The sequence below is a fragment of the Gymnodraco acuticeps genome, unplaced genomic scaffold (assembly GCF_902827175.1).
Source record: "Gymnodraco acuticeps unplaced genomic scaffold, fGymAcu1.1, whole genome shotgun sequence".
NCBI lineage: Eukaryota > Metazoa > Chordata > Actinopteri > Perciformes > Bathydraconidae > Gymnodraco > Gymnodraco acuticeps.
In genome coordinates, this window is record NW_022990049.1 from 1 (window position 1) to 72,089 (window position 72,089).

At 42.9% G+C, this 72,089-nt stretch overlaps 2 protein-coding genes and 1 long non-coding RNA gene across 3 annotated transcripts; all 3 read left to right on the forward strand.

The window, feature by feature from the left end:
• The first annotated feature begins 9,214 nt into the window (after window positions 1–9,214).
• On the forward strand, window positions 9,215–11,028 carry LOC117545860 (gastrula zinc finger protein XlCGF8.2DB-like). Its single transcript, XM_034215819.1, has one exon. The coding sequence runs from the start codon at window positions 9,689–9,691 to the stop codon at window positions 10,754–10,756; it is 1,068 nt and encodes a 355-aa protein (XP_034071710.1). The 5' UTR covers window positions 9,215–9,688; the 3' UTR covers window positions 10,757–11,028.
• A 5,972-nt stretch (window positions 11,029–17,000) lies between these two features.
• Window positions 17,001–21,544, forward strand: LOC117545859. The gene is made up of 2 exons (XM_034215818.1): window positions 17,001–19,427; window positions 19,470–21,544. Exons 1-2 carry the CDS (start codon window positions 18,705–18,707, stop codon window positions 21,192–21,194), a joined length of 2,448 nt encoding a protein of 815 aa, XP_034071709.1. The 5' UTR covers window positions 17,001–18,704; the 3' UTR covers window positions 21,195–21,544.
• Window positions 21,545–48,148: 26,604 nt separating this feature from the next.
• Window positions 48,149–59,238, forward strand: LOC117545861. The gene is made up of 3 exons (XR_004568887.1): window positions 48,149–48,373; window positions 48,678–48,732; window positions 59,180–59,238. It is a non-coding gene; the product is annotated as an uncharacterized LOC117545861 (long non-coding RNA).
• Window positions 59,239–72,089: the final 12,851 nt, after the last annotated feature.

A 72,089-nucleotide genomic window follows, 5' to 3' on the forward strand; every position in this document is an offset into this window, starting at 1 on the left:
GCGTTGTTGTTGCTATGGACACAACGTGACGGAGATTAACGGAGAAAAGTCATATCTACATATAAAGACGGAGAAAGTAAACGATAAAGTTTATGGTTCAGTGTTAGCCCCCCCGAAGAGGCTCTTACGTTGATATTGGAGATTTCAATAAATTCAATTTTTAAAAAAAAGGAAAAAAAATACGAATATCCAAATAACGAAATTGAAACCCGAATAGTACTCCAACGAACGAATATTTGGATATTCGGGTACAGCCCTAATACACACTACCGCCGCCTGCTGGTAAGGAGAGTTATTGCCACTCACGCATGCGCAGTGCGTACGTGCTACTTGGCCGTCGGCTGAAGTCTTTGCCGTGTGTTCCAGTGCGACTGTTTTGCCAAGACGCCGGAGACGTGAGGCGACACAACAATCGTGTTCCGCCGGGACGTGTTCTTTGGTGGTTGTTTGGTGTGTAGGGCCTTCAGACGACGATAGACTAAGTGATACGCATTCCTTAAGTAGGCTACATTTGAACATGCAAACAAACAACAAAATAGCAAGAAACTTAAACATTAAAGATTCAACAGAAAAGCGTAGCTGTGCCTCGTTCACTTCATGATATAACATAGGCTTCACATCAGGCTGCATGGAAAAGCCAGTGATGTGCTTGTTGTGAATTAAGCTGTCGTTATCTAGCCTGGGTAGTCTAGCCCAGTGGTTCTCAACTGGTGGGTCGCGACCAAAGGTGGGTCGCGGACCCGTTTCGAGTGGGTCGCAGATGTGTGAGTGAAAACTTCTGTCACGTAGTGATCATCATCTCAATAAAACATCTTTGCTGATGTTTTTTCGAGTCGTCTGGCCAATCAGAATCAAGATTGTAGCCGCAAGTCCCCACGAAGAATAACTTTGCCTTAGAACTATTCTTTATACATCCATGGGTACAACTTCAGATTAAAATGAACACATAATGAAATATGACCCCCAGGTTTGATGACTGACAGGTCGCAGAACAATGGGGGCTATCTACCCTTACCCACAATGCAAAGTACTTCACACAGACTCTCTCCTCTTTGCTCTTCTCTCTGTGAGGAGCAGCGAGCTGTCAGAACTACAGAAGTGAAAAACAAACAATGGCATCAAATATTATTAAAATGTCGGGTAGTAATAGATTTATTTATTCTCTTCTCAGTGTACCAGAATACATAGTTTATATTAGTATTTCTAAGAATCTCCTGGGGGAGAACCCCCCCCCCCTGCTGGGGTTGGGTTTCCAGCATGTGTGCCTTTTGATGTGATACAGTTCAGCTTTGATTCCATCATCTCATTAAACCTTTAAAGCATTCTTTAGTTCTGTGAAGGGATATAAGGGATGTATGCACTGCACTTCACTTTAATTAATATTGTATGCTGAAAAGCGTATATATATATATATATATATATATATATTAGTGTTGCACGGTGTACCGATACTTGAAAGGTACCGCGATACCCTGCCGTTAAAAACGGTACGATTCCTCCGTGTCATTAGTATCGGTACTTTAAGAATGACGGGGGAAAGTACTCCGGTGAGAAAGCGCCGTTTTAATAAGAGCCGTAGTTGCTGTAGTTATCAGAGCCTCTCAGTCTGAGCTGTAGTTATCAGAGCCTCTCAGTCTGAGCTGTAGTTACCCGAGCCGAGGCTGTAGTTATCAGAGTCTCTCAGTCTGAGCTGTAGTTACCCGAGCCGAGGCTGTAGTTATCAGAACCTCTCAGTCTGAGCTGTAGTTATCAGAGCCTCTCAGTCTGAGCTGTAGTTATCAGAGCCTCTCAGTCTGAGCTGTAGTTATCAGAGCCTCTCAGTCTGAGCTGTAGTTATCAGAGCCTCTCAGTCTGAACTGTAGTTATCAGAGCCTCTCAGTCTGAGCTGTAGTTATCAGAGCCTCTCAGTCTGAGCTGTAGTTATCAGAGCCTCTCAGTCTGAGCTGTAGTTATCAGGGCCTCTCGGTCTGAGCTGTAGTTATCAGAGCCTCTCAGTCTGAGCTGTAGTTATCAGAGCCTCTCAGTCTGAACTGTAGTTATCAGAGCCTCTCAGTCTGAGCTGTAGTTATCAGAGCGTCTCAGTCTGAACTGTAGTTATCAGAGCCTCTCAGTCTGAGCTGTAGTTATCAGAGCCTCTCAGTCTGAGCTGTAGTTATCAGAGCCTCTCAGTCTGAGCTGTAGTTATCAGGGCCTCTCGGTCTGAGCTGTAGTTATCAGAGCCTCTCAGTCTGAGCTGTAGTTATCAGAGCCTCTCAGTCTGAACTGTAGTTATCAGAGCCTCTCGGTCTGAGCTGTAGTTATCAGAGCCTCTCAGTCTGAGCTGTAGTTATCAGAGCCTCTCAGTCTGAGCTGTAGTTATCAGAGCCTCTCAGTCTGAGCTGTAGTTATCAGAGCCTCTCAGTCTGAGCTGTAGTTATCAGAGCCTCTCAGTCTGAGCTGTAGTTATCAGAGCGTCTCAGTCTGAACTGTAGTTATCAGAGCCTCTCAGTCTGAGCTGTAGTTATCAGAGCCTCTCAGTCTGAGCTGTAGTTATCAGAGCCTCTCAGTCTGAGCTGTAGTTATCAGGGCCTCTCAGTCTGAGCTGTAGTTATCAGAGCCTCTCAGTCTGAACTGTAGTTATCAGAGCCTCTCAGGTCTGAACTGTAGTTATCAGAGCCTCTCAGTCTGAGCTGTAGTTATCAGAGCCTCTCAGTCTGAGCTGTAGTTATCAGAGCCTCTCAGTCTGAGCTGTAGTTATCAGAGCCTCTCAGTCTGAGCTGTAGTTATCAGGGCCTATTAACTCTTTCGACTTTTTATTAACCTGTTAAGCCCCTGAGCCTGTTTTTCAGGTCTCAGGCTAGAAAATGACATTCCCAGAACAAATGACCATATCTTCTAAAAGGGTTAAATTAATAATCTTTTTTTTCAAAGTAAGGATAAACCTGTGAGTTGGATGTAGAAAAGTCAGAATCAATATAGATGTTTTTATTTTAAAGTAAATTCAGATTGAACATAGTAACAAGATGTAAATTATTGTGTCCGTCCAAAAAAACAAAATGTACTTATAGAGAGGCGAAGTCACGCCCATCTACTTCCGGTCCATGGGACCCCGGAAGCGAAAAATTATACATTGAATTCAATGGAGAGAGAAAACGTATCTTTTGATCCCGTTTGAATTGTGCCACGAACTACACATATGATGTTTGTCAATCTTAAACAATCATTTCCATGTCAAAAAAGTCACATTTTGTCGTAAAACTGTTGAAATATAAGACTATGAAAAATACGCAACGAGAAAGACTACAAATCCCAAATCCTATTCTGGGTCGCGTAAGTGATGTCACAGGCGATAATGCTCCAAGTGGTTGGTTCACTTTTACAAGATGCCTGTGTGCTTTGTACCAGGTTGTAATCACAAAAGTGATCATACCACTTGCTCGTTCTATCGCTTCCCGTCTGATGAAAGGACCAGGAGTCGCTGGATCAGACATATCAGGTAATATCATAGGTAATATACATGTTGTGCATGGAACATAGTCAAGTTAGCTACCTAGCTAGTAGCGACGAGTAGCGAGCACGTTAGTTAGCATTACATTACTTAGCCTTGTCATTTTTAGTAGCCTTACCATGAAGTTATTATTTTATTACATGAAGTAAACCAAAATGTTAAACAGTAACCAAACATGATGGTAAGTATTTCGTGAAACTTTTGAAGAGTAGCCTACTGCGCCCTCCACCGGGTGCAGATTTACAAATCTCAACCTGTCGTACAATGGACAGCTTCCCCCCCCCATCTATGTATATACTCGCATTTTAGACTCTGTTACTAACTGTATATCTGTAGACTTGGTATGTCTTAAATGTCCGGTTAGGATGTATTAGAACGAAATCTAAAATGAAAATTGTAAATAAGCCATCTGTATGTCAAATATGTCTTATATGTCTTATATGTCTTAAATGATATGATGAATTGGAAATGGGGGACCCTGATGTAAACAAGACGAAAGTCTTTCTCTGGTCTGCATCCCCTTAACAATTGTATGTTTTGAGCTGTACTGTACTGTACCCAATATACAAGCTGTTAATACACTTTTCAATCAATCAATCAATCAATGCTAAGGAAGCAGTTCAGGGAGAGTCGAAGGCAGGCAGGGAGCTTTGCATGACATTCTTCTGGACGTGTTTCATTGTGATGACAGTGAGGGTGAGTCAATCTGTTTGTTGGAAAGACAGTCGTTGTGTGCTTACTGAGAGAAAATTGTTAGAAGAGATAATTATTCAAAGTGTTGTTACTTTAAAGTGTTGTTACGGACCTTTTTCTCTTTTATTTTCTTTACCTCACCTGGAACTGCTGAGACGTTGAGGAACATGCACACTGACCTGCTCTGGCAACCTGATTTCCACTGTACGTAATAGTATTTGGTTATGGTATATTATTTATATACATCAAAGGCACAATGCACCCCCCAGAGACACACATGTATTGAGTGTGATATTTTGCATAGGTCATGTGAAATCATCTTTACATACTAGAAAACTGTAGGAGCGGCAACTTGTTTTGAAATAGAATTTTTAATATCCGATAATAAAGTTGATCTGTTTTCTTTATTCTTCTCTCTTCCCAGCTCCATCACCATTCTCTGTTCCTGCAGGTCCTGCTTGCTAATCAATGCTTTATTTTTTTACACAATTACAAATAAAGTCATTGTATTGTATGACATGAAGATGTGCTTCATTCTGCCTTCAACTGCACAATGATTGTGGACTGCACCGACATCCATGTAGCTGCCCCCCAGTAAGATGAACCAAGTAAAGAGGGTCACCATCATGCCCATCCAGCTGGCCCGCCACATCCGCGGAGAGAGGGCTTAGACTGACCTGAGACCAGCACACCCAAACACAACAGCTCTATTAAGAGCCACCTACAGTTTCAAAGAGTTGCAATCCTACGTTATTATAATGATTAAACTGTTTCATGTGTCAATTAGTTTACTGAACCGTGATGAATGAAAGTGAAATTAGTGAGGTAGTGGTTTACTGAAGTTACGAAGACATTAATATATGAGTAACAGGTCAGTGTAAACACAAGCTTCTGTCAATTATGGATCATTCAAACTATTTATATACAAATATGTAATAAAGTTCTAAAACAAGTATTCGGTATATTCCTTGATAGCTTTTGGAGAAGGTTGTTTTTAAGTTTACTAAAATCTATCGTTTCAACTGTTTCACTTTATGAAAAGGGAACAGGTGAGTAGAGCATCATTGAGTTTCTTATTCTGTCAGTAAATTATCCAAATGAATGTTTTTCATTATTTTAGTCAACCCTAAACAAATTGATTGTACCTTTTTAATAATGACCTTATGGTCGGCAAAGTTAAATTAACTTCAGAAAATCAAATCTGTTCTGAGAAAAAACTAATAAATGTTTAAAGATAGGAACTTGCCATCCCACTGAAAAACAGTCCGTAGAGATTTAAAGGCGTAGTTGTAGTTCAATCCAACTTTCATTTGGATTCATTTGACAACAGTCAACTATTTTCATAAAGAATATATATATTTTTCAAAGTCAACTTTATTGTCAATCTTACTCAGTTTGTGTTTATAGACAGAGAGATCAAAAAGACGTTTAAATAAAATTATACAATTTACAGATATGTATACAAATATATATATATATCCTATATGCACCATCATGTATAATGATGGTGTATGATGTAGAAGGAAGTGTGGTAGATAACAAGTAAGGCCCAATCCCAAACCACTCCCTCGACCCTCCCCCTCCGTGACGGAGTGAACTCCGTCTGTAGCCTCACTCGCAGCTCAACGAGGCTCCTCCTGTCAGAGGGAGTAAACACAGCAGCAAGCTTTGGGACGGCCTCCCCTCTCTCCGCAGAAACAGGAAATGCCGTAACTGTTTGTAACAACGGTTTCAAATCAGCATCTCTTAGACAAAAAATGTAAATTAATAACTCAAATAAAACTCCAAACATCTTTCATTGTGTTACTTTTTTGTAAAGCTCTTTTAGTTTTAAACCTGATGTTTATAAGCTTCTTAGTTTTTGCAACAGTCTGTAAATATACACAACTTTATAATAAAATGCACACATTTACCTTTTTCTCGACTAAACACAGGTTTGATCCTCAGTTAAAACATATGAGGTCATTATGAGGTTGCTAACATGCAGTTTATCAGTGGATGTTTGCTGGAACTACTTGTTAACAGCGTGTTTCCTGACGGACACACACAGCGTGACTCCGGTCAGGTAGAGACCGGTCTCCAGTCAGCACCGCTGCAGACTCGTTGTTTGAGGGCTTGATAGCCCACTCCCCTCCACACCGCTCCACACTCGTTGGTTTGGAACAGCCCTCAATATGGCGGACCCTCCGCGTGAACGCGCAAACGGAGGGGTAGGGGGCGGTTTGGGAATGGGCCTAAATATAGAGTTACATACAGATCCATGTTACAGCAAAAGATGGAATAACTAAGAAGCACGCAGTATAATAATAATTACATGCAACAATTAAATAACTGCTCAGCATCTCCACCACAATCCCAATCTGCTGTGTCCTGTTTTCCTCCCCTCTGCATAACACCCCATCACACATACCAAACACAACGCAGAGTCCGAGGGTGTTAAGAGTATGTTTATTTAAATGTCCTCCTCTCTACTGGCCAACACAGGGAGCATATGCTGGGTGTAGAAGTTCTCCAGGAGGAGGAGATTTCCATGCCATGCAGGGTCTTTGGGGATGGGGATGATGATCGCCTCCTTCGTGGTCCACACAACAAAGTAGCAGAGACTCCGGTCTGTGATGTGCAGCTGCCCTTGGACCTGGTGCCAGTATGGGTGATTCTCCTTGAGAATATATGACCCACCCTCCTCACGGAGATAGAAGGATGGTAACTGGACTGCCTCCGTGATGGTCATGTTCCTCTGGCTGTGTGGACACTTCACCTCCAGCAGGGCAGATGGCTGCACAAGTCCATCGGGTGATGCTCCCAAAACACCCGACTCACTCACAAAGAGACCAGACTCGATTCTAATACTGTCACTTGATAGGCCTCCACAAAAGCCTTCACCCCTTCGGCCTCGTTTTCAACCCCCCAGTTGACAGTTGGCGATGTCTCTGGCCAGTGGGTTGTATGTCTCCTCTCGCTGTTGGTAAAGTTGAGACACCGGCTGGACTACTTTGGAAGTGCCAGGCTTCCTCCACTGGCACTCAACATCTGTGGAGCTGATCTGCCACATGGCAAATATTGCCAATGCTGCAGCGTGGCTGCATTTGTACATCTCCTGTGCACAATCACAGACAGCGCTCTGCATCGCGCCATCGTCTCCCATGCAGATCTGTAAAAATAAAGTAAGTACCATTTGTTAGCATGCTATAATAGATTGAATGAGCAATAATACAAGGATGGTCCGGATCTGGGGGTGGGAGGGTTTATTTTTCCATAGTTTTGTCCTCTTGTCTGATTGTTATTGTTTGTTTTTTCTGTATTTTTTGTAATTTGTGTTGTATTGGTTGTGATTGTACATTGTATTTTTCTAAATGTGTATGAATACATTTTTGAAAAACATTTGATCAACAATAAAAAAGGATTTGGTCAGGATCTAGACTCAGTGTGTAGTTAATTAATTAATCAATGCTCTCTACATTAGGAAAACACATACCAGTGTACCAGAGGGAGTCACACACAGCTGTGCCTAGATAACCAAAATCCTTGAATCGACACACAGCAAATACACTCAAATGACACAACGAGAAAAAGGAGATCACACATACAGTATAGTCGATATAAAACTGGCCGCTTCAATCTGAAGAGCAACTAAAACAAAACACGGGAGTGTACCTTGTTCTTGTGAACACTAATGTTATCCACAGCATACACAGAGACCACACATTTCTTAAGGAGAAAACTAGTTACTAAAACAAAACACGTTAGTGTACCTTGTTAGCTAATGTTAGCTAGCTGACATTAACGTTACACATTGCACTCATATTACTCACCGAAACCTTGTAAAGCCGGTCCCGCTGCTCTTACAGAACCGACTAACTCCCCTTTCGTGTATGTACAGCTCTCAACATGCCCAGACTTGTAGTGATGTTCACCTCGTTTCATACTTTTCGCCTCATTCTGAAAGAAACAGGTGAAATGTGCTAACGTGACGGCCATCTTTATGTTGGTGGCGCGTTTTGTGCGAGACCAGAGACCTGTAGTTCACTAAGCGTAGTTCACTAAGCGTAGTTCACTAAGCGTAGTTCACTAAGCGTAGTTCACTAAGCGTAGTTCACTAAGCGGTTTCATACAAACAAAATTGTAACTTCACAGTTTTACGACACATTTTTATTTTTTTGACTTGTAAAATGTTCTTATAAATTGACAAACATCATATGTGTCATTCGTGGCACAATTCAAACGGGATCAAAAGACAACCTTTCTCTCTCCATTGACTTCAATGTATAATTTTCCGCTTCCGGGGTCCCATGGAGGCTCCCGGAAAGGGAGGGACTTCGCCTCTCTATAGTGAAAACCACCCTTGAATGATGGGATAGTAGACTAAAAGCTTTAGGAATCCAAACTATAACATATAATAAGTACCCTGTATCAAGATTGATGCAAAACAAGTGACCTTTTTAGAGAGATTTAGAAAAGAAAACCACTTCTGGGGTCATTTGGGTGGATTTTCCATATCTCTGGCCTCCTCGTTCGATTTTGATGATTGACATCTCTTTTGAACCGTTAGAACATATAGAATCGAGGGGGAGTTCCTAAAATCCACATACACGTTACCAAATAAGGAGTGAGAGTGATGCGTACGCAGCTTGCCCAAACCGAAAGCTATGTTACCTCTGAAAACTGAAACCTAGGCTTATTGCCATAAATATGAAGATGGATTATCAGTAATCATTTCAAAGTGACACAGACACATTGGATTAACCTATGGAATAACCCTCAGCAGCGTTTTTATCGTTTTAATGCCATTGAAGACAACTTTTGATCAGAAATAGCAAAAGGTGAGACATATTGCCGTTTTGGCTCTGTAAAGCTACGTTGTGTGTTGTCTGGATTTGCTTTCGCTGCGGTGAGTTTTGATAGCACAGTGACGATACGTACACCTCTAGAATCTGTGGAATCTCAGCTTTAATCTGATATCTTGTTTGTGCAGATTCGATAAGTAATAACTGTGCATACCTTTATTTAAATAAGGTCTGAATGCAGGACTTTAACTACTAGAGGAGTATTTCCATCCTATAGGCGCAGAGTAGCTGTGATTGGTCCCCAAAATAATTGATAGTTTACAATCTGGCTGAACTAGAAGAGGTATAAAAGTATATAAACGAAGGCATTGATTAGGGCTGCAAAACGACTCAACTTGTAAAGGTGATTAGATTTTAAATTCTAACACAGTTTTTCTGACTGTGCTTCCTGTTTCCTGCAGACGTCCAGCAGCTGGTGGTTAAAGAAGAGGTTCCCCCTGAGCAGCAGGAGTGGAGCTCCAGTCTGGACCAGGAGGACCCAGAGCCCCCCCCAGACATTAAAGAGGAACAGGAGGAACTCTGGATCAGTCAGGAGGGAGAGCAGCTTCATGGGCTGGAGGAGGCTGATATCATTGAGTTCATCTTCACTCCTGTCCCTGTGAAGAGTGAAGATGATGAAGAGAAACCTCAGTCCTCTCAGCTTCATCAAAGACAAACTGAACACATGGAAACAGAAGCTGATGGAGAGGACTGTGGAGGACCAGAACCAGCCAGGAGCTCAGATCCAGAGAGACATTTACAACCAGAGACTGAGGACAACCCTGGAGACTCTCCTGAACCAGACACTGAAGACAACCCTGGAGACTCTTCTGAACCAGAGGCTGAGGACAACCCTGGAGACTCTTCTGAACCAGAGACTGAGGACAACCCTGGAGATTCTTCTGAACCAGAGGCTGAGGACAACCCTGGAGACTCTCCTGAACCAGACACTGAAGACAGTGCTAGTTGGAGGGAGACCGGAGAACCTCAGTCAGGTTCAAACTCCCAGGAAAATAAACAAGACCCTGTCAGTGATTCAAGGTGTAGTGCTGGAGAGAAACGCTTTAGGTGCTCTCAGTGCAGGAAAAGATTTGTCCGCAAGTTAGGTCTGAAAGTTCACATGAGAGTTCACACAGGAGAGAAACCATTCAGCTGCTCAGTCTGTAAGAAATCATTTTCAGTGAGAGGTCAGTTAAAGAGCCACATGGCAGTTCATACTGCAGAGAAACCATACAGCTGCTCAGTCTGTGAGAAATCATTTAAACAGGAAAGAAGTTTAAATAGACACATGATAGAGCACATTGCAGTGAAACCATACCGCTGCTCAGTCTGTAAGAAATATTTTACAATAAAGGGACATTTAACAATTCACATGAGAGTTCATACAGGAGAGAAACCATATGGCTGCTCAGTCTGTAAGAAATATTTTACAATAAAGTCAGGTTTAACAAGTCATATGAGAGTTCATACAGGAGAGAAACCATATGGCTGCTCAGTCTGTAATAAATCATTTACACAGGCTAATAGTTTAAATAGACACATGAGCGTTCATACAGGAGAGAAACCATACAGCTGCTCAGTCTGTAATAAATCATTTGCACAGGGAAACAGTTTAAAGATACACATGAGGACGCACATAACCAATCAGCCGCAGTGTTTCAGACTGAAGATGGATGACCAAGCTACATCTGATGAGACACATGATGAGGCCGAAGTGACTGATGATCGGAAAGATTCCCTCAGTCAGTTTTAAAATCTCTAAACAGTAACAAAGGTCCTGTCAGTGCTATAAGACGCATCACTAGCAAGCTACCAGTCAGAGATCTGAGTGGGAAATATTAGGCCTGAAAGAAAGTCTGAAGAGACGTAAACATCAGATCAGTTCATCAGCACAACTCTCAACATCCATATCAATAATATCATCAGAACATGAACATAACCAAGAACCATCATTATTCTTATTTTACTCACTGTGCTTTTACTCTGTGTTTATGTTTTATGTTATAAATATATATTTGAATAATTTCTCGACTGTTATTTTTTACTAAATGTTATGATAATTAACATAAAGATGTGCTTTGGAAATAATTGTTTTTCCTAAATGGTTAGAAAAACGTGTTGAAGCTCACCTATTGTGCTATATTTCAACAATAACTGATAGAGCCATATCTATACAGATCACCCTTTAGCCTCATCCCCCTCTATTTCAGCCCTGCTCCTAAAGAGCTGATTCTGGGCCCTTGGCTACAAGGCCACGCCCCCTTTGTAGCTGCTGGCCACGCCCCCTTTGTAGCCACATGCTGCAGAGAGAAGCAGAAACTCAGCTAAACGCTGCCATGATGAAATAACAATTAAAACCAATTGGAGAGAACTCACCAGGGAGAAACCCCGCTCTGCTGCTTTCTCCCTCTCAGCCAGTGTCATTAACGAAGTTGAAGAGTGTTTGTTGGCCCTTGGCTTCTTCTCGTATACCTAACAGCCGTAGAGTCTTTCTTCTGCCCCGGTTCTCCAGGTCGTCTGTCTTTGACTCAAGGTAAGTGATAAGTTTGTTAACGGAGTCAAGTAAGGCCTCAATTTTTTCAAGCGTCTTCTCTGCGGGTGTATGCGGCCTTCGGCCTCGTTAATACGGGTTGAATTGGAAGAAACATCCCGTTTTAATTCTGTTACTTTACTCTCCAATGCAGCCATTGAGGTTGCCACGACAGTCAGACGTGTGTCGATGTTGTCCAACTTTGTTCCGAAGTCAGCCCGTAGTGATTTCAACTAGCTCAAAACGTCAGCTATGTTAGCCATGTTGCTATCTTGTTCGCCCTCGAGTGAAAATATCGCAAGCCTTGGTCGCAGGAGGGTTTGACATAACATTACATTACATTGCATTTAGCTGACGCTTTTATCCAAAGCGACTTACAATAAGTGCATTCGACCAACAAAATACAAACTTGAAGAAAACAGAATCATAAAATACATCAGGTTTCATAGAGCCAAACATTTCAAGTAGTACTCAACTGGTAGTATATAAGTGCTTTTGTTAATAGTTCTAACGCTCGAAGTGGAGTCGAAAGAGCTGAGTTTTCAGTCTGCGCCGGAAGGTGTGCAAGCTATCTGCTGTCCTGATGTCAATGGGGAGCTCCTTCCACCATCTTGGAGCCAGGATAGCAAACCCACGTGTTTCTGCTGATGGGAACTTGGGTCCCCTTCGCAGCGAGGGTGCAGCGAGCCGTTTGGTTGATGCAGAGCGGAGTGCATGTGCTGGGGTGTACGGTTTAACCATTCGCAGCATGGTACGCAAGTACCATTGTCTTGAAGTGGATTCTAGCAGTTACCGGAAGCCAGTGAAGGGAGCGGAGGAGCGGCGTGTGAACATTTAGGAGGGTTGAAGACCAGACGAGCCACTGCATTCTGGATGAGCTGCAGAGGTCGGATGGCACATGCAGGTAGACCAGCCAGGAGGGAGTTGCAGTAGTCTAGGCGTGAGATGACGAGAGCCTGGACCAGAACCTGAGTGGCTTTCTGGGTCAGCTGGGGACGTATCTTCCTGATGTTGTAAAGCGTGTATCTGCAGCAGCGGGTTGTAGCAGCGATGTTTGCAGTGAAGGACAGGTTGTTATCTAGGGTCACACCCAGATTCTTTGCAGTCTGAGTCGGGGAAACAACTGAGGGGCCGATGTTGATTGTTAGGTCAAGAGTGGGACAATCTTTTCCCGGAAGGAAGAGCAGCTCAGTCTTGTCAAGGTTGAGCTTGAGGTGGTGAGCAGACATCCACTGAGAGATGTCAGCTAGACAAGCAGAGATGCGTGCAACGACCTGGGTCTCTGAGCGGGGAAAGGACAGAATTAATTGGGTGTCGTCAGCGTAGCAGTGGTATGAAAAACCATGCGGGCTAATGACAGATCCGAGCGAGTTTGTGTACAAGGAGAAGAGGAGGGGACCAAGAACAGAGCCCTGAGGGACCCCTGTAGTTAATTGACAAGGGTCGGACTCCGACCCTCTCCGAGTAACCCTGTAGGTACGGTCTTTGAGGTATGAGGTGAGGAGGGAAAGTGCAGAGCCTGAAACTCTAAGTTCTTGGAGAGTGCGAAGGAGGATCTGATGATTCACCGTGTCGAATGCAGCAGACAGGTCCAAATAATAATAATAATAACAAAGCTGATATTGTGTTGTTAATGTTTGCCTTGTAAGGACGGATTTTGTATTAAATGATGTGTGGTTGTCGGGAGCTTCCCAGCTAAGCTGCCATCTTGGTCTCTTCCACGTGACCCCCCTCCCCCCCGTTTTCTGCATGTTAATGCTAGAAGCCTAGTGCCCAAACTAGATGTTTTTAAGACCTGGTTTTTAGTTGCTAAGCCTGATGTTGTTGTAGTTTCTGAAACCTGGTTAAAACCGTCTGTCACTGACTCTGTTATTCACATTGATGGATATAATGTATTCAGAGCAGATCGTAAGGGCAGAGCTGGTGGTGTTGCAATATACACTGCTGAGAAACTACAGTGCTCAGTCCTTCACTCAATTTCAATTCCAAGGCAATTTGAGTTGCTAGCAGTCCAACTAACTATAGCAAATGCTCCTCTCACTGTTATTGGCTGTTATAGGCCTCCATCGGCCATCATGGATGCAACTACTAGCCTTACTGAATTGTTGTCTACGTTTTCTTCTGAAATCATATTATTGGGTGATTTCAATTGGGACTGGTTGAGTGATACATCTTCACAGTTTAAGCAGGTTTGTGATTCTTTGAACTTAACTCAGCTTATTGATGGTCCCACTAGAATAAACCCTGCCAAACCCAATAACGATACCCTTATAGATGTCATTCTAACAAATGCAGCTCATAAGTATGTGTCTGTTGGTGTTTTTCCTAATGATATCAGCGACCATTGTACTATTGCTTGCGTTAGGAACACTAAGTTGCCCAAAGCCAAGGGCCTTATTGTGCTCAGGCGCTGCTTCAAACACTTCTCTGAGCAGGCTTTCCTACACGATCTGGCGGAGGTTAAATGGCACTTCATAGCGTTAATTCCATCTGTCGATGTTGCCGTCCAATTTTGTATTGATCACTTTTTATCGATTATTAATAGATATGCTCCCCTTAGAAAATTCAGAGTTAAGAATAATTTAAAAAAGCTAAAGCTGATTACTATCTGAGCTTAACCACTGATTGTTTTAATGACCATTCTAAATTCTGGAAAACAATTAAATCACTTCAGAACAAGAAGGTTTCTAGTTTCCCACAAAAACTGAACGTCAGTGATTCTTTTATTTCAGATTCAGATGGCATGTCTAATGCTTTCAATGCTCACTTCAAAAAGGCTGGTCCCATGTTTGATGAGCAAAGTCATGACTTAATGGTCGTACTCACAGCCCTAGTCTAGAGATGAACTCCCCTGTTTTTGATTTAGCATCTTTCTCGGTCTCTGAAGTCTTACAGGGTTTACAATTAATTGATTCTAAAAGGTCTGCCGGGCCTGACGGCCTCGACCCGTTCTTTTAAAAAAATCGCAGCTCAGATTATAGCACAACCAGTAACTGATATGTGTAACCTCTCCCTGCCCACTCACACACTGCCAGCTGTGTGGAAGCAAGCTCTGGTATCGCCCCTCTTGAAAGCTGGTGATCCCATGGAGTTGAATAACTATCGTCCTATCTCAAATCTTTCTGCGTTATCAAAGATTCTTGAGTCCCTAGTTTCTACTCAGCTAAAGCTCTTTTTAAATTCACACAACATCCTTAACCCTATGCAATCTGGATTCAGATCAAAGCACAGTACTGTGACTGCCGGTCTGAAAGTCTTAGACGATATTAAGGCTGCTTTGGATAAACAATCAGTTTGTGTTGCATTGTTTATTGACCTAGCCAAAGCATTTGACTCTGTAGATCACCACATTCTGTCTGATGTTATGTTGATGTCTCGTTTCGGTCATAATGCCATTTGCTGGTTTCAGAGTTATCTAAGCGACCGTACTCAATGCGTCAGGCTGGGTAGTACTGCCTCTGACCCTGTTACCTTGGAGAAGGGAGTTCCACAGGGCTCTATTTTGGGGCCCTTGCTCTTTTTATTATATGTAAACAATATTTGTATCAGATGCAATTTTCTACCTATCATATGTATGCTGAGGACACTATTGTATACTCATATGCTCCTTCTCTGGATATGGCCGTTTCCAATTTAAAATCTGATGTCATCACGCTGCAGCATGCGCTTCTTGATTCCAAACTGCTATTGAACAGTAAGAAAATCAAAGCAATGCTCTTTGCTCCCAAGTCAGCGTCCTCTTGCCTCTCCATTGACACCCTCGATGGCGTCTCTGTTGAGTTTGTCGATACCTACAAATATCTTGGCTTTTGGTTGGACAGTAATCTGAACTTTAAACACCACATTGAAGTTCTAACAAAGAAATTGAAATTCACTCTTGGCTTCCTTTTCAGACTTAAATGTTGTTTTTCAACTTCATCCCGTAAAAGGTTGGTCTCTGGCTTATTCCTGTCCCAGCTGGACTACGGTGATCCATCTATAGATTTGCCTGTTTGGGCCAAACTTGACCCACTCTACCATGCTGCACTGCGTTATATATTAGATGCACCCTATAGGACTCATCATTGCACACTGTACAGCCTAACTGGATGGTCCTCACTTACTGTGCGTAGGATGCAGCATTGGTTTTTATTCATGTATCCATTTTAGGTAAGTTTCCACTCTACATATGTGCCAGATTTGCTCCAGTTTGTGACTCTTACAACCTCAGAACCAGTGCCTGGATACGGGTCCAGGTTCCTGCCGTGCGGTCTGAGGCTGGAGAAAGGAGTCTTTTTTATTATGGTCCTTGGTCATGGAATGACCTTCAATCACGCCTCAAACTGAGGGCACTTGTCTCAACAGCATGTTTGAAATTGAAGTTGTCTGTTAGAAATTAAAATCAATATTTAATGATATAAGATAGTTTAAACATACAGTAATGTTATAACAGTTTTATTGTGAAAATACTTCCGGTTAGTTTTCGCCTGAGGTTAAAGTTTATTTTGAAAAGCTATTCCGGAAGGGATCTCCGAAATACCAACAGTAGCTTGACTTCAGGTTTTAACCAAGCGGCAAACTGTGGGGTAGAGCCGGGACGCCAATATGGAAGTGCCACACACTGCAGTTCATATATTGGCCGATAGGCAGAAAGGAGCAATTTCCATAGACCCCCATGTTAAAATGCCCAATTTTACAGCAGAAAAAAACATGATTCTACCCCTGGCTCCATACATTTTATTATCGATATAGTTAGATTCCACCTTCATGATTATGGATCTGTGAGTGAATTGTTTTCTAACGCGACCCTTTTATTTATATTAGGTCTTAAAGTTTTTGCATACATTAGGGCGTGGTCACATTGAGTGACGGCTCTGTCAAGTGCCTGCTGCTGTTAGCTTCTTGTCTCTCTGCTAGCTGCTCCGTGAAGCTACAGGGACTCTGCCTGCTCAGCTCATCCAGGGAACACAACTTGTAGCCGGCCGTGGTTGTTTGTTCTTCATGCTTATATATCGGACTATTGTGACTCGCTCTGCGGTTAAAACAGACGGTGCATGCATGCGGTTTTGCGGTAAGTGAAATTCTAGTGCTTTATTTATGTGTTAATGATTTTAATCAGCCACGTAATGAATGGTAAGGCTTGGGTTAGCATGTAATCCAGTGGTAGCTACATCGGTGCTAACGATTGTAATCGTAGCCTCCAAGTTAAAATCATAGACTGTATATAAAGGTTACAACGAAATAGACAAGTGTTAGAAATTAAAATCAATGTTGGTATGGCGTAATTTGAATTAAATACACTATTTAATTTAAATCAGTTTTATTCTGAAAAACCGGAAGTTCACTAACTATTAACTTAATACTTTTATTCTGAAAATTCTTCATTTCCGGTTAGCATTAGCATGTGGCGAAATGCTGCATTTTCAAACCGTGAATCAAAGGTGAAATGACATGTGATGTTGTACACTGAGCACACTGGGTTTAGCACTCATTTATTACCGCTGAATAACGTTTATTAGGGAATGTTTAAATAACCACAGACACCAGAATGATATAATTTAACAACAGAAAAAGGCAGAAATTGCATTGGACCCGCCCCCGACCAATAGGAGAAGACCTCCGATGACAACAGGAAGAGCAAGCCAAGGATTGACCTCTTGCTACCGGGTGACCTGGACTGACCGGGCGGATGAGGAGAACGCCTCCACTCGCACATTTCATTTTGTACTGTACACCACCACATCTTTTGTGTAATTAAATGCTGTTAACTTTTATAAGCTTCCCTTGACTCTTTTCAGTCTCTCCTGCCTTCGGGGTTATAGAATACACTAACATGGCGTCCCTGGGTGGGCTCTGAAGCGGGATAGAGCTGGAAGAGAGGGGAATGCTGCAAGCTAACTAGCATCACACTAGCCTGCAGAAAATGAGTTTTTGGCTGGGCCTAAACGAAAGGTGAGACAGTTACCTGTTTAATTCCGTGGTGATTGCGAGTGGTGTGGAGATTGTATATAGTGTTTCTATTCGTCTCTGTTGTATCTTCGGCGCCGCCCGATAATGTGAATATTACATATTAAGACCTTCTGGTGAGGCAGAATTTTATCTGGGATAGGGTTCACATTGTGTTAAATACCTCTGGGTAGGTACCAGACCTGATCTGTTTTACACTGGACTGGGTCCATTCATGTTAGTCTATATGTTCGATGTGTTAAACCTGCGTAGTCTGGTTTAATAACGTATATTGTGTGGAGTTTTTAAGCCAAAAAGTATATTTTTATGTGATCTTCTAAGCCGAAACGATTGTGTACAAGATTGGTATGAGATCGGCTTTTAGGGTCAGCATCTATATAATTTAGAGCTAAGATAAATGAAGATTGTGTTTTGTATTGTCAATCAGTGTGGTTATTTATATGCAGATGTTGAGTGTTTCCATTGTTCCCCTTCCCCCAGTCACATGCGGTTAATGCTATACTGCTAAGCTAGCCAGTTAGCATTACTAGATGGTGAAATACTTCGAGTAAAGATACAACCGGTAACTACTGATAAAATACACAGGGATGGTGTAGATGAACGTTGAGAGTAGATTGAGTTGTTTTGTTTTTCATGCTTTTCAAAGAAAGTACTTTGAACTTTATATTTTGAAATAAACAGGAAGTATGTTTATGAACCGGAAGTACTAGTTGATACATTTGAGAGGAGTTACAAATAAAACAGCTCCCCTAGCGGACATAATAAGTATTACAGTTAATACATTCTTCACCACACAGATAAAGATTACATGTGGTTTCTTTGAATTGAAGTATTGTGGTTAACACATTTTATGACATTTGCATAATTTCATGAACTCAACTTGAGTATACACTGTCCACGGTTTATTTGGATTTGCACCATATTCCTATTTTTACAAAGTCAAAACCATACACTGTTCATTTTTATTTATTTGTTCAGATTTAAAAAAAATTGCATAATTTCAAAATTTTAATTTAATTTGTCTAATTTTGATTTTCCAATCTCAGTTTTACAACATTTACATTTATTTTTCCAAATTCTGTAAAAAAAATTGAAAAAATTACAAGATTTTAAAGTTAAGTTCAGATGACATAGGATATCTTTATAAAGAATACAAGGGTACTATTCAGAGGATTAGTCATTCATTTTGATAAACTTAATAATATTATCGGTGTACTTAAGAAACATGTCGCCAGAGTTAAGAGCACTCACAGTGCCAGGCACAACTGCAGATATTAAGGCGAGAGTAAACATCAGATCAGATGCTTTAACGTGTCCAAGTCATAGACAGAAGACATGGAACCAAATAGAGAAACTGTTGGAACAGTGGCAAACGAGAGGATTGATTCCAGCAGATGATCAACCTGGACCAACGGAAGCCCATAGAAAAGCTGTAGTTGAACATGAGAATGCTGAATACCTACAACAGGAAAAAGCATGGATCAAAGCCGTACAAACCCCTTGGTATGGACCAGCTAAAAGCGCTATGAAAAAAGCTGAAAAAAGAAAAGTTAGGGTTACATGTCTGTTAATCCATCTGACATCCATCGCAGAAGATCTGCCAGTAAATGAAGACACAGCAGAAATGACAAAAGAGGCTCCACTTATCCAAACTCCAAAGCAGTATCCAAGCCTGACCGAAGTGTCTCCTCCAGACATATCAGAGAACAACCCTTCTCACCAAGCTTCGATTCAAGCCCCAAATGAGAAAGAATTGGCGTTTGAGGTAAGAATCCTATCCAGTGTCAACCAGCTGATGGAAGAACTCGGCAGAAGAATGGAAGCAGAACTCGGCAGAAGACACGAAGAGCTCGACAGAAGAATGGAGGAACTCGACAGAAGAATGGACGAGGAGCTCAACAGAAGCATTGAAGCAGAACTCATCAGAGGAATGGAAGAGAGACGAAAGGCAGATGAAGCCCATAATGACATTATTGAAGAAAGACGGAAGGCAGTTGAAGCCCATAATGACATTATTGCAGAAAGACAAAGGGAGGAAGATAAATACCAACTACTTCTGGCGGAGAGGCAACAAGACGATGTAAGATTCCAGGACATGATGGCAGATAGACAAAGGAGAGAACAAGAAGAACGAAGAACTCAAAGAAAACGCAGAACAAACTACTCTCCTGACTATTCCAATGGACGGGGAGAAGAATATGACGACAGCGGTACACAGTCTGAAACCAGTAGACACTCCCCATACCATGAACAGTCACAGCAACAACGCAGTTTTGCATCTCCTCCTGAGAATAATAGTAGTGACGAAAACGAGCAACATTACCCTGGGACATGCCCCAAAACTAGAAGAACCAAGACAACTAAAAGAACCAAGACCGGTGCACATACCTCCATGCCATTGATAGCGGCTGGAAGAGGAGGATTTCAATACCAATCATGGACTCACAGGGACATGGAAGCATTAGTGTCAAAGCTACCTCCACTCACGAAAGGAGGTCAGAAGTGGGTTACTGATCTGGAGAAGTACACTGTCCAAGACCACCTGTGCTTGGGAGACATGAGGGCCCTGCTTGGACGGATAGAAGGAAGACTAGAGGCAAGAGCAGTAGATTCCGAGGCCAATTGCACGCACGACCCAGATGAAACTTCATTCAACAATATCAGGTCGAATTATTGGGCTGCTATTCGTCACATCTACCCGACAACACGCAATTTACATGCCCTCAACAGCCTGAGAAAAGAACCGGGGGAAGAAATGCATGCCTTCTTGAAGAGATGTGAAGGAGTGTGGGAGGACTGCACTGGAGAACGGCATGACGTTTCTCCGGCTGTTGTAATGTTGTGGAAGAACGCTGTCATTAAAGCCCTTCCCCGATCAGTGCAGGCAGGCCTGGGAGACGTGGTGGGATTAGACGCTAAACCCATTGAAGAATGGAGACTACATCTCATTCACTACGATATGAAATACCAGGCAACAAAGGGGGAAAATGATGAAGAAATTAAAACACTAAAACTAAGACTTTTGAAGATACAAGTAGCTGAGAAAGATGCCGAAGCTAATAAAAACAAGAAATCGACAAATCAGATGGCCATACTAGCAGAGAAGGCAGGGCGGACACCTCCAACAGTTCAACAAAGCGGAGGAGGAAGTGTATGTCCACAAAACCAGGTTCAGCAGACACCTGTGTATCTTCCTACGCAAGTACAGCCACAAGCACCACAGTATATTCAACAGCAAATACCTGTGTATCTTCCTAACCAAGTACAGCCGCAAGCACAGGTATACACTCCCATACAGCATCAACAAAAGGGACAATGGAGAGGAAAGCAACGATCAAGAGGAAGAAGGGATGATGGCTGCTTCATATGTGGAGATTGTAGACATCTGGCCAGAGATTGCCCCACTCAGCAATATCCACCACAAGGTAGCACCTCACAATACAGAGGAGAACCAGCGTTAGATTTTAGAAATATTGAGGCGGAAGCATATGCCAGGGCCATGACGAATATTTCTGTTGGATCAGGTGATTGGGTAAATGTAAAAATCCACAAGATGAACTTGTTGCAACCTGTATGGAGTGGACCATGGGAAGTTGTAGAACGCACTGCAGATGCGCTCCGGATCAAAGTTAAAAAAGGAACATGTTGGCACCTTCATACACATTGTGTAGCCGTACCGCCACCTTTCCAGAAACGGCACGGCAGTTGGAACTGATTTTGGAAAACTGGTACAAAAAACAATAAGGAATTGAACATTTTTTACAACGACAGCACCAGGAGATGAGTAAACTCAAGAATCTGTAGTGTAAATACATTGAGAAAAACACATTTTACACTCGAACTGTTTGCACATCATAGACAAGGAAGTTAGACAATATAAATAAATGTTCAGCAAAAGTAATAAGTATGGTGGAAAGTAGACATAGGCCTACACTTGATTCAAATTTCATTACTGTGATCCAATTGGTGTGCTCTGCAGGTTTACTATTGTTCTAAATAACAGTGGGATTTAAAATATTGGAGAAAATATGGAGATGTTCTTTCGTAGTGTGTGGGAATATGTGATGCTGGAAACATGTAAGTATTTCAGAGTTGTGTTGGGTAAATATGTAGCAATGGATGAAACAATTTTTAGAGTGAGTTTTTGTAATATCATTAGTAGACATTAATTATGTTGTTTAGATGGCATTTAACAACTAAGACAGATAGTATGATTAGAAAGAGACAGAGTGGAAAGGGTTGGATTTATTTAACCTCAGTGTGCTAGACTTCTTATAGGTAATGCGTCCCGAGACCTGGACTCCCCCTCTGAGTTAGAAAGGCTACGATCCCGACCCTCCAACAGACAAAAATACCTAACCCCACAGGAGACTCCTCCTTCTCCATCGAACAGACAGAGAACCAGAGCTGAAACAACAACAACAACAACAACAAGACTGCAGCCAGAACTATCTCCACCTGTGGCATCCAGAACCAAACAGCATGCTGACATACAGAGAGATACTCTCATCAGCCCCTCAGACAGGGCATGAAGTTCCAAGCTGAGCCACGAGATTTGGCACAAGAGCCGAGTGTGGGACACAAGAGCAGAATCCGCCCTCCATAAAAACAGCAGAGAGACTGTAAAGGAGGAGATGAAATGCAAAGCAGTGCAACAACAGTGGCACGATGGGGCTGCAGATGTGACTGGGCCAATGGCTGCCTAAAAAAGTTACAAGATGGATTCAACAGCTGATGGACTGAAGAGAAGACGGAATCAGAGGAGTTGGCATGGTCGATTAGAAGTGAGGAGGCCGGGGTCACGGCTTGAGAAAACCAGGGGAGGAGAAAAGGAGAACGGGAATGAGTGAGTTTACACATAAACACACTTATTCACAAAACGCACATTTAAATAACTTGAATTAACTTCATAAATACGTAAAGACAGATTAAAGTAAAATGAGAATCATCCTAAAACACACTGAGGGATAAAGGGGAAGACATGACAGAGTAGAACCATATTCTTCAATCTTTTAACAAATCATTCTTTAAGAGATTTTTATTCACGTGTGAATAAAGTAGTGATCTCATTTGTTACAATATTGATCACCATTAAAAGGATAGTTTTAGGAACCACTCTATAGGACAAATCTTTATTTGTATGGATAACGTTAAATGGAGAGCTGGTGCCAAGCCAAATATAAAATTCCAATCTAAAGTATTGATTTCACCATTGTAGCATAGTTATTACCATAAGAGGGCTTTAAGATGGAAATATAAAATGACTTCTGTTTTGAATCCTTGATAAAGGAGGGAGTAATTGTTGCATGTTCGGACACCCAAGGTTCCACACACTGCTAAAGAGTTTGACATTGTTTTTTAAGTAAACCCGAATTAAAGATAAATGAGTATAATGAGCTATAAAATGCAGAGCTACACAGATCCTAGTAATGTTTTGACTCAAGATAATAGTTATGTACACAAGTTTCTGAAATAGATCATTAGACATTTTAATACTAATTAGGTGTAAATGAATTGCAGTAGTAGTACTCTAAGGAAGTGAGTTTTGTACCAAGTTTCAGGAAAAGTGGGAGGCAGAAGTCCCAATGAAAAGTTAGAATCATCTTGAAAATCATAGTTGAAATCGTGAATGAATAAGGAATGGCGCTCCACATATGACATATTTTTGTAGATAAAGGGTACGCGCCTATGCTGAAATACCTCTGAAAAGACTCTGCAGAGCACGACATGGCCAAAAGACCGAGACCAAACGACCTTTGACCCTGACTGACAGTGTGACAAAAGCACTGTCCATGACTGACTCTGGGGTGTACCTGACCAAACCTGACATGACAACCAGACAGTGTGAGTGTGAATGAATGCCGGCATGTGATCAGTGTAACTGCATGATTCTAAAACAATAACTAACCAAGCATGTTTTTGGACTAACATATTATTTTGGAGCTCCAAGGGAAACGAGAGGTTTCCTAAAAATTCCACAAAAAGGGGAAACCGCACATGTGACCTGTTTCTAATCTACTTGATGATATTTTACTCCCACATGAGTTGGCGGTTTGCAAATGTAAAACTAAAATCTGAAGATTCTGTTTCTTTTAGGCCTGAAGGACGGAGAGGAACACTTCTTTTCACTGAAGTGTTCGCTGTGGAAATAATGATAATTGATGTAAAATTGTAAATAATGTTCGTTATGTCCCTAACCAATTACCTGACAGTTTTTTGTTCCCCTCCCCATTACAGGGTTTTGTTACACATGAGTTCATGTGTAAAAGGGGGGAGTATGTATAATGTCAACATGGCTGTAAAATTCACAATTTAAATTTTTCTTTTAAGGATTGACAGAAACCTTCCGTCCCAACCCAGATGTTCAAACTGAGCATTGAATGATAGTTTTATAATTAACCTGCTCCATATCTGGGGATAAGATACTGTTTGATGAATGTTGAGATGTTTCTAAATATTGATTGAATTATAACAGGTAACACAGAAGCAGTGGCCAAGGGGCTACTGTGAGAGATGTAATTCCAGAATAGAATACCGAAGAAGTTGACCTGTGATAGTTAGGCAATTTTGTAATATTTTAACAGACATTAGAGTAACTGAGGTTTGAAATGTAGAAAGAACATATTACAGTTAAGTTAAGCTAAAACATAGTAATGTAATGATACCGAATTTAATTTAGACAACATATTGTAACTAGCCTGGTAAAGAATTAGAAGTAAAAGCCATAGACTTTATTGTTTAGGTCATTATGGGGATATACATTTAATTTAAATTCATAATAGAAAGACATTTGATGACCGTATGTTGGAATTCTGTATTCATTTTTCAGCTTGATAATAGACAGGTAGAAGCCGTATTGCCAGGTGCAATCGATGGGATTTCTGCACACGATCCAAGCAGAAAATGACGTACCTTACAGGACAGATACACTCAGGAAATCATTCACTCTGACAGCATCATGACTTTAGTTGTTTTTGAATCCATAATGAAATTGTATTACATAACGTTAGTGTGTGTCTTTACCACAAACAGGAATAGTTCATTGTTATATTTAGATTTGAGAAATATTACAAGGATTTTATTTAGTTCACCATGAAGATGTTTTTTGTTTGTAACATATGCCCAGTAGTAAGATTCAAATATCAGCAGGTTCTGAATTATTATTCCTCTGTCCCACAACCAACAAGAATGTGGATGGGGAGAACTATATCTACTAGAACCAGCAGAGATTCATAAATTACACCAGAGACACAGTAAAAGTAAATAAAGAGTAATATTTAGCTATTTTCAGATAGTTTAAGCCTTCTTATACTTTGTAAAAGAACAAGTGCCTTTACACCAGATACAGTAAGAAGATTATTTATGATGTGAAAGGAGGGAGTTAGACGTTTTCCATACCAAGCTAATTGCTGCTATTTTACAAAGTGACATTAAAGGTTTAAGCTAGAAGTTATGAAAAACTTCATATTTATGATGAATATGTATTCTTATTTGTATTTTTTTACTTTTATGAGTTATGTACCATGCAATGTTCGGATGAAGAACTAATTGATTTCAATATTATTTACATACCTTAAAGGGTATGTAAGGAGGGATTGTTAGAAATTAAAATCAATGTTGGTATGGCGTAATTTGAATTAAATACACTATTTAATTTAAATCAGTTTTATTCTGAAAAACCGGAAGTTCACTAACTATTAACTTAATACTTTTATTCTGAAAATTCTTCATTTCCGGTTAGCATTAGCATGTGGCGAAATGCTGCATTTTCAAACCGTGAATCAAAGGTGAAATGACATGTGATGTTGTACACTGAGCACACTGGGTTTAGCACTCATTTATTACCGCTGAATAACGTTTATTAGGGAATGTTTAAATAACCACAGACACCAGAATGATATAATTTAACAACAGAAAAAGGCAGAAATTGCATTGGACCCGCCCCCGACCAATAGGAGAAGACCTCCGATGACAACAGGAAGAGCAAGCCAAGGATTGACCTCTTGCTACCGGGTGACCTGGACTGACCGGGCGGATGAGGAGAACGCCTCCACTCGCACATTTCATTTTGTACTGTACACCACCACATCTTTTGTGTAATTAAATGCTGTTAACTTTTATAAGCTTCCCTTGACTCTTTTCAGTCTCTCCTGCCTTCGGGGTTATAGAATACACTAACACAAGTGTTAAGTGGGATAATACTGTAGAACAAACGGCTTCTGTTTGAGGTTGATAAAATAAGGTTACATCCTTGTAACTTAGAGATATTTTATTATGTAGGTAGAACTGTATGCATCTAAGGTTAATTTAAATTGGCTATGCTCAAGTATGTAGACAAGCTAATGTCGAAGTAGTGTATGTGAAATCAACCTCACAATAAGATGTGTGTATATTACAATTATTAATGTCATATTTCCAGATGATTACTTAGATATTACAATATGGTTGGTTGAGCTGGAGTTCATTATCGAGCTTACACGTTAACGTCACAGTCATCTGAAGAACGAACCCAAACCTTGTTGTTTTTATTAATTGCATTACCAAATGGGTATCAAATAAACAGTAAGCATTGGTAACACAATTTCCAAAGTTACAGTAAAATAAAAAGGACCCTGACTCGGACAATACCCAATCCAACATGTTCAACAGAAGAGAATCAGTTATATTGTTTGTACACATGGTACTTTACATATATGTATATATATATATATATATATATATATATATACATATACATATACATATACATATATATATATCTGTTTGTTTAAGGTGTCCAGGTGATGCAGACAGGCTGGACCAGAGAGTGAGAGACAGAACTGGACTCCTCACAGCAGTGAACTTCAGCTCAGGTACAAAGACTATTTTTTCATACTGTACAAAGAATCAAGAAAGATATTGGTTTAAATGAATGAAGTATTGACTTGAATACACTGATATACATTCCATTAAACAATACTAAATACTAGATCACCTACACATCAGTTAAGTTGAGGGTTTTTTCCATGCAAAAAGTTACATTTAGATATTTAGCAATATGACTTTGTCAGCTTTCTAATTTAATGTATTTGTAGGAGCCAAAACGTTGATTTATTATTTGTATTATTTAATCATTTAATGTATGTAATGGAGTATAATTGATTGGTGTCAAGTGATCATGATCCGCAGCCACGGCTGGGCGGAGCGGCTGATTGGTGCTGCGATTGCCTCAGCTGGTTAAAAGAGTCCTGCTGATGATACTCTGTGTGCTAGTTTGGTTGTGAAGCCACACGGTTTTTTGACCGCTGCACTGCAGAGAAGGATAACTTGGAAATAAATATACCAAAAGAAAGGTGACTCTGAGTGATGTGTGAGCGCGTCGGCCAGGCGCTAAAACCAAAGAACAAAAGGAGCTTAAGAAAGGTGGAAAGAAGGCTCTTTTATTCGTCAAAAAACCCAGCTTGATGAGCGCTGGTCCGTGGAAACGTATGTTTTGAAAACAAGAACTCATAACAGCGTGTCAAATACTCGCCTTCGTTTTACTACGGATTCTACTTCCTAGAACGACGGTGTTGTGAAACGTGAATGACTGAAGGCAACAATCACTCCTCCCCCAACTACATCTGTAACGCGTCACTGCTGTGGAGCGTTCAAAGACTGTTGGAAACGTCTCAACTCAAGGCAAGACAATGAAAGTCCACAAACAATGAAGTAAAATTCAAAAGGAATAAACGTGTTGTCTTGAACAAAAATGGCAGACTTGGAAAGCTTGGAAAGTGACATTGACTGTGTGTATATGGAAAGGCTCAAACGACTGAAATCATCAAGGAGTGCAAAATTGGGTGCATTGACAAGGAAAATAAATGAAATCAGACAATTAATGGAAAATGTCTGCAATGTGGAACTGGTTAAGTCGAAAAGGGAAAGTGAGTTTACACAACTACACAAATAAATGGAACAGTTAAATGATTCTGTTCAAGCTTTAATGTCCACTGAGGAGCAGAAAGAAATGGATCAGGATGAATGGTATAACCCCAAAGCAGCTGCCTTGGAAGAGTTTAATCAGGAGGTCTTAAACTGGATCGCTGATGCTCCTGTGTCCAATGTTGTCCAGACAAAAATAAAAGGACATACGAGTGTTGCACCTCGGGACAGTATTTCAAACGTAAAGAGTGTTCATTCACAAAGTTCAAGGAGATCCTCTCGGTCTTCGATCACATCTGCTAAAATAAAGTTGGAAAATAGAAATGCAGAATTGTTAGCACGAGCTGCTAGGCTGACTCAGAAGCAAGCACTGGAAAGGGAGGAAGCCGGTTGGAAGGAAAGAAAGGAACAGCTGGAACTTGAAACAGATATTGCAGCAAACACTGCAAAATTAAAGGTAATCAAAAGAATGGAGGATTGTCATGCAGGCACGTACCAAGCAGGAGACAGAATGAATGCATATTGGGATCACTCACTGTTTGAGTACAGCATTAGAGCAAGAACATGCTCATTTGAATGCTAACAAGCATACACCAAACATCAATAAAACTGCAAATGCCATTAATAGTGAAACACAATTCATACCACAACGTCCTGAAAGTTCAACTTCATCCAGCACGTCTTCTAGCACGGGAGAGGGCAATATGAACAGCTTAATAAGCATCATGGAAAAACAGACCATAATAACAGAAACAATGGTAAAGCAGCAGAAACTTTCTTCATTGCCCCCGCTCAGCATTCCCACCTTCAACGGAAACCCTTTGGACTATCGGTCCTTCATAAGAGCATTGGAGCATGGTATTGAAGAGAAAACAGAAATCAGTAAGGACAGGCTTTACTTCTTGGAGCAATGCACTATTGGCCAACCAAGAGAGCTTGTGCGCAGTTGCCAATATATGCAATCTGACAAAGGATACACGGAAGCAAAAAGGTTGTTGAAGCATCATTATGGAGATGAATATCTTATCACGACCGCCTACATCGACAAGGCTCTCAATTGGCCATCTATTAAACCTGAGGATCCACAAGCTTTAAAACCCTTTGCTGTGTTTCTGAATGGATGTCTCAATACAATGGATAGTGTGGAATACATGGAGGAAATGGATCACCCAATCAACATGCGAGCTGTTCTTTCTAAACTCCCATATAAGCTTAGAGAAAACTGCAGAGCTAAAGCTTGTAACATACAAGATGGAAACAACAGAAGAGTTAAGTTTGAAGATCTAGTGAAGTTTGTCAACCATCATGCTAGAATCCTTTCTCATCCAGTGTTCGGAAACTTAAAGGAAATTCCAAATACATCAGCAAAGACAAGCTACACATTCGTTCCTGCTACTCCCAGCGCAAGGTTCAAACCGAGATCTCCAGAGTTATATAAAAGTGGTTTTGCCACTAGTGTATCCCCATTACCTCAGAAAGAAAACTGTAACCGACACAGTGACACATCCCAATCAAACCGATGCATCTACTGTAAAGGAGAACACCATCTTTCTGCTTGCAATCAGATTCTCAAAAACACCCACAAAGAGAAGTTGGAATTCCTCAGAAGCAAAGGACTTTGCTTTGGATGTTTAGAAAAGGGCCACATGAGTAAAGGATGCAAACAAAGACATACCTGCAAAGAGTGCAATCTCACACACCCCACTCTGTTGCATTTCAGTAATATCGAGTCGAGCAAAGGAAAGGTAAAGACTGTTGCAAATGCTTTAGTGGATATGGATAAAGACGATTCACGGGAGGAGGATATTGGGGCCGGTGAGCCTGAAGGCACCCTGGCTATCGTTCCTGTGAAGGTGAAAACAAAACAGGGTAATACCATCATAACAACATACGCCTTTCTGGACCCAGGTAGTACGGCTACCTTTTGCACAGAGTCCATTCTACAGCAGCTTCAAGTGACTGGACGCAACACGAAGATACTCTTACGAACAATGAATAAAGAGGAGTCAGTTAAAACATCTGTTGCATGTGACCTTGAAATATGTGGTCTAGAAAGTAACCAGTATGTAGCACTTCCACCTGTTTATTCACAAAACAAAATACCAGTACGAAAGGCAAATATTCCCTCTCAGGAGGATGTGGGACAATGGGAATACCTGAAAGAGGTCAATATACCACAAATTGATGCAGAGGTTGGCTTGCTAATTGGGTGCAACGTGCCAAAAGCTCTAGAGCCATGCAAAGTCATAAACAGCCAAGGGAATGGCCCGTACGCTGTTAAGACCATTTTAGGTTGGACAATAAATGGACCTCTAGGAAGGTCAGATACGACTCGTTGGATTAAGCCAGTCGTTACAGCAAACAGAATTTCTGTTGTGGAAATCGAGGAATTGTTGAAGCAGCAAGTGAAGCTGGACTTTCCAGAACATCAACACAAGGAGCGTCTGGAAATGTCAAGAGAGGATCACAAGTTCATGGAAAGTGTCTCTAATTCTGTCAAGTTAGTAGACGGACACTACAGTATTGGACTGCCATTAAAGGAAAAAGGACTTGATTTTCCCAATAATAGACGTGTTGCTGAACAAAGAGCTTTGAACCTAAAAAGAAAATTCCAACAAAACAACAAATTCTACAAGGAGTACAAAGAGTTCATGGCGGATGTTGTTGCTAAAGGTTTTGCCATCAGAATGACACCTGAACAAAAAGACAAGGCAAATCAAAGCAAAGGGAGCTGGTATATTCCACACCACGGCGTGTACCATCCAAAAAAGCGTAAACTGAGGGTGGTTTTTGATTGCGGTGCAACTTACCAGGGCACATCTCTGAATGCACGTCTGCTCCAAGGCCCAGATTTAACCAACAGTCTTATTGGTGTCCTTACAAGATTCCGGCAGAAGAACATTGCATTCATGGCAGATATTGAAGCCATGTTCCATCAGGTGCCAGAGGAAGACTCAGATCTTCTCACATTCTTGTGGTGGCCCGATGGAGATCTCAGTAGTGAGCTAGAAGAGTACCAAATGGTTGTACACATCTTTGGAGCAACATCCTCGCCTAGTTGTGCCAACTTTGCCCTACAACAGTGTGCAAGAGACAATGTGGATGACTTTAGCCCAGAGGCTGTCTCTTCGATGCTAAGACATTTTTATGTGGACGATTGCCTAAAATCAATGTTCAAGTTAGACAAATGGGTAAGCAACAGCAGAGCTCTACTACAAACAATACCCGAGGAAAGTAGATCAAAGGAAATCAAGGATCTGGATCTGGATAAAAGTACCCTACCTGTTGAAAGAGCTCTCGGAGTTCAGTGGTGCACGGAAACGGACTCATTCCATTTCAAATGTACTCCTCAGGATATACCACTTACCAGGAGAGGTATTCTGTCAGTAGTGAGCTCTATATTTGATCCGCTGGGTATGTTGTCCCCTGTGATCCTCCCTGCAAAGCAAATCTTGCAAACATTAACAGGAATGAGACTAGGATGGGACGAAAATATTCCTGAAGAATGTAAGGAACAGTGGTTGAGCTGGCTACACCACTTGCAATTACTGAGAGACTTCAAAGTCAAAAGATGCATCACACCACTCAACTTTGGAGATCCAGTCTCAGCTCAGCTTCACCACTTTGGAGATGCTAGTGAAAGTGGTTACGGAACAGTATCTTACCTTCGCCTGATGAACAAAGCAAACGCAGTTCATTGTTCCTTTATCATGGGTAAGGCCAGAGTAGTTCCACTCAAACCTGTGACCATCCCAAGAATGGAGCTTACCGCTGCCACTGTAGCCGTCCGGATGGACCGAATGTTACAGGAAGAGTTGGAGCTTAAACTCCAGCCATCCGTGTTTTGGACTGACAGCACGTCTGTGTTGAAGTACATACAAAATGAAACTACAAGATTCCACACCTTCGTCGCCAACAGAGTCGCAGTCATTCGATCTGCTTCAGAGACTTCCCAATGGAGGTATGTTAATGGTTGCCTGAATCCAGCTGACTGTGTATCAAGGGGAATCTCTGTAAGTCGCTTTCTGAGAGATGAAACCTGGTTAAGGGGACCAGAGTTCCTTAGTCTCCCTGAGCATCAGTGGCCTAAATCTCCAGATTTGACTCTAACAGCCAGCGACCCTGAAGTCAAAGTTTTTGCCGTAAGTCTCAACCCCATGGAAGAAAGCTCTAGTACAGTGAACAAGTTGCTCACTTACTATTCCCACTGGCATCGCCTGAAAAAAGCTGTGGCCTGGATGCTACGCATAAAATCCGCTCTGATGGCGAGGGCAAAAATGGATTTGAATGAAAAGAGAGCAAAACATGAAAAAGGACCTCTCACTGTTGAAAACTTGGAGGAAGCGGAAGCTGCCATAATTCAGTTTTGTCAGTCCGCTTCATTTAAGGATGAGATAACTGCGCTAAAGAAAGGACTTGCAGTCAAAAGGAGCAGTCATCTTCACAAACTGGCACCCATTCTGCAGAACAACTTGGTAAAAGTTGGCGGAAGGTTATCGAAATCCGCAATGCCAGCCGAAGCCAAAAGCCCAATTATCTTACCTGCAAACAATCATGTGACTCAACTCCTCATCAGACATGTCCATGAGAACATAGGGCACAGTGGAAGGAGTCATACTCTGTCAGGTTTAAGGCAGAAATATTGGATTCCTGGAGGAAATTCTGCAATCCGAAAAATCCTCTCTAAATGTGTAACCTGCAGGAAACTCAGTGGTGTAAAAAGTCAGCAATTCATGGCAGACTTGCCGGAAGAAAGAGTTACCCCTGATGATCCGCCCTTCACAAACGTGGGCGTGGATTTCTTTGGCCCATTTGAGTTGAAACGGAGAAGAGCCACGGTTGGGGGATGCGGTGTGGTTTTTGCCTGTCTGAGCGTCGGAGCGGTTCACCTTGAACTTGCACACAGTCTCAACACTGACTCTTGCATTAATGCCATCAGGAGATTTATTGCAAGAAGAGGCCCTGTCAAGGTCATGAGGTCAGACAACGGAACCAATTTGGTTAGAGCTGAACGTGAACTAAAAGAAGCAATACAAGAGTTAAACCACACACAAATCCAGAACAAGCTTCTTAAAGAGGAAGTAAAGTGGATATTTAACCCACCAGCAGGCTCCCACCACGGAGGAATCTGGGAAAGACAAATCAGAACCGTCAGACGCATTCTCAGTGCCCTCACGCAAGAACAGAAGCTTGACGAGGAAGGACTTGCCACACTTTTCTGCGAAGTGGAGGCGATCATAAATGATCGACCCATAACGACTGTTTCCAACGACCCTGGAGATTTAGAGCCCCTCACTCCAAATCACCTTTTGCTGCTCAAATCAAAACCATTTCTTCCGCCTGGTGTCTTCAATCCGAGCGATTGCCACGGGAAGAGAAGATGGCGCCAAATTCAGTACATGGCCAACTTATTTTGGAAGCGATGGACCAAGGAATACCTACCGGAACTCCAAATAAGGCAAAAGTGGAACAGGAAAAGGAGGAATTTCGCAACAGGGGACATTGTCCTTATTGTCGACGAAAATGCTCCAAGAAATTCCTGGCTCATGGGACGAATAACGCAAGTCTTGCCAGACTCGAGAGGTTTTGTACGACAAGTGGAAGTACAGACAAAAACCAGCACACTCCGTCGACCCATCACAAAGCTGTTACTGCTGGTCGAGTCCCAAAATGAGCTCTAGCCCCCTTCCCCTCTTGCACCACACAAGCACATTTACACACACGGACTCATGTGTTAATACACATTCGCCCTACAAAGGGTCAGAAGCCCTGAACAAATGTTTTGTATTGGCTCTCCATTTTATGTTTATTAGTAATTGTCATGTGTGATTCCATAACAATTAGGGGCCGGAGTGTAGGAGCCAAAACGTTGATTTATTATTTGTATTATTTAATCATTTAATGTATGTAATGGAGTATAATTGATTGGTGTCAAGTGATCATGATCCGCAGCCACGGCTGGGCGGAGCGGCTGATTGGTGCTGTGATTGCCTCAGCTGGTTAAAAGAGTCCTGCTGATGATACTCTGTGTTCTAGTTTGGTTGTGAAGCCACACGGTTTTTTGACCGCTGCATTGCACTGCAGAGAAGGATAACTTGGAAATAAATATACCAAAAGAAAGGTGACTCTGAGTGATGTGTGAGCGCGTCGGCCAGGCGCTAAAACCAAAGAACAAAAGGAGCTTAAGAAAGGTGGAAAGAAGGCTCTTTTAGTATTGAAGGCAAAGATATTTAACACATAGTGAGAACTGCTGCTATTTATCTCTCAATATTGTCTGTAAAAACGTGGTAAAAGTGATTCTTTCAGTGAGACAACAGAGCAAGCTTCTACAGTTGCACTACGTTTTGATAACAGTTCAATATTATTTTGATAATAACCATCCATCCATCCATCTTCTCCCGCTTATCCGTGGTCGGGTCGCGGGGGTATCAGTTCCAGCAGAGAGCCCCAAACGTTCCTTTCCCCTCATCAACCAGCTCTGACTGGGGGATCCCAAGGCGCTCCCAGGCCAGCGAAGAGATATAATCCCTCCACCTGGTCCTAGGTCTACCCCTTGGTCTCTTCCCAGCTGGACGTGCCTGGAACACCTCCCTAGGGAGGCGCCCAGGTGGCATCCTAACTAGGTGCCCGAACCACCTCAACTGGCTCCTTTCGACGCGAAGGAGGAGCGGCTCAACTCCGAGTCCCTCCCTGATGACCGAACTTCTCACCTTATCCCTAAGGGAGACACCAGCCACCCTGCGGAGAAAACCCATCTCGGCCGCTTGTATCCGCGATCTCGTTCTTTCGGTCATGATTTTTTTTGTTGATAATTTTGATAATAACATATATTTCAATGTTGATGAAGTTCATACTGTTAATTCATAATCTGATTGTCTTTGTAGCTCACTGTTGAAATAAAAAAAAAACATTACAATTACAAAATAATTATATCTACAGCCTAAACACACAAACACACTGCTTTCATAAATAACACACTTGTTCTGCAATAATATGTTTTATGTTTCCTGTCATTTTTGTTAGGAAAGGACATGCCTGAAAGACACGACATTTTCTCCTTCTCTGAGGGTCAAGAAGAACATCCAAGAGGAACATTAAAAGCTGATGTTATGAGATTTTAAGACCAGTACAGGACATTCACTAAGAAACTACTTTTATTGTGAAAACACAGTCAGCTGATCGAATGCAGCTATTTCCACATCTACACTCCATCAGCTGATTATTTCTATTTGCCTCACTTTATGAGCTTCACATCACTTGTACCTTGTACCGCAGAGTTTGCAACGTCACAAATAAATGGGGCCAATCTTCAGTCAGATGTGAATGTGTAATCTAACATTTTCAGTAAGAATAATGGACGAAAGGAGAGCAAATACAAATACAATTTATTGAAATGTGAACCAAAAGTTAATCAAATGTTTTAAATAAAAAGCACATATGGACAGAAGGTGTAAACCTATTAAATGTATTAAACACATTTAGTCAAATAAAGTGACAGACTAGGTCTGTGCAGTTGGTATCAGCTGTGCCCAGCATGGGCTCCTCCATCAGGCCTGGTCCTCCTCGCTGAGGAAAGACCCTCAGTCCTCCTCGCAGAGGAAAGACCCTCAGTCCTCCTCGCTGAGGAAAGACCCTCAGTCCTCTCCAAACCAACAGACAGGACATCCATCACACGGAGGTTTCTCCCTGAAGTCTCTGCAGCTCTCTGGACACCATGCTGTCTCAATCCGTCCACACTGAATATGAGAGGGAAAACATTAAAATAATAAATGCTTTAGACAATAAGAAACATAAAGTTGACTGTTGAGTTGCTCAGTTTTTTTAGATTGTCAATACTATTACTGTATAACTAATATCTCAGGTTAAGAGGCACATTCAAATAAAGATTGGTCTTTAAATACATTTTGTCTTTTGAATTGTTTGTCTAAAGTCAAGGATCTATAACTGGTACTTAGTTTTAATGATACAGTCTGGTTATTATGCTGTTTGGAGGAGACCTCACAGGTAAGAGCGCTAACTAGCTACCATCACATGTACCTTAGCTTGACTTAAATGTATTAAACGTATAGTTAAGTGATATCAAAATATAATTAACTAATGTCATGCAAACATATTAATATTTGCTTGATTCCAGTGTTGAATTTAGCACAATTGCATACAAACGTTAAGGCGTTTTAAGATTCTGAAGTATTATGCTAAAAGCTCAATAACTTAGATTATTATTTATAGTTTTGCTGAATAGTTTCATGTCCGCTTACCTTAGAAACGTAAAATGCGATGGCAGCGTGCAGATGGGGAGCATGTTAGCTTAGCTTGGTAGCTTCAGCTAGCTCTGGAACTTCCAGCTCGGTGGAAGCAGGTCTCGCCTCGGCTCCGCCTCTTTGCCCTTATTTGGAGCAGGCTGGAGAAGGCGGGAGTTGAACTCTGATTTCACTGTCGGGGCCGTTAGTGGCCGACTCCGCCTACTAAGGGCTTCACGGCTGTCACTGTCACTACCCGATCTGCAGCTCTGCCTGATCTGCAGTGCGCATGTGCGAGATGGTCCGCCATATTGGACAACGCCGGACGGCAACCCAAGTAGGACAACATTGACACAGTGGCTTTTGGCAAAGCTCAAAAGGAAAACTCGAGAGAGATGAGATATTGTTATTACGACGTGACTTCACTATTATTTAACAACTCTTTTTATTGGGTTCTTTTATTTGGGGTTAAGTACATTGTCAGAATAAGTGAGAAATGAATGTAACTTCTGTTAGACAGCTATATGCCATACATTTTTGCACACATTCACAGTAAATATGTATTCAGTATGATAGCTGTATAATGTTAATGTAATATTATAGTGAAGTCACGTCGTAATAACAATAACTCATCTCTCTCGAGTTTTATTTTTGAGCTTTGCTAAAAGCCACTGTGTCAAGTGTCCTTCTTGGGTTGCCGTCCGGAGTTGTCCAATATGGCGGACCATCTCGCACATGCGCACTGCAGATCGGGCAGAGCTGCAGATCGGGTAGTGACAGCAACTCTGCAGAATCCTACGGGTGACGTCATGGACCCTACGTCCATTTATATATAGCCTACAGTCTATGGTTTTTAACGGAAAAGTAACGATTGCAGCCGATAAAATGCAATAAATGAAAAGTCATTAAAGAGAACATGAGGAGAAAAGGCGTGTTTAGTTATGTATTGAATGTACAATGTAAAAATCCTCTGTTATGTGCGATATCAGACATTGGAGTTAGGAGTGTCTAACATGCACGTTGATGGTTTAGAAGAGAGAATCATTGAATTTAATTGTTCAAGGTTATGGCTGAAAAGCATTCTAGTTTACTATCTAGTGTAATATTAGAACTTATGTTTCCGGGAGCTGTTGATAGGTCAAAGGCCTGGTCAAAGGCAAGAGGTCATTCATTTTGTTTCTAAGAGTAACAATTTTATCGTTAAAAAAGCACATAAAATCATTGCTACTGAGTGCTATGGGGATAGAAGGCTCAATCGAGCTGTGGCTCTCTGTCAGCCTGGCTACAGTGCTGAAAATAAATCTTGCATTATTCTTATTCTCATCTATTAATGAAGAGTAGGCTGCTCTCGCTTTACGCAGTGCTTTCTTATATTCATTGAGAGTAATATGCCAAATTAAACGAGATTCTTCAAGTTTAGTAGAACGCCATATCCTTTCAAGTTGTCTCGACTTTTGCTTTATTTTGCGGGTTTGGGCATTATGCCATGGAGCTAATCTATGTTGTTTTATTTTCTTCTTTTTCAAAGGAGCAACAGAGTCTAATTTTATTCGCAGCGCATCTGAAGCACTATCAACAACATGATCAATTTGGGGTGGTGTACATTTTGTATAAGTTTCCTCCCCTACAACAAGATGGCAAGCAGAGCAACGGGAGTTTTCGCGCCACAGCTTTTGTTCGATGGAACCAACGATAAGTATGACCTTTGGGAAACAAGATTATTAGGCTGCCTACATATCCTGAAATTAAAATAAACTATTCTCCATGAACCCACTGGAAATAGTCCTGAACAGCTGGCAGGAGCCAGGAGAAAGAATGCCGATTGCTATGCTGAGCTAATAAGACTGATAGATGATAAAAGCCTATCACTGATAAGACACGGTGCCGCTGATGATGGCAGGAAGGCTCTAAGAATATTGAGGGTGTGTTCACACCTAATAGTCCGCTCTCTGGTGCGCACCAGACCACAGTTTGTTACATTGTTTCATTCTTCAGAAGGTTCGGTTTGCGTTCACACGGCAAAAACTCAAAGGGACTATAAACTTTAAACACAAGTCATGTGCACGGAAATGCTGTTCAACCATTGGTCAGACATGAAGCGGGTAAAAACCACATGTAAACACGGAAAATCGCGGCAATTTCCACCGGAGCCCAACATGGAGCATCCGCAGATTGTTTTCATGCTGCTGTTCATATGGAGAGCATATCAACAGAATGTAGCGGGCGACGCATATCAATACATACTGAGACAACGTGCGTTAAAAAACGTTATAACCGTTAGTTAATTAATTCGTTAGTTGAGGAGTTGGGCATATGGCTGATGTAGGCCTAGGTAATGTTCATAGGATTTCATAATTCCACTTCACACACTTTTCTAGTAATTATTTCATAAGCAGCTTTATAGCTTATTAATATGTGTTTTTTTTATAGTGGTTTATAGTGGTTGCAGTGGTTTTATAGCTCATCCCCCAAGTCAAAAGGACAGATAACAAGGCATGTACACCGGCAGCATAAATAAGTTTACAGTGAACGTACCATTGTTATCAGAGTCCTCGGCATCCGCGGAGTAACTGCGGCTAGTATCCGCCTTAGCAGCCCCGGCATCGGCAGTGGAGCTCAGGCTCCCCTCATCAGGCGACTTATCCACCTCTTCCTCCGCATAGGACTCGACCACATCTACGGGGCTCACTATGGGTCTTGTGTTCAAGATACTGTCGAGATCCTCATACCAAATAAATGTCTCTTTGATACTTGGGGAGCTGCCGCTCTTCTGCAGCGCGTCGCGCACTTTTATGTATTGTTGTCGTAGTTTCTTCACCTTTATACGACACTGTTCAACACTCCGGTTAAATCCTAGTTGCTTCAGTCTGTCGCTAAAGATTTTGAACACCTCCGCGTTTTTATGAACCTTCTCCAGCAGTTGAGAAATGTTCTCCTCTGCCCAGATATCCAGAAGGCATCTCTGTTCCTCATAGCTCCACGTTTGTCCCCTGCCGCTCATTTTCCCACCATTTGCAATCCTCTCCTCCACAACAAGAAATGACGCGCAAATACTACGCTATGTTTTGGTGCGGATTGTGTTCACACCAGCAATGAACCGCTCCAGAGTTCGCAAGAAAGCTTTCCGAGACCACCTATTTTAGCGGACCAGAGTCCGGTTGTTTAGTTCACTTAAGAGGTCTCGGACTGCGTTCACACCGACCCAAATGAACCGCACCAAGCGGCCAAACTTACCAGGGTTCGATTCAACCGGACTATACAAGGCAGGTGTGAAGGCACCCTGAAAGAACATTATTCTGGAAAAAGTAAACCACGGATAATAAACCTCTACACGTCTTTGACCAAGCTACACGTGACAAACAGCGAAAGTGTTACCGACTACCTTATACGGGCGGAGAACATTATCACGGCTTTGAGGGAAACAGGTGAGACCATGAGCGACGGATTCATAATCACCATGATAATAGGAGGACTACCAGACACCTTTAAGCCACTGGCTGTTCATGTAACGCAGAATGAAGATAACGTTACATTCATAGACTTTAAAAGCAGACTGCGTGTATACGAAGAGGCAGAGGCCCCGGCTGGATGTCTGCTAACAATAGAACAGAAGAAGATGTTAACGTTATATGCTACACATGTGGAATAAGACAAGAACATGTTACAGAAAGGTGTGGTGTGCTTACTGCAAAAATAACACACGAAGAATCCCTGTGCAAGAACAAAGGGGGACGAGATGGAGTCCGAAAAGAGACAGAGGAGGAAAACAGGGAACAAGACCAATTCTTCAAGGCAAAGCACAGGAAGAGCGGGAGACCTCCAGACAACGCAGAGATGAGAGGCATCATGGTGGACGCTGGAGAAACACCCACATCGTGAAAGATATTGAAAAGTTTGACAGCTTTGCTGACTCATTCCTTTCCGGGACACATTCAGTGGAGTTAGCTGACGGGACCGAACGCAGAGGAACAGCGATCGTGCATCTGCTAGACGACACTGGACGACAGCACAGAGCACAGCTACGGGAGGCACTGTACATACCTTCATACCCACGTGACATCTTCTCTGTGGCAAGAGCGGCAAATGGAGGAGCGACAATCACCTTCAAGAAAGGAGAAAGCCACGTGGTTACCAAGGACAGTAGCAGGTCAGACCTCCACGAGAGTGGACATTTGCATTACTTGCCAACTGTTACAGAAAATGTTGAAACATGTAAAGGGAAGCTAGACTCTAGATGTGAGCAAGGGCTTTTCATTGGCTTTGATAAAAACAGCCCAGCTTATCGGGTGTATTACCCAGAAACAGAGAGGGTGCAAAAGCACAGGTTGGTGAAAGGAAACTCAAACATCTGAATCACACAGAATGTGGTCATGAGGATGCACACTCCAGAGCCGTAGGCAATGATATAAATGTAGAACATGTATCAAGTCATGGTATTCAGATGTGTGTGCCTGCGACCTTACTTGAAGAGACTGAATGTACACAGCCGAGTAAAGCCACAGAGACTGTAACCAAAAGGTATCCACAGAGAAACAAAAGGAGATCAGCTCATCTACAGCAGTCTGTGACACCCCTCAAAGCTACAGTGATGCCATAGTGTCAGCAAAGTCAAGGCAGGAGATGCATCTCTGGAGGAGAACGAGACCTTCCACCTCACCCAGTTGCCACCTGGTACAAAGGCAGTGGGGGGAAGATGGGTCGATGCACTCAGCTGATATGACAAGTGACAGAATGCAGCACAAGAGGGACTCGTTTGACACCAGATGGACGTGAAGACAGCCGATGTGCATGCACCCATTGATGGTGAAATCTATATGGAGCAACCAGAAGGCTAGGAAGGAAAACCTAGTTTGTAAGTTGCAAAAGTCTCTCTATGGCCTTAAGTGATCAGGTAGAAACTGGAATGCTATGCTAGCTATGGTAGCTAATGCTACACACATGTCTGAGTGAGAACGGTTTCATACAGAATCCAGCTGATCTGTACAAGAGAGGAACATGATGAAGAGGTCATCATGATTGTATGGGTGGACGACCTGATCATAGCAGCAAGCAACACAAATGTACTGGAAGCTGTAAAGATGATGCTTTCTGACAGGTTTCAAATGAAGGACCTGGAACGTTCTACCAAACAGAAGGTGAAGGGAAAATGTCTCAAAAGAAAGGGGTTTGAAGGGGGACCCCATGTGAGCCCTCACGTGGACGACCAGATGACTCTGAACCATGGACAGACCCAACTAAATACAGAGAGGCAGTGGGGAGTTTCATTGACTTGTCCACATGCACTAGACCAGATATAGTTGGTTAAACCGTACACCCCAGCGCGTGCACTACGCTCTGCATCAGCCAAACGACTCGTTGCGCCCTCGCTGCGAGGGGGACCCAAGTTCCCATCGGCGAAAACACGTGGGTTTGCTGTCCTGGCTCCAAGATGGTGGAATGAGCTCCCCATTGACATCAGGACGGCAGATAGCTTGCACATCTTCCGGCGCAAACTGAAAACTCATCTCTTTCGACTCCACTTCGAGCGTTAGAACGATTAACGAAGCACTTTTATACCAATAAAGGACTGGATTACCTAAAGCCAGTTGAGTAGCACTTGAAATGTTTGGCTCTATGAAACCTGATGTACTTTATGATTCTGTTTTCTTCAAGGTTGTGTCTTCCTGGTCGAATGTACTTATTGTAAGTCGCTTTGGATAAAAGCGTCAGCTAAATGCAATGTAATGTAATGTAATATAGGTTGTGTGGTCAGGCTCTCAGCACTGAACCAACAGAGGAACACAGTAACACACAGCAGAACAGGAGCTATGCTTTAAGAGAAGTGACAGAGAGGCACTCGGTCGAAAAGTGTACTGTGATGCTGACTGCGCCTCAGATGCAACAGACAGGCGAAGCACATCAGGGTATTGTGTCAGTCTGAGGAAGCTCTCTGATCTCATGGAAACAAAGAAACCGTTTCATTAGGGAAACGGTAAATAACGGAAAGGTAACTTTGGAGTACTGCCCTACTGAGTTCATGATTGCTGATGTCATGAGCAAGCCAGCTACAAAGCTACAGCTAAAGAGGTTTGCTCAAGACACTGAGAAGTGCACGAGTGTATTCACATTGTTAAGGCAAAAGAGAAGCCTTATTATATTGTTGTTGTTGTTTGTTGTTGTTTTCATGTAACCTATGTTGCAAATGTATTATCTTTTCAATTTACACACGGCATCTATTGCACGTCTGTCCGTCCTGGGAGAGGGATCCCTCCTCTGTTGCTCTCCCTGAGGTTTCTCCCATGTTCCCTTTAAACTGTGGGTTTTCTTCGGAAGTTTTTCCTTGTACGATGTGAGGGTCTAAGGACAGAGGGTCTAAGGACAGAGGGTCTAAGGACAGAGGGTCTAAAGACAGAGGGTCTAAGGACAGAGGGTCTAAAGACAGAGGGTCTGAGGACAGAGGGTCTAAGGACAGAGGGTCTAAAGACAGAGGGTCTAAGGACAGAGGGTCTAAAGACAGAGGGTCTAAGGACAGAGGGTCTAAGGACAGAGGGTCTGAGGCCAGAGGGTCTAAGGACAGAGGGTCTGAGGACAAAGGGTCTGAGGACAGAGGGTCTGAGGACAGAGGGTCTGAGGACAGAGGGTCTAAGGACAGAGGGTCTAAGGACAGAGGGTCTGAGGACAGAGGGTCTGAGGACAGAGGGTCTAAGGACAGAGGGTCTGAGGACAGAGGGTCTAAGGACAGAGGGTCTAAGGACAGAGGGTCTGAGGACAGAGGGTCTAAGGACAGAGGGTCTAAGGACAGAGGGTCTGAGGACAGAGGGTCTAAGGACAGAGGGTCTAAGGACAGAGGGTCTAAGGACAGAGAGTGTCGTATTGTCATACTGATATTCTGTACAAACTGTGAAGTCCACTGAGACAAATGTAACATTTGGGATATTGGGCTATAAATAAACATTGATTGATTGATTGATTGATTGATTGATTGATTGATTGATTGATTGATTGATAACCAATAGAGTTAAGGTTGAGTGGGACTGTTAAGTATTACTTTGTAACAGCACCCTTACTCCATGTTTAATGGTACGTCCCATTGAGCACCCTTACTCCATGTTTAATGGTACGTCCCATTGAGCACCCTTACTCCATGTTTAATGGTACGTCCCATTGTGACGTCATAAGCAAGCGCGGAGCGCTCTATGTCTCATGGTGATTACGCAGCACTGGTTCGTGGCCCTGAATAAATGGACGAGAGAGAGAGAGAGAGAGAGGAGAGAGAGAGAGAGAGAGAGAGAGAGAGAGAGAGAGAGAGAGAGAGAGAGAGAGAGAGAGAGAGAGAGAGAGAGAGAGAGAGAGAGAGAGAGAGAGAGAGAGAGAGAGAGAGAGAGAGAGAGAGAGAGAGGCCAGATCCAAGATCCATTCGCTGCATGGTAAGCAAGTACCATTGTCTTGAAGTGGATTCTAGCAGTTACTGGAAGCCAGTGAAGGGAGCGGAGGAGCGGAGTGGTGTGGGAACATTTAGGAAGGTTGAAGACCAGACGAGCCGCTGCATTCTGGATGAGCTGCAGAGGTCGGATGGCACATGCAGGTAGACCAGCCAGGAGGGAGTTGCAGTAGTCTAGGCGTGAGATGACGAGAGCCTGGACCAGAACCTGAGTGGCTTTCTGGGTCAGCTGGGGACGTATCTTCCTGATGTTGTAAAGCGTGTATCTGCAGCAACGGGTTGTAGCAGCGATGTTTGCAGTGAAGGACAGGTTGTTATCTAGGGTCACACCCAGATTCCTTGCAGTCTGAGTCGGGGAAACAACTGAGGTGCCGATGTTGATTGTCAGGTCAAGAGTTGGACAATCATCCTGGACCTTCACTTTGATCATAAGCCTAAGGAATTTAGATTCTGGCGTCTTGACCCTCTTTTACTTTCTGATGCAGCCTTTTGTGAGTGTATTTCAGAATCAATTGCATTCTTCTGTGAGACCAACCAAAATGAAGAGACCTCTGCGTCCCTACTCTGGGAAACCCTTAAAGCTTTTCTTAGGGGTAAGATCATCTCGCATACGTCTCATGTTAATAAACTTCGTAGAGCACGCCAAAGAGAACTGGAAGAATCTATCATTAATCTAGACAACCAACTATTTTCCACTCAATCACCTGATCTATCTAAAGAACGGATGGGGCTCCAAACAGAACTTGACCTTCTCCTAACAAGAGAGGCTGAACGACTCCTTCTACACTCACGAGGGTCTATATATGAACATGGCGATAAAGCTGGCCATCTCCTGGCCCACCAACTAAAGGCTAGGGTGGCCTCGAACCAAATCACCCAGATACGGGACGGGTTGGGCTCTCTCACTTCTGACCCGGGAGAGATTAATAACATCTTTAAAACCTACTACTCTCGTCTCTACACGTCTGAATCCCCTGATAACGAAGATCAGCTACATACATTTTTGGATAAATTGGATATGCCCAAGATTTCGACTAACGACCAACAGACACTAGATGCCAACCTGCAGCTTGCTGAGATTAAAGAGGCAATACAGTCCATGAATAGTGGCAAATCACCGGGACCTGACGGATACCCCGTAGAATTCTACAAAAAATTCTCAAATCAACTTTCCCCATTATTATTAGATATGTTTAATTCGTCGTACGTCCAAGGCTCACTGCCGCCTACCCTTATGCAAGCCTCTATCTCTCTGATCTTTAAGAAGGGTAAGGACCCGTTGAGCTGTGCATCATATCGCCCAATCTCGCTCCTGTCTGTAGATGTGAAAATACTTGCGAAGATTTTTGCTCGCCGGTTGGAATCTATTATACCCTCCATCATTTCGGAAGATCAGACAGGATTCATAGGGGGGAGGCACTCCTTCACAAATGTCCGAAGACTTCTCAGCGTCATCCACAGCCCGCCTTCTCCTGCTGAACCGGAGGTTGTCATATCTCTTGATGCTGAGAAGGCCTTCGACAGGGTTGAGTGGGCCTATCTGTTTTCTGTCCTTCAACAGCTGGGCTTTGGTCCAGGCCTCGTCTCCTGGGTTAGACTTCTGTACTCTTCTCCTCACTCCTCTGTATGTACGAATACCCAGCGCTCCAAATTCTTTCCTCTTTTTCGCGGGACGCGTCAGGGGTGTCCGCTCTCCCCACTACTATTTGCAATTGCTATCGAGCCATTGTCGATTGCTCTAAAAGCAGAGAGAGGAATTAAGGGGATTCAGAGAGGGGATATCGAACACAGGGTCTCGTTATATGCTGACGACCTCCTTCTGTATGTGCGCGATCCTATAGCTAGTACTCCACACATTCTCTCACTTTTGACCACTTTTGGTTCATTTTCAGGATACAAATTAAACATCCAAAAGAGTGAATGTTTCCCTATCAACCAATTGGCTACAGAATTACCTCCGTTGTCGTTGCCTTTTAGAATATCCAACTCAGGGTTTAAATATCTGGGCATTGCAATCACGCAGTCTTTTAGTGCGCTACGGGAACAAAATCTTACTGTCCTGATGGCAACAGTCAAATCTGACCTGCAGAGGTGGGGCCATCTGGCACTCTCTTTAGCAGGAAGAGTTCAGACAATACAAATGAATGTACTGCCCAGATATCTATACATGTTCCAATGCCTACCTATTTTTTTTGCCTAAATCTTTTTTCACTGCTATTGATAATATTATTTCCTCATTTATTTGGGCTGGTAAACATGCAAGAGCTAGTAGACCATTACTGCAGAGGGACAGGTTCCTGGGTGGGCTTGGTTTACCTAACCTTATGGGTTACTACTGGGCCACAAACACACACAAGATCATGCTCTGGTTCACTTCACCCCAGAGTGACTGGTGTCTTGTGGAGGCCAACTCATGTCGATCCACGTCACTTCAAGCCCTCGCGTGTAGCACTCTGCCCCTTTCCCCCTCACAATTCACATCTAACCCCGTTGTAATTGGCACTTTAAAGATCTGGGCACAAGTTAGACGTCACTTTGGTTGGCTTACTCTTCCTCAAGCAACTCCTGTCTGTAACAACCATCTATTTTTACCAGCCACAATTGACCCCCGATTTTCTCACTTGAAGAGGGAAGGCCTCCGCTGCATAGGGGAGTTATACATTGATAGCCTGTTTGCCAGTTTTGACCAACTACGGGTTGCCTTTAATCTAAGAGGATCTGATTTCTTTAGATACTTTCAACTAAGGGATTTTGCTAAGACCCACTCTCCACAATTCCCTCAATCCCTGCCTCCCAGTGGAGTGGATCTTGTACTTAGAGCAAGAACTTTGTCTAGGCGCCATGTCTCTTACTTTTATGATCTTTTTTCTCCGGTTGATGAATCTGCCATTAACAAGATTAGAACTAATTGGGAAAAGGAACTACAGTTCACCTTCTCTGATGACTTTTGGAAGAAGGCCCTGAGAGCCGTTAACTCATCCTCCAGTTGCGCTAGACTCAGCCTAATACAGTTTAAAGTTCTCCATAGACTACATTATAGCAAGGCTAAGCTCTCCAGGATTTATCCAGATAGATTGGACGACCGGTGTGATAGATGCTCCCAGGCCCCCTGCGACCTGACTCACATGTTCTGGTCGTGCCCTAAATTATCTAGCTTCTGGCAATCTTTCTTCGAATGTATTTCTGAAATTGTAGGTCTAAAAATCTCTCCATCCCCTCATGTAGCTATTTTCGGTAGGCCCCCAGATGGAATCAACTTTACAAACACTCAAACCAATGTCATGGCCTTTACCTCCTTGATTGCTCGTAGGAAAATCCTTCTTTTGTGGAAATCTCCTTTACCTCCCTCTTTTCAAATGTGGCTGAGTGATACTATGTCTCTTCTAAAGTTGGAAAAAATTAAGTTTACTCTCCGGGGTTCCTCAGATAAGTTTTACGCTCATTGGAGGCCACTGATCAGCTATGTAGACCGTCTTCCCCCTGATATGGTGTCGCTGTAGGGATTCTCCCTTTATTTATCCGTCTATAATTCTGATATGATTACTCCCCTGTCCACCACATAGGCAGCCCATGTGACATCCCTGGATATGTGTTAGTATGTATGTATGTATATGTATATTATTGTATCTATCATTTTGTATTGTATTGATGTACTGTTGCCTCAGTGCTCCGGGAGAGGGGTGGTTGGGATGGGGCGGGGTTAAGGGAAAGTGAGTAAGGGTTCTTTTGGGAGGGAAAAAATGAAAATGCCTTAATTGCTGTAATACAATTCACTGTTACACTTTCTTTTCTTTTTTTACATGTGAATAAAAATATTAAAAAAAAATAAAAAAAAGAGTTGGACAATCTTTTCCCGGGAGGAAGAGCAGCTCAGTCTTGTCAAGATTGAGCTTGAGGTGATGAGCAGACATCCACTGAGAGATGTCAGCTAGACAAGCAGAGATGCGTGCGACGACCTGGGTCTCTGAGCGGGGAAAGGACAGAATTAATTGGGTGTCGTCAGCGTAGCAGTGGTAAGAAAAACCATGCGGGCTAATGACTGATCCGAGCGAGTTTGTGTACAGGGAGAAGAGGAGGGGACCAAGAACAGAGCCCTGAGGGACCCCCGTAGTTAATTGACAAGGGTCGGACTCAGACCCTCTCCAAGTCACCCTGTAGGTGCGGTCTTTCAGGTATGAGGTGAGGAGGGAAAGTGCAGAGCCTGAAACTCCAAGTTCTTGGAGAGTGCGAAGGAGGATCTGATGATTCACCGTGTTGAATGCAGCAGACAGGTCCAACAGGATGATGACAGAGGAGAGGGATGCTGCTTTGGCAGTCATCATTAATGGCAGTCATCATTAATGGACGTCTCTTTAAAATGACCGCTCAGAGGAGAGGAGTTCTCATTTCTCTAACCGCCTGCTGCTTCCCCTCCTCTCTCCTCGGTTCCCCTCCTCTCTCCTCGGTTCCCCTCCTCTCTCCTCAGTTCCCTCCTCTCTCCTCGGTTCCCCTCCTCTCTCCTCGGTTCCCCTCCTCTCTCCTCGGTTCCACTCCTCTCTCCTCGGTTCCCCTCCTCTCTCCTCGGTTCCCCTCCTCTCTCCTCGGTTCCCCTCCTCTCTCCTCGGCTCCCCTCCTCTCTCCTCGGTTCCCCTCCTCTCTCCTCGGTTCCCTCCTCTCTCCTCGGTTCCCCTCCTCTCTCCTCGGTTCCCCTCCTCTCTCCTCGGTTCCCCTCCTCTCTCCTCGGATCCCCTCCTCTCTCCTCGGTTCCACTCCTCTCTCCTCGGTTCCCCTCCTCCGCTCCTCCGCTCGCATCTCCTTTGGGCGGGACTAAGTCTCGAGAATAGGAGTCGAGGAGGGGAGTTAGAGAAATGAGAAAGGGCCACTGTGTGCAGTGTGTGTGGTGAAAACAGTCAACATATACAGTTCAACCCGCTTTAGCAAAGAGTCCAGCTGGTAACAACCCCAACATGAGTTCAGTCCTGTTCACAGGCCCACGAACAAAGACTCCGCTCCGGGTTTTCCCACGGATCCTCCCGAACCCAAAATACAGCTCTTTTACAGAAAAGGCAAACTGCGGCAGAACGACCCCTCAGATCGAGAGCTGCCACCAAGACATTTAAACATATTCTTTCTCCTCGACAGTGCTACAGGGCCATCAATACAACATTATAAGAACGAAGCTGCGGGCCGGATCACATCTGACGGCGGGCCAGGCAAAGGCCTTCCTTGGGAAATGCTTCGTGCTTTTGTTTTGAAGTCCTAAAACCGGAAGTGGTCCCCTCTCGGAACCATTTTGCGTCTCGTCGTCGCTTTGTGTTCCTGAGAAAGCGTGTGAGCTCCAGCTGATCCATGGTGTGTGTGAGCTCTGATCATCGTGTGTGTGTGTGCGTGTGTGAGCTCTGATCCTCGTGTGTGTGTGTGCGTGTGTGTGCTCTGATCATCGTGTGTGTGTGAATGGTGTGTGGATGAACCTCTTTCTTCTGTTTACCTCGGACTGTAGAAGCTAGCTTAGCATGCTCGCTGGTAACACGTTAGACTGAGAGACACCGGAAGTGGTGATTTAGTAAACAAGAGTGAGCTGTCTCGTTCTCACTCTTCTCTCCTATGTATATACAGTATAAGCTTATATTCAAAGACCTCTCTCTCTGTGTCACAGGAGCGCCCCCTGCTGTCCGTGGTGCTCCAGCCTCAGCTCCAGGTCCACAGAGCAGGTCTGTCCCCTCTCTCTCTCTCTCTGCCCTCTGCTGCTGCTGTTCACTTCCTACACTTTGGATTCATCACATTCTTCTTATAGGTCTCTGTGATACAGAAACCCCCAGCCCCATTTCCTCGCTAGTAAACGCCTTTTAAAGTCTATCTGATTTCTGTCTCACGGAGAGATTTCGCAGAGCCTTCCTTCCTGCAGCGGTCAGACTGCACAGCCCCTAGGAGACCCCCCCCCCCCCCCCCCCCACACACACACACACACACACACACACACACACACACACACACACACACACACACACACACACAACCAGCCCAGCCCCTAGGAGACCCCCCCCCCCCCCCACACACACACACACACACACACACACACACACACACACACACACACACACACACACACACACACACACACACACACAACCAGCCCAGCCCCTAGTAGACCCACACACACACACACATACACACACACACACACACACACACACAATACAACCAGCACAGCCCCTAGGAGACCCCCCCCACACACACACACACACACACACACACACACACACACACACCACACACACACGTTGTGTGTGTTTTGAGCTGTACTGTACTGTACCCAATATACAAGCTGTTAATAAACTTTTCAATCAATCAAAACACACACACACTAAACAACCAGCACGGCCCCTAGGAGTGGGAAGTGAAAACCAGTACTTTCTGTTTCAAACGTTCACAGAGCATCTTGAGGTTATAAAAACATTAAACAATCAAAATCCAGATTTTGATTTTCAAAGATTTATTTTTCCCCCAAAATGCAAATAATGCATTGCATCAATATAAAAGTTATTTTTCATATTGAAACTGTGCAAAAACACATAACAGTAAGTAAGTTGATCTCCGTATGAAAACCTCTGAACTTGGTCACGACTAATCTTAGATAATGGGCACTGGGCCAAGAATACATCAGTCATCGCTCCCAACATGTATTTAACGGGTCTAAAGCTACACATTCATGACAACAATTACACATTACATGGGAGCAAAATGTCATCAACAACAAGAACAACAAATCACATTAGACCTCATTCCTAAATCACACTCCTCATCTTTGCCATGTTACATTCATAAAGTTGATTAGTGCTGTTCCATTGTCTTGTGCATACTATAAATCCATTGCATTGATATAACTATATTTCTGTGTAAAAACATTCAACAACTTATCGTTCATTAAGAGTGGAATGGCCACTCTCAAAAGGCTGGCACAAAGGCAGCTACTCTTCATGACTGTCACAGTCAACCTCCTTCCTCTGTGACAGAGAGGCATCATCATAGAAGGCACGTTGTCACAGAGCACGTTCAGGACTTTGAGGAAATAGCAAAAATGTGCTTAATATGCATGAAAAAACGTAGGCCACGGCCACATTCGTAATTTGTTGCGACACTTTACCTATAAGTTCATACTCACCTCCAGAGTATGTCTAAAAAAAAATTAATTTTGTCCATCCTTTCTTGAGTTATACATTTGTCTTGTTTTTGGTGCCCCCTATAGTCCAAAATGAAAATACCTTTGTGTGCCTATTCCCCAACACAGACTGAACCTATCCACCATAATGTGTGTTATTTGGATACATTGTTGATGAGTTATGAGCATTTCTTTCTAAGCCCCGCCTGTTTGCGAACACGTTTAGAATAATGACGGCCATATTTATCGACTGAACATGGCCATGTCCTACGGTAATGTGTTCGACCCTCCAGCGATGCTGAATACGAAGTTTGGAGTTGAAACACTACAATTTGAAATTTAAGTTAATATGTCACGGTTTTTAACATTATGCTAATACAAAATAAATCAAGTAGGCGACGCCTCGGGGTTCAAGGACATAATATGTAGAGCCACCCGAGTAAGTGTGCAACATTTCAGGTCATTCAGAGTTACGGTGCGACTTTGTAAATGTTTCCAAAAATGGAAATGGCCATAGGTGGCGCTAGAGAGCTCGTTGGACCATTTGAACACATTGACTCCAGAATATTGAATTTTTCACCGATCCTGGAATCCGTGCAAAATTATACAACTTTTGAAGCTTCCTAAAGCCTTCAGAAACAGGATACCGAAATGGAATAATAAGAATAATACCACCTATAACAATAGGTTCCTCGCACTTCGTGCTAGGACTCCGTTGGATCCTAGCGCTCCGTGCTCGGGCCCTAATTAAAACTGCGGTCACAGAAGTGCGTGTAGTGATGAGCGGGCCCTCGTCGTCCCGCGCGCGAGTCCTGGGAAATGAGCCGTTTGTTATTTCTCTCATTTTCGCGTCCCAGACTCCCAGGTCCTCCGGCAGCGACCCGGAAACGGATTTAGGCGCGCCGTCTCGAAGGAAAACAAATTTCTCTAAAGGCTCGTCGAGGATCGATTATCGAGGAGTGTCTCTGGAGGAGCCGTAACCGAGGATACACTGATTTAGAGGAGAGAGGAGTGTCTCTGGAGGAGCCGTAACCGAGGGTACACTGAAGTATTCTCCTGAGACGATTTCAGCCAACAGTGATGTTTAAAAGAGGCGTGACGCATGGCTGGACTTCTGTCAACGAAGCAGAGCTCTGCAAACTGTTCCCGTTGTGATTATAAGTTATTTGAGATGATCAAATGTGCATCAGACTTTCTGCCCTTTACAGTTTGTTTACTCACTAATCACATGTCCCCTGGATGTTAGGTGATGTTACAGTGAGAACAGCTGCTGAGGGCAGTGCAGAAAGCAGAACAGTGTATAATATATATCGCTCAATAACAAATGTAACAGGCCTACATGTCACACTTTATCTGTAGGCTTTAGGAGATATCTACAAATAAACATTAGGGTTAGGGTTAGGGTTAGGGTTAGTGAGTGTCTTTTGTAATGAATATGCCTCCAGCAAAGGGTGTTGTTGGACTAACAGTAGGTGTGTGTGTGTGTGTGTGTGTGTGTGTGTGTGTGTGTGTGTGTGTGTGTGTGTGTGTGTGTGTGTGTGTGTGTGTGTGTGTGTGTGTGTGTGTGTGTGTGTGTGTGTGTGTGTGTGTGTGTGTGGTGTGTGTGTGTGTGTGTGTGTGTGTGTGTGTGTGTGTGTGTGTGTGTGTGTGAGAGAGAGTTGATGTGCCAGGCAAACAGGCAGGCCTCAGTAGCTTGTCTGACATATAATTGGTCAAAAATGGTACATTCTCCGTTAGCCTACGAGCTCCCCGTTTGAGCAAAGGACTGTTCCTTCTCAATGTAGCATCACATTGGATATGCACTAAAGTTGTCCTGGATTGGAATTTTTCCGATCATTCCCCTAGGAGGAGTTTGCAAAAATGTGCTTAAAATGCATGAAAAACGCACATTTGTCAAAATGGCCAACTTTCTGGAGGGCAGGACTAATAAAAGCAAATTTGAAATATGTCCGCAATCATAGGAGCAATGTGTATACAGCGTTTTGTGAATATCGGAAAAACTATATGCGAGTAGTTTGGAGTAATTTGCGACATGTAAATTGTCAAAAATGGTGTATTCGCTGTTAGCTTACGACCTCCACGATTGAGATATCAAAAATGTACTCAACAATTTTTCATGACATTGGCTAGCCATTTCAGCATTTAATATATTCATTGCTATCGGGACGTTAAGAGCATTTCAGTCAGACAACTCACGTGTTCCTTTAACATGTTTATTAGAAGCAGCATATAGTTAAGTTTGGCGACTAGGCTCGGGCCTCATCACTCCATAGATATACATAGCACGATGAGTGATGATCAAATAACTAACCCCCAAGCCTACAGGTGGAAGCTGGGGTGGTGGTGTGGCAGCAAGCAGCAGCGACGTAGAGGTAGCTGCAGCAATAGCAGCAGCAAGCAATGCATGGAGAGAGATCTGGCAGGTTAAATAGAGCGGCGTATTAAGGAGACTCTGTTTGGTTGGTTGTAGAGTGGCAAGGGGGCGTTATGTATGAATGCAGCATAAGTGCTCGAGTTGACTGCCTGAACTAGCTCGCAGGCTTCGCCTCATTTCAGTCAGACAACTCACGTGTTCCTTTAACATGTTTATTAGAAGCAGCATATAGTTAAGTTTGGCGACTAGGCTCGGGCATCATCACTCCATAGATATACATAGCACGATGAGTGATGATCAAATAACTAACCCCCAAAACTGCGTGGAGATTAGATACTATCCCCCAAAACTGCGTAGCCTGACGCTGGTGATGTAAGACTGATAAGTAGAGGGCCTGGCGAGCTGCCATGTGGCCATTCCCCCTAAGCACAGCGGCTTTAAGGGGAATATACTACTTAGTGAGACTGCTATGTGAAGGCCCGGGAACAGCCGAAAAGCCATCCCCCTTAAGCACCGCGACTTTAAGGGGAATATACTACCTAGTGACTGCTATGTGAAGGCCCGGGAACACCCCGAAAGCCATCCTCCCCCAGCACAGCGGCTTTGAGGGGAATATACTACCTATATATGCTACCTAATGAAACTGCTATGTGAAGGCCCGGGAACAGCCCGAAAAGCCATCCCCCTTAAGCACCGCGGCTTTAAGGGGAATATACTACCTAGTGACTGCTATGTGAAGGCCCGGGAACAGCCGAAAAGCCATCCCCCTTAAGCACCGCGGCTTTGAGGGGAATATACTACCTATCAAGACTGCTGTGTCTAGGTCTTTGAGGCAGCGACAATGAGCTTTCCCCTCCAAGCATGCAGCTATGAGGGGAATATACTATAATGAAATAAATATAATCTAACCCAGGAACCACCTGGTATGCAATAATAGAATTCTACAGATATACATCTTTGAACGTTACTCATCATCGAGTAGTGCAAGAGCTCATGGTTGTTTGTGCTGCAAGGATCTCATTCATGTGAGGCATGATATAGCGCTGGTGGGCAGAAGATGACCGACGGCCCAGGATACTCAGGGTTGAGGTAGGCGGATATAGAGCTGCGGTTGTGGCTGTGCAGATTCTTAAACAGTGGGAATAGCGATCTGGGGGCAGGTCGCAGCTTAGGCAGAGATCACGCAGCTTGGAGGAGAACCCTCGTCGTTGGGTTTGCAGCCATCGAATAAACATGGGTGCCGACCCATGTGTCAGAGGGCAATGATGCGAGAAGTTCAGCATGGAAGATAAAGGACAAACAAAACAGTGTTAGTTTTAGCGATGATTATTCGGGGTTCCTTGACTCCCCAGACAGAACTGTCAGACATTGAATGTTTCAAAACTGTGTATATTTGATCTCCAAAGTTAATTCAGTAAGGGAGAGATTATGCTGAGGATTAAAAGGTGAGAGGTCTGTGTATATTCGCCACCTGAGAAACCAATAGAAAGCTGTAACAACTGCCTCTGACGTTTATCAATGTATAGTTAAACCCCTTTGCCTGAACTTATACATTAACCTTTGCACGGATGCAAAGTTAAGAGGCAGTCTTTATCATTGCGTGGAGGACGTGCCTTCTTAAGGCCCTTGAGGAGCAAATGAATGAACTAGCGTGGCTTAATACTTAGCACTTGAAGATTGCAGGATTCGAATTAAAATACAATTAATGCATGAACAACTATTTTATCTATTGCATAAGTACACAGAGGAGGGATAGAAGAAGATAAAGTACCAAGCTGAATTGTATGCTTTGAATCATGCTCTTGGTTGGAGGCAGAATATGGGAAATCCTTGAGGGCTTGACGTGTAGATCCAGAGTCATTTGGTTGAACGAAGGGCATGGCAAGCTAGTGGGGCAACCACTCATTGTGAAATCCCCCGAACCAGCAGAAGGCGCAGCATCTGTAAGTAACTAGAGAGGATCTGAGGACACCGCAAGGTCATTATAAAAGAATGAACATAACCTTCCACTCGTCGCAGAGGGGCTAAGGACCAAAGATCTGAGCAATAACCATCTCTAAGATTGCATTCATGCCGAATAGTCCGCATCTTTACACCAGACGCAAGTGTATTACATCGTTTCATTTGCAGAAGGTTGGGTTTGCGTTCACCCAGGCAACCTCAAACAGACTATGAACTGTAAACTAAAGTCATTGTACGGAGATGCTTTTTCAACAATTGGCGGGACATTAAGCGGATAAAATGCAGATCCCAGCAATTCCTACAGTAGCCTGCATCATGGAGCATTGGCAGGTTATTTTCATACTGCTGTTAATCTGGAGAGTACATCAACAGACTCTGCGGCCGGCGCATAGGATTATAAATCAGACAACGTGCATTAAAAACATTATAACACAAAATGCGACGTTATGCAGTGAGGAGGTTTCACCGATGACAGGTGGCTCTGATGAGATTGTACCACTGCCTTTTCTCTGTACACAGGGGACCAGTGAGGTAAGCAGTCACCAGAATGAATGCATGACCCTATAGGTTACTGGATGTTGCACACAGCATAGATAGCAAAACAAGCGATGACGCACAAATAGTTGTTTCCCATGTTTTGATGCGGACTGCGTCACACCAGCAATGAACCTCTCTGGAGTTTACTAGCGAGCGACCCGAGACCACCTCTTTTAGCGGAGCAGAGGTATCGGACTGCTTCCACACCAATCCAACGAACCGCATCAAGGGGTTAACGCTACAGGGACCGATTCAATAGTACTAACCAAGCAGGTGTGAACGTGACCTAAGACTATGGTGCCTTAAGGTTTGAACAGAAAGGCTAGCGCTTGTTCCTTATAAATATAAAACATCTCTTTTAGAGAGACTACCAGTGGGAGACCATAATTGAAGGCAGTAATCAGTATTGAATGTATTACAAGTCTAATATGTAGTATAACGTAGAGCACTTTGAACATTTGGAAAGGCGCTAAATAAATAACATGAATTGTAATTATGGCTGTTCTGATGCGGGACAGCTTGTCTGGTGGCAGTGAAGCTTGCATCAGCACACTATCGAGAATGATACCGATAATTCTAGACGTGTGGAAGGGCTTCCAGTTCCTGTTCTGAAAGAGGTAGGCCTAGCTGTTGAAAAGTTTTATCTGGGAAAGTTAACAACTAGGAAATGGTTAAAAGATGGACACCAAGGGGTGCTTACAGGTGTTGCAGAGAATCCAGCATAATGCTTCTGATGAGGTGTCGAAGAAACGTGGGCTACTATGGAAACCAAATGCACATTTGATTGTAAAACCTTAAAATATATATGCCACAGAAGGCATATGGGATGTCTGCTTTCCCTGCCATGTCATCTACAGAGCAAAGAAACGGGAAACATCTTTAGTAGTTAATAATACTCTTAACAGAATAATCGTGAGGAACTAACGGTTCAAGAAACGTTGCTAGAATAATTCCTCCTAGCACTAGGCTAGGGGCCTGTCGTGTTTTTAAACGTTTAAATAGCAGCACGTGTAATACTCCTGGCTCCTTCAGTGCAAACTTCAGTCTTGAGTGCAGGTTTCAACAGACATGGGTCCCTGGGAGCCAGCATAACCTGCTAAGACACCTTGATTTAAGCCTGTGATAAGGTCATTTGACGAACATCTGTGATTAGAAAGAGCTTGGAAACGATTTGCAGCATGTAGCCTCCTGAGGCACACCCAGCGAGGGGCAGAATATTGCAGGTAGAGCTTAATTCCTGTGGGGAAAAACTCTTCTTTGGTAGGTGATTAAATGTACATGGCCGCTTGGCAGAGAATGATTCATGGTATTCATAGAAAAGACACTGTAGGAGATTGAAGTCTAAAATTATGGTCAAAAATGTATCGAGCTTCCCTTCATATTCACGTGATGGAAATTATTAATTTATTTCCATTTTCATTGATTTATAGTAGTATAAATACTTATACACATACAACTTCTGTATAATTGCTTCAAATATGACCTACTGCATGCCAAATATTTCCATAATAAAACATTGCTTATGCAGAATAGTATTATATACCTGCCAAGATGCGATTCCTAAGTAATTGCTGCTGCAGGGGGCAGGAAGCTAGAACTCGTGGCTGGATCTGGGACTCCAATTCCCAGAATCCTCGGGAGTGTGACGTCAGTGGCACAAGTGGATGAACGCGGAAGTAGAAACATTTGTTTACATGCAGGCAGAGGAAATCGAGTTTATTCACGGGAATATATCGTGCAATTAAAGGCTTCAAGCGCTGATGTTTACTTCGAGAAGGTAGGACAGGGAGGCAGGTACTTTGAGAATGCCGGAGTCAGCTTGCTCTTGCCTTTTTTGGTGTTTAATTACCCGCCGACCGAGAGACAGTGCGACTCTTAGCTGACACACAAGAAAGGGGTTGTTACCGGAGCTGGCGTAGAACTCGGGACTTCCACTGGCCCAAAGGATATTAAAAGCTACTCCAGATGAGTACGGAAGGGACACCTGAATGTGTGTCGTGCGGGAGCTGTGGCTCGTTCCAGCGGCGTCTGAACCATGCTCTGAGCTATCCTGTGTTTCGGGAATGAGGCATTTCTTACGGCTTCTTGCGTATGATGATTCGGTTCCAGAGTCGGAGATTGCAATAGACATTTGCAAGGACAGCACCGGCAGGCAAGCAGCAGCGACGTAGAGGTAGCTGCAGCAATAGCAGCAGCAAGCAATGCATGGAGAGAGATCTGGCAGGTTAAATAGAGCGGCGTATTGAGGAGACTCTGTTTGGTTGGTTGTAGAGTGGCAAGGGGACGTTATGTATGAATGCAGCATAAGTGCTCGAGTTGACTGCCTGAACTAGCTCGCAGGCTTCGCCTCATTCCATGGAATATGACAAAAAGTGTTTCTGAAATAAATGACATACGCCATTGAATGATGACTGAAGATCGTCAGCTGTCTTCCTTTCCCTTGTTGTTCCTCGATACGTAAAGGCTGCAGCACCTTTTACAACTTCTCTCTACATATCAGACATCCCGGTAAACCAGCATCGTTTGCTGTGAAAGCAGATAACTCTGTCCACACAGAATTACATCCTGTGTTCCTCCGATACTTTTCTTTGATGTATCCATAGTTCGCTCATCGAGCCGGGGGTCAGGTTAGTCGCCTGCAGGAAAAGGCGCTCGCGCGGGACCGTAGCAGGATGTGATGCATATTTTAGCTCACCTAATTAAAACCGTTTTGTTTTTTATTTATGTGTCAAAGTATCACCTCAAAATACAATATACGAAACATTTTCAACCAAATATAAATAGTCCTACAAATACTTTTATTTTATTTCCTTCTTAGTTTTGTCTAAACTCAAGGGAGCCAGCGCAGAGGGCTTAAAGGGCTGCATGCGGCTCGAGGGCCGCGGGTTGCCGACCGCTGGGCTTGGGGCTGAACCTGTCCTGCATTGGAACTTTTCCGATCATTTCCACAGGAGGAGTTCGCAAGAATGTGCTTAAAATGCATGAAAAACGCCAATTTTTCAAAATGGCCAACTTTCTGGGGTGCGGGGCTAATGAAAAGCAATTTGAAATATGTGTGCAATCATAATAGCAATGTGTATACAGTAGGGATGTAACGATACCAAAAAACTCACTGTACGATAATATCGCAATAAAAAGTCCACGGTACGATATTTATCGCGATATTGAAAAATAAAGGGAACATTTTTTGATTTTTTAAATTTTTTTAAACTTGAATTTTTTTTTCTTTATTAAATGATAAATCTGATTTGTACAGCATTTTAGTAGGACAGTAGTATTTTAAAGTGTCAACAATATAATAATCAGACCCTGCAATAGAATAAATCAAGTTTCACTTTAGTTTTTCAAGTGACTCAACTCTAACTCACAAACTCACTCACTCAGCATCATCAAGGTTATCTTTTAGGAATATCACGCTCATCACTGCGCAAACTTCTGTGACCGCAGTTTTAATTATTTATATTGTTGTTTTTTTGTATTACTATAATGACATTAACAAGTTGTGCCTTGGAAGTATTTGTTTACTTTAATGTTGACCAAATCGTTTGAGACCTACTGAGCTAATTTAGACTAAAGTGAATTATCTAAACACTGAGAGTACTTTACTTCACCTGAGCTGTAGTTATCAGAGCCTCTCAGTCTGAGCTGTAGTTATCAGAGCCTCTCAGTCTGAGCTGTAGTTATCAGAGCTTCTCAGTGTGAGCTGTAGTTATCAGAGCCTCTTAGTCTGAGCTGTAGTTCTCAGAGCCTCTCAGTCTGAGCTGTAGTTATCAGGGCCTCTCAGTCTGAGCTGTAGTTATCGGAGCCTCTCAGTCTGAGCTGTAGTTATCGGAGCCTCTCAGTCTGAGCTGTAGTTATCAGAGCCTCTCAGTGTGAGCTGTAGTTATCAGAGCCCCTCAATCTGAGCTGTAGTTATCAGAGCCTGTCAGTCTGAGCTGTAGTTATCAGAGCCTCTCAGTGTGAGCTGTAGTTATCAGAGCCAAGCTGTAGTTATCAGAGCCTCTCAGTCTGAGCTGTAGTTACACCGAAGGCATTGATTAGGGCTGCAAAACGACTCAACTTGTAAAGGTGATTAGATTTTAAATTCTAACACAGTTTTTCTGACTGTGCTTCCTGTTTCCTGCAGACGTCCAGCAGCTGGTGGTTAAAGAAGAGGTTTCCCCTGAGCAGCAGGAGTGGAGCTCCAGTCTGGACCAGGAGGACCCAGAGCCCCCCCCACACATTAAAGAGGAACAGGAGGAACTCTGGATCAGTCAGGAGGGAGAGCAGCTTCAAGGGCTGGAGGAGGCTGATATCATTGAGTTCATCTTCACTCCTGACCCTGTGAAGAGTGAAGATGATGAAGAGAAACCTCAGTCCTCTCAGCTTCATCAAAGACAAACTGAACACATGGAAACAGAAGCTGATGGAGAGGACTGTGGAGGACCAGAACCAGCCAGGAGCTCAGATCCAGAGAGACATTTACAACCTGAGACTGAGGACAACCCTGGAGACTCTTCTGAACCAGAGGCTGAGGACAACCCTGGAGACTCTCCTGAAGACACTGAAGACACTGAAGACAGTGCTGATTGGAGCGAGACCGGAGAACCTCAGTCAGGTTCAAACTCTCAGGAAAATAAACAAAAGCCTGTCAGCAATTCAAGGTGTAGTGCTGGAGAGAAGCGCTATAGAGCGAAACCATTCAGCTGCTCAGTCTGTAAGAAATCTTTTACAAGGATATCTAATTTAAAGTACCACATGGCAGTTCATACTGGAGAGAAACTATTCAGCTGTTCAGTCTGTGAGAAATCATTTCCAGTGAGAGGTCAGTTAAAGAGTCACATGACAGTTCATACAGAAGATAAACCATACAGCTGCTCAGTCTGTAAGAAATCATTTAAACAGGGAAAAACTTTCAATAGACACATGAGAGAGCACACTGGAGAGAAACTATACAGCTGCTCAGTCTGTAAGAAATATTTTATACTGAAGGGAAATGTAACAATTCACATGAGAGTTCATACAGGAGAGAAACCATATGGCTGCTCAGTCTGTGAGAAATCATTTACACAGCGTAGTAGTTTAAATAGACACATGACAGTTCATACAGGAGAGAAACCATACAGCTGCTCAGTTGTAAGAAATAATTTACAGTGAGTTGTAGATTAAAGAAACACATGAGGAAGCACCAGAGATGAAGTACTCGAGTCCTGGACTCAGACTTGAGTGCCGATTTTCGAGACCCATGACTCGACTCGGACTCGCACACTGATTGACTCGGACTCGAACTCCTACTCGTGAATTCTCGCACACGATGACTCTGACTCGGACTCGTGAATTTTCCCCCCCCACGATGACTCGACTTGTACATTGACGCTCCGACTCGAGCAACTTTTCTCTGGAGTCTGATGTCCTCTATCCTGGCGTGCACCGGTGAGGCGAGTTCACATACTGGGCCCCGCTGTTCCAGTCTAAAGATGTCTAGACTCTAGAGACACACCCCGCATCGTGCTGTATGCTTTCACACATTCTGCTTCCACATTGGGAAAGAGCAGCGCAACATGCTCGTTATGTGGAAAAAAGTTTGAAGAGAAGGCTCCGTAACACATTACTCTAAGGATCGAGTTCAGACATATAGGCTGTCTTGAACACTATCATCAGAGTAACGTGATCCTATCAATAAATAAGGATTCAGCTGATAACACGAAAGCACATGGCTACTTAGCATGCAGAATGATGTCATGTTGCATGTGAAGTAGCCATGTGCTAAGTAGCATGTGCTTTCTGGGGCTTAATCTTTATTGGTATCATTTAAACATTCACTATAATAATTGTAGCGTCCCGGCTGAATGATGGTCAAACTCTCTAACCAATGGTATCTGTTTATTGATCACCCTTGCTTGTATACAATCACTACCAACGATTAATGAGGAGTTCTTGAGTGACTGCGATTGAAGATCTGATAGTTAGTTACTGGTGAACAGACTGGGGGGTACTGTATTAATGAATAATGTGTTAATGGTTAGTGAATGAGGAGTTCCTTTGATTGAAGAACTCCTGTCCCACCTCCCAAACTTTCTTTTTAGTTGTGCATTGTTATTTGTGCTTGAGAAACATTCCACTTGAACTTTATTTCAATTAAATTAGTAATAATTATTGTCCTACTTTTTTAATTTGTTTTACAGAGTTTTTATTATTAATTCGTTTTTCTCTTCTTTTTTGAGAAAGGAAGTGATTATTTTGTAATTGTAAAAGAACGTGTAACCCAGGTTATGATGCTGTTGACTAATTTACTATGTTCCCTGAACGCCACACTGACAGCAGAGACAGACATGCCGTGCGTAAATCACCAGACCTGCGTGACTGTAGGATAGCGATAAGGAAACATGGAAAGAGTGGACGTTATTCCTCCTCCTCTGTTAGCATTGACCTGGTGAGTCAGCGAAAATTAGCATAACGTAGCCTGCTAACATATCGGCTTTTGCTTCTCCACTGTATGATATGTAGCCTTAAAATAGTTTGAATTTTGTTGAATGAGGTTATGAATGCTAGAATAGGAGATAATAGATATATTCTATGAATAGAATATTAATTTAATATGAATGTTTTAATGTTAATCTCGTTAGCGGCTAAGCTAATGCAGCTAAGCTAATGTGGCCAAGCTAGAACTAATGTTGATTTATTTGAACTGTATGTTGATTGATTGAGATGAGAAGGTAGCTGTTCTACACACATGTGTGCAGGCTGTTTTTTTTGTTGAGGGACAAAGTTCTCTCTGACGTCCTGGAGCGGAGTCAGTCCACCCGGAGCACCATCGCTGCGGTGGAATCCTCCCGTTTCTGTGGATCTATAAAAGTGGGTAGGACGTGGTAAAAATGTAAATCTGTATTTTATTATTAATGTGTGAGCACTCACACACGTTTGCCTATGCAAATGGTGATCATAACCAGCAGTGTATGGCTATGAGGAGTGTGTGTTCAAAATGATAAATGTTTGAGGGCTCCACCCAAAATGTAAAAAGGACATTGTTTGGGAAATTATTTTTTCATTGAGATCTCAGGGTTTTGTTTTACTTGGGCCTAATGTTGACACTGTATATATATATTGTAATTTTGTGATCTTGTGAAAATATTTTGTTGATCCATAACTGGATACTTTTTTATATACTTATTGTAATTACTCTGACTGATGTAGAATTACAAGACATTCTAATGTCATTTTCTTAAGTCCTTGTGGTGTGTGTGATTGTGCTGGCTGGGGGATCTCAAGTCTGTATTGAGTTCTGCTCTACCAATATTCCTACACAGCAGGACTAGGGTGTACGTGACTGCACTCGCAGAAAGTGGCTTTGTCCATTTCTCTGTAAACCACAGCCAGTCATTTGTGGACCCAGACACAGGAGCCCACACCCAAAACATTGAGCGTGCTTGGTCAACATACAAGTCCCAGGTCTGGAGACAGCGGGGAAACCGCACAGTGAAGACTCTGAGGAGTCATCTTTCTTTCACACATTGGCTGTCAAATGAACACAAAGATGGTCCCCTAGGCAGATTGCTGCATGACATACGCCACTTTCACAAGTTCTAGATATAAAAGCAATCTCGTTTTGGTATTACTGTCATTATAAATTCAGGTTGTTAATATGTTCCTCATTGTTACGACCCGCCTCCCTACTCAATAGTAGTGGCTCGTGAGGCAGTCCGCAACATAAAACAAAAGTACACAACACATAGGCACTAAACTGTAATCGTACATTTATTGCCACAATACTTTATCATTCCACTGGAGGACAGGTAAAACAAACAAACAGACGGAGGGGACTTGGGCCAACCACACCACGGGCCGTAGGATCCAGAGCCTTCCTCCGCTACCCAAAATCCAACAGACCTAACGGGAGAAATAAAGCCGCCAAAACCTAACTTTAACACGTCCTCCAGGAAACACCACAAAAAGGCAAAAGAGCTCTGACACAGCAGAGACATCCGGAGTAGTGATCGGCTCCTCCTTCTCCTTCAGCCTCCTCTTTTATGTTCGGCTGATTGGCAACTGGGAACACCTGGGCCAAGCTCGGCTGAGTGACAACTGGGAACACCTGGGGAAGGCGGAGCCAGGTGTACCTGCACAGCAGAGAGAACAAAGAGGACAACAAAAAGGGGGGGAGTACGTAACACTCATTTATATCAAATGTTTTCATAACATTTAGATTGTTGTTTAAATTAAATTGTAAACTTGAGTGGCTGTAGATCCGTCATTGTCATCAACAGTGTTTGTTTGTTAAACTGCTTAACTGATGGTAAGATAATGGTGAAGAAATGATTAGTTAATGGGTACTAACTACTGTTTTCATGCATTACAGACACATGCATTTCCTAACATTCGGTCTATATGCTGTAAAATGTATTATCTCTTGGATTTACACACGGCATCTATTGCACGTCTGTCCGTCCTGGGAGAGGGATCCCTCCTCTGTTGCTCTCCCTGAGGTTTCTCCCATGTTCCCTTTAAACTGTGGGTTTTCTTCGGAAGTTTTTCCTTGTACGATGTGAGGGTCTGAGGACAGAGGGTCTGAGGACAGAGGGTCTAAGGACAGAGGGTCTGAGGACAGAGGGTCTGAGGACAGAGGGTCTGAGGACAGAGGGTCTAAGGACAGAGGGTCTAAGGACAGAGGGTCTAAGGACAGAGGGTCTAAGGACAGGGTGCAACCTGTTCCTGTTTTGTTTTCTTCAGCCTATGTATCTGTATGATTATTATTACTTTTTGTTGTGTTACTTCCCATTGTAAAGCGTCCTTGGGTTTTATAAATTGAAATTATTATTATTATTATTATTATTATTGTCATACTGATATTCTGTACAAACTGTGAAGTCCACTGAGACAAATCTCTAAACAGTAACAAAGGTCCTGTCAGTGCTATAAGACGCATCACTAGCAAGCTACCAGTCAGAGATCTGAGTGGGAAATATTAGGCCTGAAAGAAAGTCTGAAGAGACGTAAACATCAGATCAGTTCATCAGCACAACTCTCAACATCCATATCAATAATATCATCAGAACATGAACATAACCAAGAACCATCATTATTCTTATTTTACTCACTGTGCTTTTACTCTGTGTTTATGTTTTATGTTATAAATATATATTTGAATAATTTCTCGACTGTTATTTTTTACTAAATGTTATGACAATTAACAGGGATGTAACGATATACCGAATATCGCGGTAAATAAATGTCCCAATACTGTCGTGAGACTGACTAAATCTACCGCGATTTTCTTTTAAAAATACATTTATTTATTTTTTAAACTTTATTTAACCAGGTGGTCCCATTGAGATCATCGATCCCTTTTTCAAGAGAGACCTGTCCAACATGGCAGCAAGTAGGTTACAACATGAACATAAAACAACAGAACACAAAAGGACATGGTATTTACAGGGCTACATTTACACACCTAGAGACATTGACAAGTACCAACAGTATATTTATATCTCTGTCAATAAGCCTCACCTTCTTGGCAACAACTGTATTGTTTTTGAAGTGGTGGAGAGACAATGCACAGTTTGACCCACTGCTGTCACCCATGGCCAAAGCATATCTCTCCGTCCCACTGAGGTGGCGTTAGACTTTTTCGCTGTCCGTTATTTTGACAGACAGGATCGTAAAATATCCGTCATAATCCCTTATTACCCGTCGGGTCTGAACAGTTCACAAGAGAGCACGCTCGTGAACTGTCAACGGGGGGTGGCGGTGTTATGCCGTGTGTGCATGCACCTCGCGGGAGCGCGCACAGCGTAAAGCAAAACCTCCCAGACATGTATTGATCTGTACGGCAAAGTACGGTTTGGAAACAATATCATTTCCTTTTGGAGGGCAAGCATAACACGGTATAACACCAGAGCCTCGCTGCGGGGAAACGTTGGCGCTGTTCCGAGTTTGTTCTAAACTGTCAAAATGACAGACTGCTTTCAGATTTTTCCGTCATTGTTAAATAAAATATTCGGTTAACGCGACCACTGCTGTCCCAGCAACATCAGTACCAAGCGAGAGAGTTTTTTCCAGAGTAGGGGATTTTGTAAATGCCCAAACATCCCAGCTTATAAATACCTGGAAATGTGGACATTCTCATATTCCTAAAAACCTGTCGCGATAAATACCGTACCGTGGACTTGTTATCGCGATATTATCGTACCGTGAGTTTTTGGTATCGTTACATCCCTATAAAGATGTGCTTTGGAAATAATTGTTTTTCCTAAATGGTTAGAAAAACGTGTTGAAGCTCACCTATTGTGCTATATTTCAACAATAACTGATAGAGCCATATCTATACAGATCACCCTTGTTGAGAGTCGGTGAGGTCCTGATAATTTATTCCGGGAAATTACTCTGACCTACTAATTGACCTGACCGAAGTTATTGAGTCTATGTAAGTTTGCTGCTTGGCTCAGATCCACCAACGTCAGCAAGATCTCACCTCTTCCTAACCCCCCGAAGAACCAGGTTCAATTAACTGCTGTTTCTATTCAGACAACTCTCTTTAATCTGTTGAAGCGATCCCGAAGGATTTTGATATCAGTAAATGGAGTGTGCTCCTACCTAAGTGTGAGTGTGGCAGGGTGCAATCTTACCTTTTAAGCAGGAGAGGAGAGCACAGGTGTCTTTTAAGTTATCCCAGTCCAAAAGATGGGATCAGTTTATTTGAAGAGAAATAGGTCCAAACTAATACAGGGTTTTTACCTTCTCTCTTACAACATTATAATCATACTAAAAAAAAAAAATGGTGCTGTGATCATGTTCAAATATGAAACTTTAATTCACAGTCTTACATTTATTACCAAAATGTTTAACTTCAACTGCCCAATTCAGTTGTGACCTTTTAAAATCTCCCGATAGAATTTAGAGGCATTTCCTCATAAAAAGACCGGTGACAATAAAAAGCACATTCAAACTTTCATTCACCAAATCAATTCACATCAATTTCATACCTTTTTTCCGACACAGATGGCGGGTACTAACATTCAAAAACACACACCTATCTCCCGCAGGTATTCGGAGGAAGGTCCTCACAGGTGGCGGTTACTGATACTCACAAACACACTCCTATCCGATCATTCCACTCAGCAAACACATCTCCTATCAAATAATTCCACTCAGCAAACAAATAAATTCACTCAGCATTCAACCAAGAAATTTGAGAGATATTTACCAAGTTTGAGAGAACTTTTACCGAGAGCTATTTACCCAGCTCTGAGGGCCAGAGCCTACCGGGAGAGAGTATACCAGGGGAAACCCCTCTCTCTCTGTCTCGCTCCCTCCAAAAAGCCAGTCCCTTTATGCTAAAAAAACAGGATAGAAACCCCAAAAACACCTCCTCCATACCCAAACCAATTAAACAAACTGGGCATGGCCTCTGATATACAGGGCTGGACATGACCAGACATATTCCATAGCTTATGGCATAAGACACACCTTCCCATGTTTGTGTAAAAAGGGACATGACCAGACATATTCTATGGCTATGACATAACCGCCTTTTTGAGGCCTCAATGTATTTCTCCTTAAGTCAGGAGCCCCCCTCCCTGCTGTGAGAGGAGAGGGAATAAACTGCCTATTCTCTTATCATTGACACCCATAAATCATTATAGGTCTTACACTCAACTTAACAAACCACTTGGGTTTGTTTATACTGTAACTATAGAAAACCTAAAATATGAAGCATTTTCATTGTGGGTTATACAAGAATATAATTGATTATATTTGATTATAACTAACTTTCGTTTTCAGTATTCAAAATACTATGAAGTTCTCAACACCCTTTAGCCTCATCCCCCTCTATTTCAGCCCTGCTCCTAAAGAGCTGATTCTGGGTCCGTGGCTACAAGGCCACGCCCCCTTTGTAGCCACATGCTGCAGAGAGAAGCAGAAACTCAGCTAAATGCTGCCGTGATGAAACTCCATATCATGTTCCAAACCACATCAAGGATTCTCTCTGAAACAGGATGGAGCTCAAACTCTTTCTCTCTCTCAGGTTTACCACAAGTTGACTTCCTTTTGATTTCCTGCTTCTCCACACACACTCTCTCCAGTACAGGTTAGCTCTGAGTGTTAGCATGCTAATGTGAACACAGACCATATTACTTTCAGAACACGTCTCATTGTTTCTGACAGCAACGCTTCTGATTGGCCCGTGGGTGTAAAGCCCGCCCACATGTTAGTAATGTCGTCATGACGCAGCAAATCTGGATCAGCTCCGTTGTTCCCCCGTTTTTAGAGATGTGGGTACGGAGGAGAAGAGAGAGGGGTTTATTTCCTGATACTTTGAGAGTCTCCTGACACACGGGGGACACACCGGGGACACACGGGGGACACACCGGGGACACACTGGGGACACACGGGACACACACCGTGATGACATCAATGTTAAATCTCTAATATACGCTTTTTTGTTTTTAAAGTGATCACATATCGGTGATCTAAATAGTTAGTTTCTCTCCCAACATTTTTTTTTAAACTCAAGAACAGTTAATTGAAAAGCTTAAAAACTGTCACTTTGGTAAAGTGCAATAAGGCTGGCGACCCTATGCTAAGTAATAGCAATCACGCTCAAACAGGAAGTAGCAGCACATTATATGGCGGGGGGGAAGCGCCCTGGAGAAGCATGATGAGGAGCATGCTGGAACCTGTGCTTCTCACTGCTCTCCTGCTGCTTTCTGTTGCTGTGAAACAAGACTATTCCAGAGTATTTACTGAGATATGAGAAAGTGAAGATTGTCTCCTTGTCAGAAGTTTTGATTTCATTAGATCTTTATCAAAGACACCAGGAAAGGCACTTCTCATCACGTTCATATACTGACATCAAACTGAGGGCATTATAAACAGGAAGCAGAAAGAAATTATTAAAAATACACTGAACAAAAATATAAACGTAACACTTTTGTTTTTGCTCCCATTTTTCATGAGATGAACTCAAAGATCTAAAACATTTTCTATTTACACAAAATAACCATTTCTCTCAAATATTGTTCACAAATCTGAAAAGATCTGTGATAGTGAGCACTTCTCCTTTGCCGAGATAATCCATCCCACCTCACAGGTGTGGCATATCAAGATGCTGATTAGACAGCATGATTATTGCACAGGTGTGCCACAATAAAAGGCCACTCTGAAACGTGCAGTTTTGCTTTATTGGGGGGGTCAGTATCTGGTGTGACCACCATTTACCTCACGCAGTGCAACACATCTCCTTGGCATAGAGTTGATCAGGTTGTTGATTGTGGCCTGTGGAATGTTGGTCCACTCCTCTTCAATTGGCATGCTGACAGCAGGAATGTCCACCAGAGCTGTTGCCCGTGAATTGAATGTTCATTTCTCTACCATAAGCCGTCTCCAAAGGCGTTTCAGAGAATTTGGCAGTACATCCAACCGGCCTCACAACCGCAGACCACGTGTAACCACACCAGCCCAGGACCTCCACATCCAGCATGTTCACCTCCAAGATCGTCTGAGACCAGCCACTCGGACAGCTGCTGCAACAATCGGTTTGCATAACCAAAGAATTTCTGCTGTCAGAAACCGTCTCAGGGAAGCTCATCTGCATGCTCGTCGTCCTCATCGGGGTCTCCACCTGACTCCGGTTCGTCGTCGTAACCGACTTGAGTGGGCAAATGCTCACATTCGATGGCGTCTGGCACGTTGGAGAGGTGTTCTCTTCACGGATGAATCCCGGTTTTCACTGTTCAGGGCAGATGGCAGACAGCGTGTGTGGCGTCGTGTGGGTGAGCGGTTTTCTGATGTCAATGTTGTGAATCGAGTGGCCCATGGTGGTGGTGGGGTTATGGTATGGGCAGGCGTATGGACGACGAACACAGGTGCATTTTATTGATGGCATTGTGAATGCACAGAGATACCGTGACGAGATCCTGAGGCCATTGTTGTGCCATTCATCCACGACCATCACCTCATGTTGCAGCATGATAATGCACGGCCCCATGTTGCAAGGATCTGTACACAATTCCTGGAGGCTGAAAACATCCCAGTTCTTGCATGGCCAGCATACTCACCGGACATGTCACCCATTGAGTATGTTTGGGATGCTCTGGATCGGCGTATACGACAGCGTGTTCCAGTTCCTGCCAATATCCAGCAGCTTGGCTCAGCCATTGAAGAGGAGTGGACCAACATTCCACAGGCCACAATCAACAACCTGATCAACTCTATGCCAAGGAGATGTGTTGCACTGCGTGAGGCAAATGGTGGTCACACCAGATACTGACTGGTTTTCGGACCCCCCCAGACCCCCCCAATAAAGCAAAACTGCACGTTTCAGAGTGGCTTTTTATTGTGGCCAGCCTAAGGCACACCTGTGCAATAATCATGCTGTCTAATCAGCATCTTGATATGCCACACCTGTGAGGTGGGATGGATTATCTTCCCTCATCTCTTGCTGCTTCCTTCATCTCTTGCTGCTACCTTCATCTCTTGCTGTTTCCCTCATCTCTTGCTGCTTCCTTCATCTCTTGCTGTTTCCCTCATCTCTTGCTGCTTCCTTCATCTCTTGCTGCTTCCTTCATCTCTTGCTGTTTTCCTCATCACTTGCTGTTTGCGGTTGAAATGATCTCTTTTGCTGTCCAAACATGCTGGATGGAAAGCAGTGATGTCTCACTTGCCTTGGCCCTCTATCTGCAGTCCCTAAACCAGTCATGTTACCCATTGACTCTTGTCTGTTCTGATGTTCCTGTTCATTGTTGTTCTTGTCTGTTGTATCTCCTTCTTGTGTGTCCCTTTCTCCTGTTCCCCTTTCTTCATCCTCTACTCTGTTTGGCTCATCTGTGATGACTGTGTAGGTAAACACAAACAAGTATGTAAGTCAATCAGTTTCCAGCTCTGTCAAATAAATGAATTTCAAGATACACAAATGTGTCCTTTTCAACAACAGTTCCTCAAAAGCATCATATGTAAACTCACATTAGCTAGTTATAACAACTTACCAATAAGAACTCAGCCGGTGCTTTTTCATGTCCAAAGTGAGGTTGGGATTACATTCACTTAAAACAAAGAAAGTCTCAAGTGAAGCAACATGAGCTGTATCATTAACATAGAAATATGGCCTGGTCAGTTCTGATATACTGAACATGAACCAAAATATGAAATCTACAGCACGCTCTGAGGGGAGGAAGCCACTCTGCTAGAATAAGGTGTAAACAGTAGTAAGTGAAGATAGGAGGAACCTATTGATAACACAGGGAAGTGTTATTGAAGCGGCCTAAAAATATAAGAATGAAATATAACTCAAGGCAAAGTGAGGCGCCCGTCAGCAAATCTTACGCATGGGTAAAAATAAAGGTCAGGGCAAAAGCCATTTTTGTGCAATTTATTATCTTGCTGGCACAATATACAAGCACAGTACTTTGTCTGTTCTTACCCGATGATAAAACACCATAGGCCTACCGGTTGCGCGCTCCACCACCACCTGTTTCCCAAATGTATAATGACCAGGTCTCCCCTCCCCCGGTGCTCTGACTGGTAGCTTGCTAGTGATGCGTCTTATTACATTGCATTTAGCTGACGCTTTTATCCAAAGCGACTTACAATAAGTACATTCGACCAGGAAGACACAACCTTGAAGAAAACAGAATCATAAAGTACATCAGGTTTCATAGAGCCAAACATTTCAAGTGCTACTCAACTGGCTTTAGGTAAGCCAGTCCTTTATTAGTATAAAAGTGCTTCGTTAATAGTTTGAAGTGGAGTCGAAAGAGATGAGTTTTCAGTTTTGCGCCGGAAGATGTGCAAGCTATCTGCCATCCTGATGTCAATGGGGAGCTCATTCCACCATCTTGGAGCCAGGACAGCAAACCCACGTGTTTTCGCCGATGGGAACTTGGGTCCCCCTCGCAGCGAGGGCGCAACGAGTCGTTTGGCTGATGCAGAGCGGAGTGCACGCGCTGGGGTGTACGGTTTAACCATGTCCTGGATGTAGGAAGGGCCAGATCCATTCGCAGCATGGTAAGCAAGTACCAGTGTCTTGAAGTGGATTCTAGCAGTTACCGGAAGCCAGTGAAGGGAGCGGAAGAGCGCTGACAGGACCTTTGTTACTGTTTAGAGATTTTAATACTGACTGAGGGAATCTTTTCGATCATCAGTCACTTCGGCCTCATCATGTGTCTCATCAGATGTAGCTCGGTCATCCATCTTCAGTCTGAAACACTGCGGCTGATTGGTTATGTGCGTCCTCATGTGTTTATTTAACCTGTTCAGCCCCGAGCCTGTTTTTCAGGTCTCAGGCTCGAAAATGACATTCCAGAACGAATGATCATATCTTCACTTCGTTTTTAGTAAGGCTTTGCTTTATTGAAAGATATTCAATTTACAGTGCAAATGCAATATGTATTACACATTAAACATTTGTACGTGAGAAAATAGATTCAAAAGAAAGAAAAAATATACATGTGAACAGATACACAAGCAAATGTACTTCGAAGTCTATTATATTTAGATTTTGACAACAATGGGAAAGAAGGTATATAAGGCATGTGATACACAGATCATAGTAAGAATAACGTTTTTTTTGTTTTGTTTTTAAAACAAAAAAGGACTGAGACAGGACAAATAAAACAACAGCAAAATCAAAAACTAAAGGCTGTGAGTCTAAGTCCATTATTAATAACGTAATGAAAAAGTAGAAATCAAACAATGTGTATAAAAGGAAAAAAATACCAAAAAAAAACATAGCACTTTTTTTAACAGAGCAGGTCGATCGCACAGAGACATCCGGCGTGTCCAGCTCCCGTATATACCTGCAGAAGGGGTTCCACATCTTGTGGAATTTCCCCAGGGAGCCCCTCACTATGCACCTTATCTAACCCCTAACCCTAAATCTTCACTTCTAAAAGGGGTAAATTAATCATCTTATTTCTCAAAGCAATGATAAACCTGTGAGTTGGATGTAGAAAAGTCAGAATCAATATAGATGTTTTTATTTCAAAGTAAATTCAGATTGAACACAGTAACAAAATGTAAATTATAGTGCCCGTCCAAAAATAAAATAAAAATAAGTGCCCTGT

Coding starts and splice junctions, on each gene's coding strand:
- LOC117545859 (XM_034215818.1), top strand. CDS start 18,705: ATGTCGCCAGAGTTAAGAGCACTCACAGTGCCAGGCACAACTGCAGAT. Junction 19,428..19,469: donor GAATGGAAGAGAGACGAAAG/GCAGATGAAGCC, acceptor GAAAGACGGAAG/GCAGTTGAAGCCCATAATGA.
- LOC117545860 (XM_034215819.1), top strand. CDS start 9,689: ATGGAAACAGAAGCTGATGGAGAGGACTGTGGAGGACCAGAACCAGCC.